Source organism: Haliotis rufescens, unplaced genomic scaffold (genome assembly GCF_023055435.1).
Source record: "Haliotis rufescens isolate VD_foot unplaced genomic scaffold, xgHalRufe1.0.p SCAF_29, whole genome shotgun sequence".
NCBI lineage: Eukaryota > Metazoa > Mollusca > Gastropoda > Lepetellida > Haliotidae > Haliotis > Haliotis rufescens.
In genome coordinates, this window is record NW_025963990.1 from 6,491,714 (window position 1) to 6,563,802 (window position 72,089).

At 39.9% G+C, this 72,089-nt stretch overlaps 1 protein-coding gene and 2 long non-coding RNA genes across 3 annotated transcripts; 2 read left to right on the forward strand and 1 right to left on the reverse strand.

Annotated features, from left to right (window-relative positions):
* Positions 1 to 15,338: 15,338 nt before the first annotated feature.
* Positions 15,339 to 38,985, forward strand: LOC125384226 (ankyrin repeat domain-containing protein 17-like). The gene is made up of 5 exons (XM_048402822.1): positions 15,339 to 15,419; positions 28,060 to 28,141; positions 28,403 to 28,474; positions 31,747 to 31,782; positions 33,261 to 38,985. Exons 2-5 carry the CDS (start codon positions 28,084 to 28,086, stop codon positions 38,876 to 38,878), a joined length of 5,784 nt encoding a protein of 1,927 aa, XP_048258779.1. The 5' UTR covers positions 15,339 to 15,419; positions 28,060 to 28,083; the 3' UTR covers positions 38,879 to 38,985.
* Positions 38,986 to 42,025: 3,040 nt separating this feature from the next.
* On the forward strand, positions 42,026 to 45,034 carry LOC125384227. The gene is made up of 2 exons (XR_007223070.1): positions 42,026 to 43,843; positions 43,891 to 45,034. It is a non-coding gene; the product is annotated as an uncharacterized LOC125384227 (long non-coding RNA).
* Positions 45,035 to 55,438: 10,404 nt separating this feature from the next.
* Positions 55,439 to 57,871, reverse strand: LOC125384228. Its single transcript, XR_007223071.1, has 3 exons — positions 57,629 to 57,871; positions 55,816 to 55,917; positions 55,439 to 55,510 (listed from the first exon to the last, which is right to left on the reverse strand). It is a non-coding gene; the product is annotated as an uncharacterized LOC125384228 (long non-coding RNA).
* Between the last annotated feature and the right edge of the window lie 14,218 nt (positions 57,872 to 72,089).

Genomic DNA, 72,089 nt, shown 5'->3' on the forward strand with positions numbered 1-72,089 from the left:
CAGACAGATAACACGAATAATTTGCTGAAACACTTTATAGTGTAATGCCCCTGTTATTGTCAGTGTTATGTAAGGCGCCCTGAACTGTTACACTGTTACAACTGTACACTGTATGGTAACAGTAGATCTGCACACTGTTTAAACAATTCAGATGATATGTTTTCAGTCCAACGTGATTATTTACAACTGGGGTGTTGAATACTTACAAGAAATTCGCCTTTTGTGTGAGGTGAAATGGGGTTTAAAGTTTAATGCTCTTATAAACTGACGTGCGTGCGTGTGTGCGTGTGTGTAAATGTGATGTGCTGGTACAATATTCCTATTTGATGCTTCTCCTTAAATATGTTACATTTTTTCCGATCTAATAGACTTGCAGACAGCAGTGACTGTGTCACGCCACTGGATGAATACATCGGATACAGATGACTTTCAAACCTGAAATGAATACATTATGAAAAGGATCTTACATACAGTGAAGTTGGAAAGTTAAGGACATTCACACTCACACGTAATAGAAGCAAGATAAGACTTTGATTGATGATACAATCTTCTACGTTACTTCTAAATAAACCCAATGTATCAATGGATTTTATTTCTGTTAACACGTTTTTTTGCTTTTGGAAATAACCATTAATAGAATTATGCGATGTGAAAATGTTTAACTGTCTTTCCAAAGAGACACACAATTCAAGCTTTTCTCCGGAATAGCAAATTAAACTGATCAGTCTGTTGCCATTCATCTTCTTCAACAATCATCACCCCGGCTACTGTTGTGTTCGTATGTCAACCCCGTCAAGTAGTGCGAACGTGTTCAATGCATGACAGTATTGAAGTCAGAGATGTTTGAAATACTAAAGGATTCAAACTACAACTTTTTAAATATTAATTATGCATTTATATACTTTGTTTACAAACATTGTTTAATAGAAAATATCGATATTTGTTACCTGACCATTAGAACAAAATAAATACAAATAGTCCATTAATGGTGTATCAATTCATGGTGTAACAGATCAATATCAATACCCTGATCTATTTGTACATTTACATCTGATTATTCCGTTATTTACAAGATGAACCAATCAGAATGCAGAATTCTAACGTGGCATGGTTAAATGAGGAACGTCTTGAAGGGCTATCCATTTTATTTTAAGAACAATGGTTAAAGCTGCCGTTTGCATTTGATTAGTATACGATTCCATACGTTCACACACAAAATCGAGGAGCACTGCGTCACATGTAAATATGTCATTGCAATGTATATGTACACTTTACTAAGGGCATTTATATGTATATACAATGGACAATATGTCTATGGTGATTATTTCATGTCTCACTAATGTGAATCTTCTTGCAAGAGGTACCATGCGTATTCTAAAATGCAATTATCATGACAGTGTCTCACGACATGATAAAATTAAAGTAAATGAATTAAGTTACCCAAATAACTTATTATGAGTATTCTGTGGAGCCAAAATATGTTGAAGGTAATTGAACTCAGCTTTTGTCATTGCGTGAGCCACTTCAATTATCATGGCACTTTCAATCAACATTAGGAATGGAACACGTCAACCAGTCAACACTTAAACCGCCAGTCAACACTGAAACCAGATAATACTAAAAACAGTCAACACTTAAACCGGTCAATACTAAACCTGTCCACACTTAAACCAGTCAATACTAAAACAAATACTTAAACCAGTCAACCCTTAAACCAGTCAATACTAAACCTGTCCACACATAAACCGGTCAATGCTAAACCTGTCCACACTTAAACCAGTCAACACTTAAACCAGTCAACACTAAACCAATCAACACTTAAACCAGTCAACACTTATACCTGTCAACACTTCAATAAGTCAACACTTAACCTGTCAACACTTCAACCAGTCAACACTAAACCTGTCAACACTTAAACCTTCCAACACTTAAACCAGTCAACACTTAAACCAGTCAACACTAAAACCAGTCAACGATTAAACCTTTCAACTATTACGCCAGTCAACACTTACAGCAGGAAATACTAAACCTGGCAACATTTAGAACAGTCAACAATTGAACCAGTAAAATCTTTAACCAGTCAAAAGTAACCCTGTCAACATCTAAACCAGTCAACACCTAAACGAGTCAATACTAAACCTGTCAACAATTAAACCTGTAAACACTTAAACCAGTCAACAGTCAACAATTAAACCTGTCAACAATTAAACTTATCAAGACTTGAACCAGTCAACACTAAACCTGTCAACACTTAAACCAGTCAACACTAAACCTGTCAACACTTAAAACCGGTCAACACTTAAGCCTGTCCACACTTAAACCAGTCCACACTTTAAACAGTAAACACTTAAAGCAGTCGATGCTAAACCAGTCAACACTTAAACCAGTCAATCCTAAACCTGTCAACACTTAACCCGTAAACACTTTACCTGTCAACACTTAAACCAGTCAACACTAAACCTGTCAACATTTAAACCAGTTAACACTAAACCTGTCAACACTTAAACCAGTCAACACTTTAAACAGTCAACACTTAAAGCAGTCGATGCTAAACCAGTCAACACTTAAACCTGTCAACACTTAACCTGTCAACATTTAAACCAGTTAACACTAAACCTGTCAACACTTAAACCAGGTAACACTTAACCTGTCAACACTTAAACCAGTTAACACTAAACCAGTCAACACTTAAACCAGTCAACACTTAAACCAGTTAACACTAAACCAGTCAACACTTAAACCAGTCAACACTTAACCTGTCAACACTTAAACCAGTTAACTTTAAACCAGTCAACACTTAACCTGTCAACACTTAAACCAGTTAATACTAAACCAGTCAACACTTGAACCAGTCAACATTTAACTTGTGAACAATTAAACCTGTCCACAATTAAACCAGTCAACACTTAAAACGGTCAACAACTAAACCTGTCAACTATTAAGCCAGTAAACACTTAAACCAGTCAACACTTGAACCTGTCAACACTTAACCTGTCAACACTTAAACCAGTCAACACTAAACCTGTTAACATTTAAACCAGTTAACACTAAACCTGTCAACACTTAAACCAGTTAACACTAAACCTGTCAACACTTAAACCAGTCAACACTTAACCTGTCAACACTTAAACAAGTTAACACTAAACCAGTCAACACTTAAACCAGTCAAGACTTAAACCAGTTAACACTAAACCAGTTAACACTTAAACCAGTCAACACTTAACTTGTGAACAATTAAACCTGTCCACAATTAAACCTGTCAACACTTAAAACGGTCAACACTAAACCTGTCAACACTTAAAACCGGTCAACACTTAAGCCTGTCCACACTTAAACCAGTCCACACTTTAAACAGTAAACATTTAAAGCAGTCGATGCTAAACCAGTCAACACTTAAACGAGTCAATGCTAAACCTGTCAACACTTAACCCGTAAACACTTAACCTGTCAACACTTAAACCAGTCAACACTAAACCTGTCAACATTTAAACCAGTTAACACTAAACCTGTCAACACTAAAACCAGGCAACACTTAACCTGTCAACACTTAAAACAAGTTAACACTAAACCAGTCAACACTTAAACCAGTCAACACTTAAACCAGTTAACACTAAACCAGTCAACACTTAAACCAGTCAACACTTAACCTGTCAACACTTAAACCAGTCAACACTAAACCTGTTAACTTTTAAACCAGTTAACACTAAACCTGTCAACACTTAAACCAGTCAACGCTTAACCTGTCAACACTTAAACAAGTTAACACTAAACCAGTCAACACTTAAACCAGTCAACACTTAAACCAGTTAACACTAAACCAGTTAACACTAAACCAGTCAACACTTAACCTGTCAACACTTAAACCAGTTAATACTAAACCAGTCAACACTTAAACCAGTCAACACTTAACTTGTGAACAATTAAACCTGTCCACAATTAAACCTGTCAACACTTAAAACGGTCAACAACTAAACCTGTCAACTATTAGGCCAGTAAACACTTAAACCAGTCAACACTTGAACCTGTCAACACTTAACCTGTCAACACTTGAACCAGTCAACACTAAACCTGTCAACACTTAAACCAGTCAACGCTTAAACCTGGCAAAAATTAAGCCAGTCAACAATTAAACCAGTGAATGCTTAACCTGTCAACAATTAAACCTGTCAACACTTAAACCAGTCAACACTTAAACCTGTCAACAATTAAACCTGTCAACACTTAAACCAGTCAACACTAAAGTTATGAACACTTAAACCTGTCAACACTTAAACCAGCCAACACTTAAACCTGTCAACAATTAAACCTGTCAACACTTAAACCAGTCAACACTAAAGTAATGAACACTTGAACCTGTCAACACTAAACCTGTCAACACTTAAACCTGTCAACACTTAAACCAGTTAATACTAAACCAGTGAACACTTAAACCAGTCAACACTAAAGTTATGAACACTTTAACCTGTCAACACTTAACCTGTCAACACTAAACCTGTCAACACTTAAACCTGTCAACAATTAAACCTGTCAACACTTAGACCAGTCAATACTTAAACCAGTCAACACTAAACCTGTCAACACTTAAATTAGTCAACACTTAAACCAGTCAACACTCACAATCATGACAACATATAAATAAAAGGGACAAACCGCTTTCCATAATCATAAGTAATCCCTGCCAAACACGGAGTCGCTAGTACGATTCCGACGATATCATGAGCAATGAACATGTGTTTATGAATCACAATCAAACAGTGTTCGCGAAAAGGTGAGTATATCCTACCCCACCGGTGGCACCAGTCAGAAACACATACAAGTCAACTGTACACCTGAAAAACCACGGGATCACTAGATAGTGACTGGAATGTCGGTTAAAGATCATTCAAAACAATCATATTGAATTGCAGGGGGGTTAGAGGTGGGTTTAAGACAAGAAATATTCGAAGTAGCAGTTGCACATTATTTGCTTTGACAACTGGAAGAAAATAATTACTTGTTGAAATGAGGGGCATAGATATGTAATATCATACCCTAACAAGGCTCAATGTTTAGCTTTCAATTTGACAACTCACTGTTTAGTTTTGTTGTTCTGGTGTCAAACATTAGATTTCTATAATAACGTCCCACGTTCAACTGAGAACCAAACATACTTTAAACATTGAGATCGACAGCATATAGGAGAAGTTGCAGGTATGGAGATGGGAGATTAAAAGTTTTCTTGATATAATTTCCTAAGTTCTCGAGGAGGGAAAAAACAGATCTATGTGCTTTTCGTAAGCATATACATATACAAAATAGTTTGAACGATAAACAGTTTATATGTTAGGCAAATGAGAGAAGGTCCACAGTCCTGGGGATTGAGTAATCAAGTCTCTGTGACCAGATCATCGAATGTCTTCATGCTCCGATATGTATATAACGATTTTCACAAACTTGCATACACACTTTTCACGTACACATAGAAATACACGTCTCTCTGAATGCTCGCAGTGTTCGGGTATTTTGCAGTGAGTCCTTACCGTTAGGTGCATTGTAGGCGTACAATAAAAGTGAGGGGTTAGTCATACAAGACGAACCATCTTTAAACGCAATGGAAAAGACATTACTGTTCACTATAAATTGTATTTCAATCATGAAAACGATACCTTTGGAAACGCAGAAGCTATTCCGAGCGGATTTGTATTACAGTCAAGTCGTGTCCCACGCCCGGCGATGACACCAGCACATTTGTGTGGACAACAGAGATCCCATCGAAGTTGTTGTGAATGTTCACTCATTGAAATGTAGCATGTTTAGAACTTTGCACATGCTAATAGCATTCAAAAGATTCATAATAGCGGATATAAGTGACACCTTGTCTATTTGAATTAAATGTGTTAATTATTAGTTTCGACCACTCACTGTTTACAAGTTGTGCTGTAACAACCCAAGCCAATTCAACAACCGTCGCCGTATACGTTACATGACAACAAAACAATGTACGCCTGTGTTTATGCGTGCTGATACTCGTGTGGGCTGGAAAGGTCCGCTCACTATTTCCTTCAGACAGACATTTCAATATGACTTGAAACCTTCTGCATATCATGAATGCTGGCTGCCTTTGCCTTTGACTAGGATATACTTTAAAACTAACATAATCTCTCACCCAATAGACTCATTCACTAACACTGGCATGATCGTAAACCATCCCTTCTACCCCTGTCGTGCTTTCCCTAGCGGTGGCAGTACGTAAAAGCATATTCACTTCGTCTCTAACATGCTGTTCGTGTGAAGCCGATTCTCGTTGTCCCTCGTGTGTCGTATGGCGTGGATATCTCACTCACTCACACACTCATATTTATACTCGGCAATAAAAAATCGAAATTATCAATAAATCTTTGATATGTGCCCACAGTAAAAAACATGGTTAGTTTAGATTAATCCATTGTAATTTAACAATAATCATGGCTGGTATGTAAAATTAGTAGCCCTAAAGTGCCTCTTTTGGTTCTAAGCTCTTCAAATGAGAAGAATTTATCAGAATTTCCTTCCACGAAACTATGCATCAAATAGGGGTCGAATATCTGTCGCAGTGATAGTATTTGGATTTAGAGCGGGGCCTCGGGGCCTTGGGCCTCAAAGAGGGCTATATGCATCAACACGTCACTGAAGTCTTAACTGCTAAACAGGGTAATTATGTAATGCCTGAAAGTAGTTTGAAACAACAAGATTAAACCGAAAAGAAAAAGTTACAGTACATTATGTATTAGAGTGAATTCACAATGCAAAGACAACAGAACAACAGATGAGCAGCCACTTTCAGACCAGTTCCATGTCAGATATAAATCTTAATTCCCTAAGTTTAGGGGCGATGAGTTGTCCCTGCAAGTTTTGCATCCGACAAAATAAACTTACCAGTGATTTTTAAATGGTTTATATCGTAACCGATCCTATTTAGATATGCTGTTAGTAGTTGTCTTAAAAAACATCTAATCTTTCAAAAAGGTAGGGATATAATCCTTTAACAAGCTACATGTACACATGATTGCAAACGCCAAGTAAATAAACCTCATTCGATAAACGTTCCGAAAGAACAGGACTAAACATGGACAGAATGGGTTTCAAAAGAGGCCACTAAACTCGTACATTCAACGTTTTCAGAATTAAGTATTTTTTTTTTTTATTTTGCATTTTTTTAAAATAAAATAGCTGGTTATTTATTTACAGAACAGTAAAGTCATATAAATTTAAGATGATAATTTTGCAAGTTTATTTCATTAAAATCAAAACTGTTCTTTGAGCAGAACCTATACATAAGCTTACGGCACAGTTTCATTGTAAAAGAAAATGAATTTCTTCACTCTATCTGACGCCCGTAGGAAGTCACATGTTTTCCATCTTTTGTCTGTTGAATTACACACACATATATAATGCATTTGTATACAGCATAGGCTGGGCACACCCGGTCTGGTCATGTGACCTATTGTAACTGAAGGGTAACAGTACAAATGCAGTGACTGGCGTTATGCGGTGCTGCAGTTAGAACTAGCACTGGACTCTGGCGGTGTTTGGTCACACTGATTCTTTTACTAATGATATAATGTTGCATACATTCCGTACAATACGTGAATATGTTTGTGAAACCTAAACAATTGAACTGAACAGAATGAAGAGTGAGTGAATATAGTTTTACGCCGCTTTTATCAATATCACGGCGGGGGGCACCAGAAATGGGCTTCACACATTGTACCCATGTCGGGAATCGAACCCGGGTCTTCGGCATGACCACTAGGCTACCCGACCGCCCCCAGAATGAAGACAAAAGGGAAGCAGATTTAACGCCCAATAACAATCACACCATAGCGTAACATGGCAATAGCACTTCTGATTCATATGAAACAGATCTATTTTCATTTTTTATCTGTTACTTTATCAATGGTCACCACCTTTAGTGAATAATATCCCACCGATCAATGAATTAAGTGGTTCCTTAAGTACACGATAGTGGTGTACAAAGTAGCTCTTATTTATAAAACTTCATGTTTATGAATTGAACAAAGCTGGATAGATTCAGAGTTTATTGAAGGCAGTATTGCTGTGATGACATACTGAAGTGACATTATATTCAATATTCTTACTGATTTAAAACATGGAAGACACAAAGTCGAATAGTGACGGCTTCAGTAAAGTTACTTCGTCCTTCACTAAACATAACTACTGTTCAAGTGGTTTACTGCTTACTTCCTCCTTCGCTACTCCTTGCAACCAAACCGATATAGACTATTTCATTTCTTATACAAAACAACGAGTAAAAATATAGTTTTGCGACTTCAAGAGATGAGATCATATTTGACAAAAAATATGAAATAATAAAAAAAAAATATATTTTGAGGTTATAATCAGTGAAATGCCTCATTTATCGAAGGCCTCCTTCATCACAAAAGACGTTAAAAGATGGTACTTGTTGTAACCCTGTCTGGCGTTCGGCATTAAGGGGCTAAAACAAGGACTGGTCGGCTCGGGGTCAGTACACTGTGTCTGAGTTGGGTATTCATGTTAAACTGCGGTATAGTATCTCAGTGAGCTAGCACTATAAATCCGCATCAGTCCGGACTAGTACATGCAGCCACACACATACATACAAGTGCATGCACGTCGCTATATAAGTGCAATAATTTTGGACACGACGTTAAACCCCATTTCACCGCACCTCATCACAACAGCTGGTCAAGATGCATTCTCAATCACTCCAGTGACGGCCAGTGCACAGAATAGTCCCTCACTTAAGACTTTTGAAAACATAAGTGCGGTAGGGCAGCTTTTTCTTCATCAAACTAGTATATAACCAAATATACAGTTGTGTACAATCAACCTGGTGAGGGGGCCTTCCTTCATAAATGTATTAATTTTCTTGATGAGTAAATTCCTGATACATTTTATCCTTTTCCCATTGAAACAGCTAGTGGTCATCCCCGTGGTAATTCTTCAACATAGTTGTGTAGAGAGGTGTGCACATAATACATGCATGCATGAGTTTCAGTTTTGTTTTCTGACGCACAGGCCAAAATATCATTATGATAACAGTAAATGAATAAATACTTGCGTCCATTTGTAATCTGTTCTTTGAATTTTATTCACGATTTCATTGAATATTGGGCACTGATCTAAAGCAGTTCCCCGGGACTGGTTGTTGCCTTTGTTATTGTTTTTTCCCGTGAGTACCCGGATGGTATAACAGAAATCTAGACTAGTTCGCGACCTGTGCTGCGCAATTCGTAAGCGCATTTGTCACTTTTATTGATGGTATAAGGGCGTATGGTCACATTGATCAACAACACGGAATACGGTTTCGGAAATAATACGGAAATGTAGATATCTTTGTTGGTAGCATCGGTAATGATGACGAAGATTTGATAAGTCACGTGCTTGGTAATTGTGCGATTTTCGTTTACATTATTTTGACTTGCAAAACAAAGTAAATATTTCACCTGAGCATTTCGTCTTTTTATCGTGTTCATATTTTTTCAGTGCAAAATTTTCTCTTAGGAAATTTATTAAACGCCTAAAGATTCAGTTAGTTTACAAATTGACTGAAAAATATGTCCACCTGTATTATTATGACAACAAAGTCCAAACATGTTTATGTTTAATATCATTACCAAGAGACTGAAAATGTTACGGTAAAGTGTACATTTCTATATTGTTTGGCTTCTAATCCTACATAATAATCTATTGTGATGTTTTTAGGCCCTTTTGATCGTTTTAATCATTTTTAGTCAATCTGTAAAATAAATGGACAGATTTTTCAGTCGAAATGACTGAAATATTTACACATTTTCTAAATTGCCTGAGAGAATCACATTTAACAAATTGACTGTATTTTACAAATATATACAAGCTTACAAAGGAAAAGACTTGTGAAAACAAAGTCTATCGCGCATCGAAGAACTTCCCTAAAATGAATCTGTTCAATGCTACAGCAACTGAAGGAAAACAAAATGCAAATATCATAATTACAACCTACGAAATGTATGTATAAATTATGTGTCAGCCGTTCTTTTTGTCTGTTTGTTTAGGCTGAAGATATTAATTAAAATGCGCCCTTTGTCAAAATCTTTAGAGATCACGGTTTACCAATCAGTGTTCAAAAATACGTAAACAAATATTGCCTCCAAGTTTATTTAGCTGTCCTTGCAGACGGTAGCCCAGTCTCTTGTCACGCTCAGTTGCGTTGCGTATCATCCGGGTACTCATGGGAAAAAAACAATAACAACGACAACAACCAGTCCTGGTGAATTGCTTTAGATTCCGTGCCACTTTAAGATGTTTAATTGATGATGCAATCTTTTACTTTACTTCTATATAAACAAAATATATTGATGGATTTCATTTCTACAAATGAGGTTCAATCATTTTGATAATAACTTTGCTTTCTGGAATAACCATTAAAGAATTATGCAATGTGAAAATATTTACCTAACTTTCCAGACATACACAGATTCATGCTTTCCTCGGGGATAGGCAAGTAAACTGATCAGTCAGTTGCATTCCATTCATCTCCTTCAATATTCATCTCCCCGGTTACTGTTGTTTTCGAAGGTCAACCCCGTCAAAAAGCGCGAATGTGTTTAATGCATTACAGTATTGAAATGTTTGCTGATACAATCCAAGCAACTCAAAATTGGAGCGGACAGTAATAAGGCATAAACACTCCTTCTATTCGTAGAAAACGAGAGGTGTTTGAAAAATCAAAAGGTTTCAAACTACTGAATCAATATATTAATTTTTTATAATTGTAACAAATATTGTCAAATAGAAATATCGATATTTGTTGCCAGGCCATAAGGACAAAATAAATACAAATACCCCATTATGGTGTATCAATTCATGTTGTAACAGACCAATATCTAACTCGCAACTTGGACTCCTATTACCATGAACTTTACCCTGATGTATTTGTACATTTACATCTGATCATTCTGTTATTTACAAGATGAACCAATCAGAATGCAGAATCTTCATTTGGCATGTTTAAATGAGGAACATGTTGAAGGTCTAACCAATATATTTTAACAGCTCTGCCAACAATAGTCAAAGCTGCCGTTTGTATGTGACAAAAGAAAATGATTCCACATGAACACGTGGAATAAGTTACGTGGGCCCTCCACACAAACAATACACATCATTGGAGAGCAATATAAATATTTTTTTGTAATGTATACGTACACTAATCGTGACACTTTAAATCAACATTAGGAACGTAACACGTCAACATGTCAATAATTAAACCAATCAACAATTAAACCAGTCAACATTTAAACCAGTCAACAATTAAACCAGTCCACAATTCAAACAGTCAACAATTAAACCAGTCAAGCCTAAACCAGAAAACACTTAAACCAGTCAACAAATTGAATAAGTCAACACTTTAACCTGTCTGTACTTAAACCAGTGAACATTTAAACCAGTCTACACAAGAAACAGTCGACAATTAAACAGGTCAACATTCAGTCCCGTCCACACTTAAACACTAACCTAACCTCAGTCAGAAATTAAACCAATTTACTCTTTAACCAATCAACACTTAACTAGTAAACACTTAAACCAGTCACCACTTAAACCAGTTGACCCTTAAACCAGTAAACACTTAAACCAGTCAAAACTTAAACCAATCAACCATTCAACACGTCAACATATTTAACCCGTCTGTGCCTAAACCAGTGACAATTTAAACCAGTCTACACTGAAGACAGTTAACAAGTTAACCATTCAACACTTAATCCCTTCCACACGTAAACCAGTCAACCCTTAAACAAGTCCACGTTACAAATAGTCAACAATTACACCAGTCAACCCTAAAGCAGGAAACACTTAAAGCAGTCAACAATTAAAACAACACTTTAACCGGTCTATACTCAAACCAGGGAACATTTAAACTCATCTTTAAAAAATACAAGTAAATCCTTGAATACGTAAACCCGTCCACACATAAACCAGTCAACACTTAAACCAGTCAGCAATTTTACAAGTCAACACTTTAACCTGTCTATACTTCAACCAGTGAAGATTTAAATCCGTCCACACTTTAACCAGTCAACACTTTAACCGGTCATCACTAAAACCAGTCAACATTTAAAGCGATATACCTTATCAATTATGGCAATATGTATTAATAAAAGTGAAAAAAAACCTTTCCATAATCAAAAGAAATCTCTGCAAAACACAGAGTCGAAAGTACGATTCCAACGACATTATAAGCAATGAGCATGTGTTTATAAATCATTATAAAATAGTGATGATACCGGGAGTTCGAGAAAGATGAGTGTATCCTACCCCATCGGTGGCACCCGTCACAAACACATGCAAAGACAAGTCACTTTTACACCTAAAAAAAACAACCATAGGGACAAGTATTATTTTACTGAAAAAACCTGTTTAGGATTAATTATAACAATCATATTCATTTGCAAATGGTTGGGGTGGATTCAAAACAAGATATATTCAAAGAAGCAGTTTTAGACTCCCAGCGTTGCCTCGAACATTATTTCCTTTGACAACTGGAAGAACATGTTCAGTTGTTGAAATGCGGGACATAGATATGTAAGATCATACCCTAACAATACTCATTGTTTAGTTTTTAATTTGACAACTCACTGTTTAGTTTTCTTGTTCCTGTAATCAGGAGACCTATGTGATTTGTGTACGCATGAACACATGGAAAATAGTTTGAACGATAAACAGTATATAAAACACGGCACCGTGACCAGATCATCGAATGTCTTCATGCTCCGATACGTATTATAACACTTTTCATAAACTTGCATTCACACTTTTCACGTACACATAGATTCTCGTCTCTCTGAATGTATACACGTCTCTCTGAATGTTCGCAGCGTTCGGGTATTTTGCAGTGATTCATTACCGTTAGGTGCATTTTAGGCGTACAGTAAAAGTGAGGGGTTATTCATATAAGACGAACCTTTTCAAACGAAATGGAAAAGACATTACTGTTCGCTAGAAGTTGTATTTCAATCGTTTAAACGATACCTTTTGAAATGCAGAATCTATTTCGAGCTGATTTGTATAACAGTCAAGTCTTGTCCCACGCCCGGCGATGACACCAGCACATTTGTGTGGACAACAGAGATCCCAACAAAGTTGTTGTGAATGTTCACGCATTGAAATGTAGCATATTTAGAACTTTGCACATGCTAATATCATTCAAAAGATTCATGACAGTGGATAAAAGTGACACCATGGCTATTTCAATTAAATGTGTTGACTATTAGTTTCGACCACTCATTGTTTACAAGTTGTGCTGTGACAACCCCAACTCAACAACAGTAGTCGTATACGTTACCTGAAAACAAACCATACTGTACGTCTGTGTTTACAAATCGACTCTCTATATACCGGTGTACATTGTATAATTCCCAATCGCCTCCCCCTGTACTGATGTGACAAGTCGACTCTCTATATACATGTGTACATTGTATAATTCCCAATCGCCTCCCCCTGTACTGATGTGACAAATCGACTCTCTATATACATGTGTACATTGTATAATTCCCAATCGCCTCCCCCTGTACTGATGTGACAAGTACACTGTCTATAAACATGTGTACATTATATAATTCTCAATCGCCGCCCCCTGTACTAATGTGTCAAGTCGACACTCTATATACATGTGTACATTGTATAATTCCCAAAGACCGCCTCCTGTACTGATGTGACAAGTACACTCTCTATATACATCATTACATTGTATAATTCCCAATCACCGCCCCCTGTACTGATGCGACACGTCGACTCTCTATATACATATGTACATTGTATAATTCCTAATCGCCTCCCCCTGTACTGATGTGACAAGTCGACTCTCTATATACAGGTGTGCATTTTATAATTCCCAATCGCCTTTCCTGTACTGATGTGACAAATCGACTATCTCTACCGGTGTACATTGTATAATTCCCAATCGCCTACCCCTGTACTGATGTGACAAGTACACTGTCTATAAACATGGGTACATTTTATAGTTCCCCAAAGCCGCCCCCTGGTCTGATGTGACAAGTCGACTCTCTATATACATGTATACATTGTATAATTCCCAATCGCTTTTCCTGTACTGATGTGAGAAGTCGACTCTCTATATACATGTGTACATTTTATAATTCCCAATCACCGCCCCCTGTACTGATGTGACAAGTCGACCCACTACAGGAGTGCATTGTATAATTCCCAATCGCAGCCCCCTGTACTGATGTGACAAATCGACACCCTATATACCGGTGTACATTGTATAATTCCCAAAGACCGCCTCCTGTACTGATGTGACAAGTCGACTCTCTATATACATGTGTACATTTTATAATTCCCAATCACTGCCCCCTGTACTGATGTGACAAGTCGACCCTCTATATACATGTGTACATTGTATAATTCTCAATCGCCTCCCCCTGTACTGATGTGACAAGTACACTCTCTATATACCGGTGTACATTATATAATTCCCAATCGCAGCCCCCTGTACTGACATGACAAGTCGACCCCCCTATATACAGGTGTACATTGTATTAATTCCCAATCAGCGCCCCCTGTACTGGTGTGACAAGTCGACCCCCTCTATATACAGGTGTACATTGTATTAATTCCCAATCACCGCCCCCTGTACTGGTGTGACATGTCGACACCCACATTGTAATTATTGTTGTAGTACTAGTTGTGATTTAATTGTTGCTGATATCATTCCATGGCAATTCAACTAGAATCATAGCTGATCTGCAAATGAGAGCAATGTATAAGAATGTCGTTTTGTGAAATCATGACTTAGCTGGGACATCTCGATTGCCAGTGGTGGTGGTATGTGGGCCTCAAATAGGCTTGAAAGGGTCAACACATCACTCAGGTTTAAACTGGTAAAGGGGAATTAGTTATTGAATGTATTGCATGATAATAGATTTAAACAACACCGACAACCTGGAATTGAATAGTTACACTACATGATACATTAGAGAGGATGAACAAGTCAATAACAACTGCTAAAAGATAAAATAAAACTGCACAAGAGCAGCCATGTATCATCTGATCATCTAACAGGCATAGTCATATACATTTGGTACATTTGGTACGATGTATTTACAAATTTATTAAAATATAGTAAAAAACTGTACAGCGCCATTCATGGGAGTAGGGCCCAGTGCTGTTGTCACAGAATATGAGTTTATATCTCTACCTGTCACCAGTAGGACGTTATATGTTTCTCCTTTTGTGTTGGATTGCACAGACGTGGCGCATTTGTATACAGCGCATGTGGCCAAACCCGGTCTGGTCATGTGACTTATTGTAAGTGAAGGTAACACTATCAAGTCAGGGACTGGCGTAATGCGGTGCTGCAGTTATAGCTAGTACTGGACTCAGGCAGTGCCTGGTCACAGCTGGTAAGTATCGCTGAACATTTTACTGATGATATACTGTTACAAGCTCGTACAAGATGTAGTCATTATAACACATAAGCCCTTCATCCTTTCTTTTATGCAGTATATTTGATAAGATTAAGAATGATGAACGCCTAATGGCTATTGGCATGCTTCAAACTGATAGGACTCAACTAGAGGTGGCCAATATTTTGTGTCTCAGTCTGCGATTTGCAGACTTTTGAACAGATTTCTGCAGACACAAAATGTTAATGATCGGCAACGCACAGGGCGCTCTTGGTCAATGTAGGACACAAAAAAAGTAATATTAAGAGTTAGGGATGATACACGTTAAAACGTTTAGAATGAAAACAAGAGGAATGTCAGGAAAATGTAATTCTTTGGCCTCATATGTGGTTACCATCGTACTTACCGTATTCATATTATCAAAACCCGCAGTAGACTATTCAGGTCACGCGTCTCACTTTCATTATTGAGATGCATTTTCTAACACATTTTATGAATTTAGGGCATTTGTTTCAAAGAAGACTAAACAACTAACAATATAACGGAAATGAATATGTTTGTTTGCTGTTTAACACCGTAATCAGCAATATTCCAGCTATATGACGTCGGTCTGTAAATAATAGTCTGGACCAAACAATCCAGTGATTGACATCATCAGCAACAACCCACGCACTTGGGATACGATGACATGCATCAACCAAGTTAGCCGGCCTGATCACCTGATCCTGTTAGTCGCCTCTTACGACCAGCATAGTCGCCTCCTACGGAACGTATGGGTTTCTGAAGATCTATTCTCTACCCGGATCTTCCCGGGTCAACGGGACGGTGTAAAACACATATTCCATACATGAATTGTCATAGGCAGTAGCAGACAAAGTTAGAAATGACTAAATTTCCTATACTATTACCAATAAACCCCTATGTCCATACATCATTCTACAAAATATTACAAAGAGACGGCGAGGAACAAAGTTACAGATAATCGTCGTCAGATAATTGGTAAAACAAACCTAAACCATTCATGAAAGTAAGCTGCCGCCGCTCCGTGTCCAAAGGTTTCCGTTAACGCAGATCACTGGGCACAAAAACAGTCTCTCTATAAACAATTACAGCAAAACTAACGAGTCTCGACATTGCGAGATTTCAGGAATATTGTCAACATTGACCACTGCCATATGGAAAACGCCAACACACGTTCATATAAACACACACGCATAAACAAACAATCAAATATGTATCGAGCGAAATCGATGAAATATGTATCGAGGAGATATTATCAATGTTTGGACAGGCACCGTCAACGTCATCAGTATGCACTAACTGAACACATAATGGTTGTTGGTAAGGAGTGAGTGAGTGAGTTGGGTTTAACGCCGCTTTTTACAGCACCGGTATTCCAGTCATATCACGGCGTGTCAGCTTAATGTGGGAGGAAAGCCCGAAGTGATGCAGGTCTCAGACATTTACAACTTCGGTGAAACCCACGAGCACGGGTATGGTGCTGACAAACCTAGAAACATAATCGGGTGAACCTGGATTCGAACCCACACTCATAGGTTTCTGACGTGCCGAAGGGAAGCAAGTCAGCACAGCGGATCGCGGCGTTTTTTAAACAACCTTTATCATTGTTAAAAAAATTATATTCCTACCTCAAGTACACAATTGACAGTAGTCCTGTATATCGGCTGTCATCACACTGTAACTCTTTTGACCTTCAACAGAAGTCCTCTCCACTTTAAACTATCCACAACCAGTTGAGAAACGAATTGCGCAATTATGTTAAAGAGGTAGTATTCGTAGAATTGTTAATAATGTTAACTGTTGTTCCTATGGTTCTGGGTTCGAAATCGGATTCTCCCCGATTATATTTCTAGGTTTGTCAACACCATACCTGTACTCGTCCCGCGTGGTAAACGTCTGAGATCTGCATCACTTCAGGGTTCTCTCTCAGTCAAGCTCAGGCACGGGGACATAACTGGAACATTGTTCAAAGCGGCGTTAAACGTAACTCACTCACTATTTCCTACACTTTGTTTAATTCCAGAACGCCCAATATTATCTAGGCCGCCAGCATTATTGGCCATAGACGAAACTGACGCATTTGAACAAACATGGGCCTCACCGCTGCCTACAGAATTACGACTGTCATGTTTTGTTTGATTTCTTAGAAGTTGACGGATGACCAAAATGGACACAATTTATGTATAACAACATCCATTCTTTATTTCACTATAATAGAAACGTGTTGGTATAGGTCCTCATATCGTTGTCAAGCAAAACTGTATAATCGTCATCATTTAGGTATTTTACGTCCACTTCAGAAAGTTTCAATTTCGTACATGTGGACAGGTGGCTTCAAGGAATAATATATAATTATAGTGAATAAAGATATAAAACACCTGGTCCAAAAACTATAACCTAAGGTAGTGCCCATTTAAGTCATATGTTAAGTTACAGAGAAGTTGTGAATTATCTACAATATATTAAATAAGTACTTGACATGGATGTAGAGGAGTTGTATTCTTTTTAGTATGTATGGACAATAGTAGTAATAAGGTAAATATTCAGAGTAATGATATATAGGTTAATAATAATGAAACGATAGATAGATAGACAGATAGATAGATAGATAGATACATGTATCTATGCGATGTTTTTCGTAGAATGACATTTTTTTATTAAATTTGTTATTGATGTGAAGACTTGCGGAAGAATATTGGACTTAAGAGTAAAGGCAGAACATTTTAAAGTGTAAAGGAAGAGAATGGTAAAATCGGGGATGGTGAGCTTGTTATAGGGGACACCAATATGCATGGTTTAGATCCTTGGGTGAATTGCATTGTGGGCAGTTGCCATCAGTGTGTCTCTTTTGTTTGTATAATGTACAGCTTAATTTTGTTGTGCCACGGATAATTCGGGAAATAATTGTATCTAAAAGGGCGAAACCGCATTATCAGTGGTTCATATTGGGAAAGGGAGGTCACTCTAATTTCAAACGGGAGCTATCTCCGTTGTTTTCGTATTTGCGAGAAATGGCGTCACCCACGCTGCACGTTGTTGGTCTAGCTATTAAATGCCCAGCTTATCCCTGAGGTAAAACGTAAGGTAATTAAATGTTTGAATGCATAATATATTTATGTTTCCATCAGTACATCTTCTAAGATTGGTTTAGTGGTGATAACCATTTTCTAACATGTGGGCCCACATCTTTCACGTCATCTATGGTGATCGAAACAAGTGGGCCCACATTTGTATTTCGCCTAGCTTCGTTAGGTTGTTTCGTTAGTTCTGATAATCAATCCCTAAATGTGGGCAGACGTTCTTCCGTCATATTGATTGCAACAGGAGGGACCACATTTATTAATCGCGAAATTCTACTTAAATATTGATAATCATTTTCTCAAATGTGGGCCCACATTGTTCCCGTCATATATGGTGATCGAAACAAGTGGGCCCACATTTGTATATCGCCTATATAGTGGGTAGACGTTCTTCCGTCATAGTGATTGCAAAAGGAGGGACCACATTAAAAAATCGCTAGCTTCATTAGCTTGGCCTACTTATAACCATTTTCTAAAATGTGGGCCCACATTGTTCCCGTCTTATAGTGATCGAAACAGGTGGGCCAACATTTTTAAATCCAGGGTTTCATTAGGTTGACGAAGTCATTTAGGCTATTGGGCTCACGTTTGTCATTATGTGACATTTTATATTATTCATATTTTGTAATATTGATGGGAAATATCTTTATAAATCATTTCGTGTGACATTTATTCCATAAAAGGCACAAAAGTCTTTGAAGTTTGAATAACTGCGTCATAGCTGACCACACTAGTTTTACAAAAATAGCTACCAAGCAAGAGACTTAAATCTACTTCAAATTAAATTTACAGAGGCAATACCACTCATTCTACTTTTTCCAATATAACACATTAATCTAAGGCCTACCTTTAGAATACAGTACCACAGACCTTTCAAAAACGTGATCATACCCTATGACGTAATTTGTAGTATTTTGTTGCCAATCACACCAACGAGACAATGCCCAGTGACGTCAGGGGTCATCGAGTGTGCATAAGCTCCTCCCAGAGATCTATCATCTCTACACGCAATGTCATTGAATACGCCCTGCAGTGTTGAGAGTTTTGAGTATTTGTTTACTAATTATAGCCTTCGGCGACGCATTTTAGAGCAAGTGCTAGTTTACGAAAGCACTTTTATTTTTTATATATTTTTTATTTCGTTTTTCTCGTAATTGAAGTGGATAAAATGGTTATAAATGGGAACTAATATACATATATTATTTTTTCGGTTCATTAATTTTCATTATTATGCACAAGAATGCAGTTTATTAGGGATTATATTGGCGCTGAACACATCCAAATGTCGCCAGTTTTAGGGTAGGTTACCCCGAACTCTCTATCATTAGCCCTTGGATCCCCTTTACAATCAATCACCCCCTTTACGATCATTAGGGTTAGGAACCCGTTTAGTGGCTATTAGATTACCCGAAGTCTATCCTTAACCCTTGGATCCCCTTTATGATCAATCACCCCTTTACGATCATTAGGGTTAGGTACTCGTTTAGTGGCTTTTATAGATTATATAGCGGCTCCTAATATTCTTCACACAAAAACGTGGAGTAAAAAGGATGAAATGGTTTTGTGTCGAATATTTTGGCTACTGGAAACTGTCCTGGAACATTCACACAAGCCACTTTAACCGGCTACATTTTTTCAGTACTGATTCAAAAGCGAACTCACCGTTGGGTTGTCACTAGTCATGCTTATTCCTCCATTGTTCCTTACTATTATCCACATCATCCTTACAGTGTTCCCTACCACACTTTTCTGTCACAAAAATCACCCGACGAATTATTAAATACCATATCATTCATGCGTACTCGCGAGTTCGACGTCTGACGGCTGACGCCTGGAGCCGTTTTCAGTTCGCGGCATATCGGCTCATTCCCCACCACTCGGTATCTTGTAGATTACGGAATGGGACGAGTGTGCCAAATGGCATCGGGATCATTCGTAAGTGTCCGTAGACTAAAGTCGTGAGACACCATGCCTACCCGTAACCTTCGTAAGTGTCCGTCACCTATTCGACCCTTTTCGTTCAGTTCCGTAACGACATAGGCATGACTAGGTAAATTTGCACTTAGTTTAACAGTGTGGACGTAGCTCAGTCAGTTAGCTGTCAGGCCAACAATCCGAAGGTCACGGGTTCGAGTCCGACGGATTCTGACAATAAACTTGTTGCTTGTCTTGAGACATGTGACCTACGGCAGAGATCGTCCTCACGAGAAGTTGTGGTACTGTATTTTAAAGGTGCTCCCAATCTAATCATAAGTGTTGGTGGCGATATAAGCCTGAACATATGTCTACACTTGAATTGATCTCGGACATGATACAAGCCTCAGACGTTTCCGAGAACTTGTTCCATAAAAGGAATAACTCATGAATATTAATGACCCCACGACCTAGTTTGGCGATGATCGTAGATGTGAGTTCTGCTGTATTGCCATCTTATTTGTACATTTTAATCCAAATATAAGTCATAATACTTATTTTAAATAGACAAATTATGAGTTCGTTATGCAGGTTTGTTTACGTAGTATATATTCTCAACAACAAGTGCATTTAGTTTCGAATGTGGGCCCACCTCGAACTTTCGATTAGGCAAACGGAGTTAGCTCCCTTCTCGAACCACCGATAAAGCGGTTTCGCCCTAAAAGTGTGAAATTTGAACATTTTTGCATTTATACTTGGAATTTGTTAAAAGGGATTTAATTCAGATGGATCTAGTGTTTTGAAAAATAATTTGAAAAGTTTAAATTGTGATACTATTTTTCCTTGGTGTTTTTAGGTCGGGTTTTCCCGTAGTGAAGTTTATTGCTGGGGATGGGTTTGTAAAATTACTGCCAGGCCCGCGGAATTCTTTTACCATTCTAATGTTTGTATTGCCTGGAATCCATTGTAAGTTTTTTGTGTGTTAACTATTGGTTTAAGATCTGATGTTATAATAATGATGAATAATATTATTGATTAAGTCAGGATTTTAGAGAGTTTGCTTTAATAGAGATCAGTAAGGCTGCAATCATGAGAAAGTTTGTTTATACTTTTGACCTGATTCAACTAATATAACTCACAAGCCAAAAGATCAACGAAATTAGAATGAGTGAAATTTTAAAAATAAAAATTAGAAGTTATTAAAATAGGTTGATTTATATTCAAGACCTCAGTAAAGCTATCAAAGAGTTTGATGGTAGACATGTAGAGATTATGTCCGATGCCAGTCCCTATTTTGACTTGCACCATATGTTTCCATGTTTTTTCAGCAGAATAATTGACTTGTCTTTGCATGTGTGTGTGACGGGTGCCATCTGTGGGGCAAGATATATACGCACACAATTTATCGAACACTGGTATCATCACTATTTGATAGTGATTAATATACACATAATCATGATATGGTCGGAATCGTACAATCGACTTGAGAATTCTATTGAATATGGAAAGGGTTTTGTCGCTATATGTACATTGATACCTATGCTTGATGTTTGGTATTGGTTTTGTAAGCCATTTGCCTACACGTGTGTGTGTGTGGGTGTGTGGGTGTGGGTGTGGGTGTGTGTGTGTGTGGGGGGGGGGGGGGGGGGGGATGTGTTCGATTCACTGTTTCGATTCATGTGATTGAGCACTATTGTAGTGTTTTTGCTGTTATTGTAAATTTTGATTGCGATGTGTAGTGATATGTCTCTCTATGTGGGGATTTGGCATGTATGTATGTGTTTGGTAGTGCAGCAGGTGGAATATTGTTTAAGTTATGGATGTGGAGTAGATTTAGGAGGTGTGTTAGGTAGATGGCTTTTGTGATGTCTGTTTTGAACTTTTTAAGGGTGGTTCTGCTTGTGTTATGATATTATATTGTTATTGGTTTGTAGATAGGGTTGGTTATTGGTGATTGAATGCATGCTGTTCAGTAATAATAGGAATAGTGAGGTTTTTCGCCTATTGCCGATGCCGTGTAATTTCGTTTGTCTGCCATTTCGTTGCCGGTTCAACAATTACATGCACCCGATTCATACTTTTTATGTAACCACGTGCTGTCTGTGTGTTGACAAAGTGCCATGCCTTGCCTGTATGGTGATGAAATAATAGGCTGCCATTAAATGGTATCGAATGACTACCGGAGACTTCTTCGTCTTCTTTGTATGGTCCCGCGAGCCGGATTTGTAAGTACTTTGCCTATTTATGAACTTTGACAGCGATGACAATGATATACCCGGAGAAACACGTGGAGTAGTGCACTTGTCCAGGCGCACTTTTTCAGATCCAATTAGTGCTGTGGGGCCTCGAAACTGCTTCGCCGGCTCACCGGCTTGGCTAATTAATGCTTTAATTGGTCGACCTGCTGTCACTGGAAAACGAGGGCTATCACGTGTAATCAGTGCTCGTTTAACGGGTCATAAGCACCCCACCTCATTAAGTAAACAATGAATTGCGCGTGCGTGTGACGTCACGGTCCGCTCTCCAGTTCATCTTTTCTTGAAACCACACCCGCCACACTCAGGCGCAGTGGTGACTTCATAAATAACACCACTACCACAGGCTAATTTGCATAACACGTGACGGGACTTTTTCTTGTTTGTAAACTCGCTTAAACGGACTAATGCATTTGGTATTTAAGTATTTGGGGGTGCTTTACATATTGCTTTGCATAGTTATGTTGTGAAAACGATATCACGGTTTCAGAAACATTGTTGTATACTCACGTACAAGGGCTGTCAGTTTGTCAAGTCATTGAATGAGTCAATACTGCATTGAGCTAGGAACTCGACCTGGTTTACTTACAACAATGGCTGACAACACTTTGCAATTCAGGGCTCCCCGCGGTCAGCCACGGGACAACCAACTTGAACCTTTCCGAAGACCTCCGGAAACCTACGATCACTACATCCCTCCCTGTTTACTAAGCCTCCCTCCAACCCTGAAGGGGCTTCCTCTCACCTAAGACATATCCCGATAGATTCATTGCCGGGAATACACAATTTCCATTGGGTCTTCTGGGGTCCCCCCATTTGGGAGAGCGACCAACTGCATGTCAGTTGCACCCGGGAGCTGAATAACTGGGACCGCCATAGCCACGAGGATCAAGGTTTTCGGAGCATGTTCCCAGGCCGGCCTCAACACCCATACACCTGTTGGGCATTGTCCACGCTCTGATGCAACAGCTTGCGGTTCCCGATTTCGGCTATGTCTGCAACAAGGGCTGCAGCCCCCCCAATTATTGCAGGAGTGTTGACTGGTCCACGCTTGGGATGCATGTACAGGGAGTCTGTCTCCAACAATAATCACTCCATGGGAACTGCTAGGAGCCCTTGCACTTGCCGTTGGTCGAATTCTCTGGCTTTGGCTTGAAACCCGAAGAAGGCGTTAGGATAATGATGGTGCCTCTCTCGAACTGTCTCCCGAGTTCCCGTAAAGCAATGAACATGTAGGGGTTGGTCTGATGGCACGCGTTCCCTCAATATAGCGATTATTCTGGAATGAACGTCTGCCGCATACTTGTCTCCGGTCACCGCTCACATGTGGAGCACTATCACCTTGTCCCTTGGCGCAATGGCGAGGACCTACCTCAGAACCTCCTCTTGCTTACTCCATTCGGCAGGTCTTGTTGACCTATCCAGTTCAATTTACCCGACTGCTACTCATGGCTGACTGCACAATCGCACTAATTGATGGAATCTAGCATCAGCTAATTGGTTAACCTTCTTGGGATGGACCCCCACTGCCACCTTCCACTCCCCAAGACTGCCCACTTATGGGTTAAGTCTCGGTGTCGCAATATACTTCCACTGCCCCGACAACCCTGACTCTGTGCTGAGGAACCGGCTGTGGACCGTCTGATAACAGCTGCTTGGTGCTGCCCCCGGACAGGCTACCCAACAGTTGGGTCCTGGTGCGATCGAGGTTAAAATGGCTGTCCACCGCAGCTGACAGTGATAGTTACGTCGGTTCTTCCGTTCTCACGGCAAGCCTCGCCGGGGTCATATGGCTGGTTTGAATGATAAGGGGCGTGTGCATGACGTGCTTGACTCCTATCCCGAAGTATGGTCATAAGGCACGATTGGCTGTCACTGTCACCTGTCCCTCTCCACTCCGGGGCGTCCAGGCCCATTGGAACCCAAACCTCTTCACCCATACTGGACAGCTCCTGATCCCAATTTTCTTCGGGCCAGGAGGCTGTCCTGGATGCCAAGGGCTTTGGAATCACACCAGATGCCACAGGAAGTAGGAATGTCTTGAACTCTCTGACTTTGGAAGTGGTGAGTTCGTTCATCAGCATCGCCAGCACTCTCCAATACATCAGACAGGCCGGTGAGTTTAGGGGGTGTAGGCTTAGGCGATAAGGATGTGACCACCCTTCCTTTCGGATTAACTCCCTCATTCCAGCACACACCAGTTGAAAAATTTCACTGTCTGATGGGATCGTGAGATGGTGATTGACGTAGTCTACTAGCTGGAAAACAGTTCCCTCAGCTCCCAGGATCCATCGAGGTAATTGTTTCAATGCGAATGCCCTTCTGGAGTGTGTTTCTGGATCTTGCATTGACGCTTCTGTTTCCTTTAAAGTACCACGGTAAATGCCGGTCTACCACATGCCTCTTTAGTTGTTTTCTTTTGGCAGGGCAACCCCGAAGCTGACAACAGGATTCGATGTGATCACGTCTGGCGCCCCGGCTGCTGCATCGATCCTGCGGTACTCCACCCAAACTATCCCTTCCAGGTGGATGCGGAATGACGCTTTTCTAACATGATTCCTTTGGTGCTTGGCTCTGCCCTTTACAGGGTATTCTTCTTTTCCCTGTTGGGCTGGATGGGACGTCCCTGCCTTCCCATTCTTTTTCGCCTTCCCAGGATATTCTCCTTCTCCCTGTCTGGCTGGCCGGGACTTCCATGATTTCCCACTTCTTTTCCCCCTCCTTACTCTTAGAGGCTTCTTCTCTGCCTGCTGGATGATCTCTGAAGAAATCCCGGGCCCTTCTTTTGAGAAAGTCCTGGGCCCTGCCTCCGAGACTGGTCTTGGTTGGGACAACCACTGTGAATTGCGTCTTCCTATTTGAGGGGGGCTTCCAACACCAGTTCTTGCTGAACTTCAGCTGCGGGCACCTCTTCAGTTAATGGGCCCCGTTCCTCAGTTTATAGGGCACCTCCTCAGTTAATGGGGCCCAGGATCCAGGAAGCTAGGGTGAGCGGTCTGATGTCTCTCTCGGGAGAGCGGTAGACCCCTGTGGCCACTCGTTAAGGAAGGCCCACTGCCTTCTTCTGCTCACCATAATCCGCCCGCACGATGGACTGTGACTCTTCAGGCTGCCTTTCATTGTGTACCTGTGTCCATGTCCCAGTGTTGACACGGACAGTTGGACCTGTTTGATTCCGGTGAAGACTGTCTGTGCCTTTGGTCTTAACTAGCACCCGACCACGTTGGCCCCTGCTGGCTCTTACTTTGGTACGAGCTCCTCCCAGGACTGGGACTCCTATGACAGGCAGTACTCCAGCTTGGAGAGCTCCTACAGCCGCTGAGTGGATCTTGGGTTATGCTAGGAGTCCTGTGTCCTGAGTGTCTCCTCCCATGACGATTAGGGCTGCGCCCATATCTTGAACAATGGTGCGGACACCTGCTTCTCCGCGAATGGTGTCGGCTGGGGCTACTATGACGGTGAGACGGCCTTTCAGGACTCCCCTGATATCTCCTCTCTCTGCTCAGGATCCGTCTTCGTTGAGGCCTTTCCTCTTCCACTGGATCCACTTTCCCGTTGACTCTGCGCTGGTATGGACTCTCCGCCATTCCACTCTCCATGGCGCAATAACCTCAGCTTCAGTCGCTACACCATTATTTTGACCACGAAAGAATTTAACGTGTCTATCAGAGTTATTGATGAGGCACACGACTGGCTCTGCTCCTCCCTGATGTACTGTCTGGGGCATCAGGGCATGTCCCAGGACTCCCAGGACCAGCTCCACCATGAATTGTTCTAATTTTCAATCAAATCGTCCTGTCACACGTGTGACAGTCTGAGGCTTCAGCACAACAGCGGAGGTAAGAAAGACAAGGCAAACATTGCCATCTCGCGGCGTGATGATCATTGGGACGTCTTTCCGGCCGATGGTGATGTGTTGATACTCGAAACTGATATTGGTGCAGTTGTTCATCAGGAAGTTTGTTCCCAAGATTAGCGAGTCTCTGATTGGGGCTACAAAGACGTCTTGCCTATACGTCCGGCCATCAATTCACGGTCTGGAAGGTTCTGTTACCCATCCTCAGGTCCCTCCCTGCATTGTTTATCATTACCTCCTGTGCTAGGACTGGTTTGTCAGATAGCTCGTCATAGCAAGTATCCGAAAAAAGGGTTACATCAGCTGCACTATCCACTATTCCCACGTTTCTGGGGGTTGTGACGTGTCCATGGAGACGTGTCGTATCTCCCAAAGGACCCTTCCATACACTGCCTGTGAGGTATGCTGTTACTGGCACAGGCTCGCAGTAGCGTCCTCCAGGGTCTCTGGTTTCATACTACAATCCGTTTGATTCCATCTGAGACCAATGAATTGCTCACTAACTCAAAATCAAGTAACTGCAACAAAACCAAAATGTGCATAGCGACATCAATTGGACAGACCAACTCTGATGGTTTGTCTCATAATTTGGGACAACCGAATAAAAAAAATTGTTTAACAAACGGTCATCATATTGTTGACATTTTTTGCCATCCCATACCAGGGAGGACCAGTCGCTCATGGAACAGCCAGGTAATGAACAAGCATGTGCACCGTATATGGGGGTCATCTCATAAGCCGTTTTGGGTGTTCAGTCGGAGTCACTGTTTCAGGTTTCTGAAGCTGTGGCAGTGCATTCGGAATCGATGTCGCTGTTGTCTGAATCGCTATCGCGGCTGTCCGAGTTTACCCTGATGATCACTGGCTTGATTGTGGCATGGTCCAATCCACTATGATCCCAATAATGTCTCTCTATTTCATTCTCAACTCTCTCAACACACTTTTGCCACGTTTCCTGCGTGATTTTGTCTATTGATTGTTGAACCAGTATCTGTACATCCCGCAGTTTGAATGTTGTATTTTGCCTGGCAACATCCGATTTAATGATACCCCAAATTAGTTCTATTGGGTTTAAATCGCAATGAAGGGGAGGCAATCGCAAACTGAATGGCCATGTTCTTGAATATACTCGTCAACTTTAAAGAGAGGTGTGGTTTTATTAGACTTTATAATATCATACAGAACAGGTTTCGTTGCTTTTTGTGGATACGGTATTGCTTTGTGTGTCAACCATTCTATCATATCGCCCTCCCTACTGTTAGACGTTGGGACATTTGTGTTAGGTACCTGAACGCCATGATATGGAGCATTGTCCATGACCACCAGACTCTTGGGGGGCAATACCGGTACAAGTTGAGTTTTAACCCATTCTAGGAATACTGCTCCGTTCGTTTCGGTATGATAGTCTCGGTTGTCCTTGGATTTTGCCTTGAAGACTAGCGAACAGCCTGGTAGGACAACAAATAAACAACCTTAGTTTCAAATAGTTCACTGAATATTTTCTATTTCAGCTGTGACACCTTGGTGAAGGAAGGATGACAAGAAAACGAAAACATGATGGAACCACAGTAACCCATAACACAAGAATGAAAGGTAAACATACTCTCAGCACTATAAATGTTTTGTACCAGAGAGAACCACCCATTTGGTCGTTACCTCATCTGAATCTGTTTGATCGGTATTGTATAATTGCCTTTACATTTATGATCCCATATATTTCTTCACTTACTGTTTTTTCTTTTCCAATTACATAACCATTATTATGTTCATTCCAAGTGTTTATGAAGGCCATCATAATGTGAAGAAACATGTTGTATTTTGGTGATATGAATTGATGTTTTTGTTTGCTTTTAGGAGGGAATCATGTGCATCATCAGTTTCTCGTTGGTGTTGCTCATGGTGGTGTGGGGAATACCATCAACAACAGTATGTATTTCATTACTTCTTTCCCATATGTTAAATCGGGCCAATTTGCACAAACATGTTTTTATAATTTTTCACATATTGTAAGGCACATAACTGAGAAGACAAACATAATCGTTTCAACCGTAGATTTAGAACTTAGAAGATACCCAAATATTGTATTTAAGATGCTCAGTATTTTCAGTTGGTCTTCATTGACAAAGGACACATCGGTTAGTGATGAGTTATTGAGTGTGTATGGATTTCAGCAGTCATCGAGTCATAACATATTTTTTTTAAATGTGGGTATTGAACCCCATATTGCAGTGTGCATGCAGAAGACAAAACATTGATCAGTTAAATGTTTGTTTGTTGTTTAGTGACTCACTCAGCAATAATCCACCTATATGATGGCGGTCGGTAAATTATCGAGCCTTGACCAGAGAATCCAGTGATTGATGTCATGACCATCAATCTACGCAATTGCAGGGTTCGAAATTATTTGTGCCATTGTGCGAGGGCACACCTAAAACTGTTATGGCACAGTGAAGTCCCTACCTGCTTGCCCCTATGGTACACTAATGTATCGATGAAAGTAAATGACAAGTATTTCTGTTGATAATTATGACTTGCATGTAAAAATAACTTTGCATGTGCAAAACCAAATTTACAAACACGATTTAACGGTTTCAACACCGAGTCTCCAGACACCGCATGCTGGTAGACCACCCAAGCTGTAGTCACATCAAAATAGTATATATAACTTTAAGAACCTATGTGTCATATAATTCATTCATTAAATATATTATTATTGTATTTCAATTTATTATCGACAGATTAAAAGATTATCCACAAGATCTATTTCCCGCAATGTTATTGAAAATAAAATTCTCGGACACACACTTTGACAATGGGTCCACATCGAACAAGTCAAAGAGCAAGATTAAGACATGTCAATCAAATCTTTTAATATATTATACAAAGCAATTAATAAAATCAACAAAACTGTATCTAAAAGTTGTCGAAACTTACGTTTTAGTTATTTATTCCATCTTTTCGTGTGATCGCGTGTAATGTTAGTCAAATGACATCTTGGCTTTCGGTGCAACGAAATCTCGACTCTGACACGAAATATAATATCAAAATATATGCATGAAAATCTTTGTCAAAGCTCGTAACCTAGCATGATACATGTACGAAGTTTCATATTTTGAATATAAACTACCGGGCAAAAGAAAGTTTACACCGACTTCACTTGACCAAACACCAAAAACAAAGGCATATGTGAGATTTATGATGATTAATTTATAAACAGAAATCATTTTCAATGAATAAGAATGAAAATGCATTGTTATGCTGATAATGCATTCTCCGCAATACACAAAGAAAAGAGTCGAGGGGTCCAAATTAAAAATTACACAAATCAGAGTTCATTGAAAAAGTGCATGAAGAGTCCATCAATGACACAGTAGTCAGGTAACACGTCATCAATAGCGAGTGTGACCACCCTTGGCATCCATGCACGCCAACACACGCCTCCTCATTGACGTCGTCAGTCGGCGGATAACGTCAACAGGAATCCTGTTCCATAAGTTCAATAGAATCTGTCGGTTCGCTGGAGGCGGTACATGTTGTCTCAGCTGTTGATCAAGATGATCCCAGAGATGTTCAATGGGGTTCATGTCTGGAGAACAAGGTGGCCAGGGCAATACGTTGACGTTAACGTTGTTCAAGTAGTCTTGAACAATTCGGGCGGTGTGAGGCCTTGCGTTGTCTTGTTGAAACATTAATCGTCTTGGCTGATGTTGAATAAAGGGCACCACAACAGTTCTCAACCCTTAATCCATGTATCGCTGAGCATTCAGGTTTCCTCGGATGATAATCAGCTGTGTTGTAATCTGAACACAAATGCCACCCCATACCATAACGCCTCCACCTCCAAACAGGTGAACTTCTCTAATGCAGTTTGGCGCCAGTCGCTCTCCCCTTCGTCGGAAACCTCGAACTCTGCCATCGTTCCTGAACAGACAGAACCGACTTTCATCTTTTAAGAGCACTCTCGCCCAGTTACGTCGCTGCCACCGACGTACAGTTCGTGGCCATTGCAGTCTGCGTTGACGGTGTAGACGGGTCAGGGCCATTCCACGGAATGGTCGGTAGGCTTGTTTACCAGCCGTACAAGTCGTCGAAAGACTGTTCGTCTGCTGATGGCATCCCCTAGTGTTGTTGCCGCCGTTGACGTCGCCGTCACACATCTGTTCACATCTGGTGAATCTGCCGGATGCAGCGGTCTTCGGCCGGTGTTGTCACTCTCGGTCTTCCCAATCTTGGCCGGTCTTGAGTCTGTCCTGTCTGTTGGTAGCGGAGTTGATCGTTGTGAACAACTAGTTATGTATGGTTTACAGTGAAGAGGACTTCAGTTGAAAATCTGAAAATGTAGTTATTGCGTGATTGCAGCCAAAAAACATGATTATGGCAATGATGTAATAGAGGTAGGGTAATGATACCATCCCAAGAATTATGAATATATTGTTAATATTATTTGAACAAGTGAAGAATACAAGTATTTGTCAGGCTGTTTGTTTTAGTGTTGTTTAAGGCTGCACTCAGGAATATTCCAGCTATATGAGGGTGGTCCAGGCCAGACAATCTATTGATAAACATCATGAGCATCAATTTAGATAAGATGATATACCATGAACTATGTAATTAGTCTTGAATTTGAGTAATATTTGTGACACTCTTCTGGAATATCCTAAGATAGGAGACCTGTTCACTCGTGAGAAATTATATTTTGAAAAAGAGTACCATTGTTACATTATAAAGTGATATTGTTGTCCTGGCTAAATGAAGATATTATGTATTTGAAAAAGCTTGCGTTAAGGCACGTGGTTTGAAATTGATATAAGTTGCACTTCATCTACTGTTAAGACTATCACAAAACACAGTAGGTTTATCTTCCATTATCATTCAAGCATACTTATTTTAAGAACACCAACCAACCTGGATGAAACTTCAAATTTGGCTTATGTTTTCATAAACAGTAACATTATAGTGTATACATGTTCTTCTCTATGACAACTGATGAGGATCCCTAAGAAATCAGTTATTATTGGGTGCACATGAACACATCACTAAAAAATCATATGTTTCTAAAGTATGATACAGAGACCGATTATATCCATTTGAACCTTGTTATGTCGACTGAACCTGTAAAAGTTGCATCAAATAGTTATAAATCTTTATATCATATCTGTTTAGTTATTAGAATAAAATTGTAAAACCTTTTGTTTCAGACTACTGCATTAATTCCGAACTGGACAATCTAGTCAGTAAGTACTGAAATGTTTCATCTGTGAAAGCAAACCCAAGTTAGTTCAGTTGATTGGGGTGGCACGGGTGGCTCAGTCGTCTAAGGCGCTGCGATTCGCTGTGCAGAGTTGTGTCCCATGGACACGCCAGAAACCTGATTGTGGGTTCGAATCCCGGTTCGCCCCGATTATGTTTCTAGGTTTATCAGCACCATACCCATGCTCGTTGGTTTCACTGAAGTGGCAAACGTCTGAGATCTGCATCACTTCGGGCTTTCCTCTCACATTAAGCTGACACGCTGTGATATACCTGGAACACTGTTATTGGTCTTCTCAGACACCACTGGACCAGTGAAATTGTAGTTCACATTCTCGTTCCCACCTATAATAAACCGGCATGTGCTCATGAGGAAGAAATGGCCTTTAGTAGAACATACATTTTGAAGATGAATTTAACATTTGACAAAAAAATATGTTCAAATTAGTCTGCGTTTGATTCTACTTTTATTACTAAAAAAAAAGTATATCTTTTTAAAATATCATGTTTTCAAGAACCACAAGTTGCTTTTGGCATTAGGAATGGATGTTTGTCTTTTTATTGCACCAGATGTTCTGAAACTCAGCATAGATTTTTGCCACCATAATATTGCTTGAGTAAAACAAACTGAAGAATTTGCTATTTTGAAGAATAAAGTAAGTTTTCGAATATACTAAACAACATCTTTACTGAAAGCATTGGAGAAAAAACATACAAACAAGAAAATGGAAACAATAAAAATCATGAGACAATAAGAAGTCACTTGAAGGTGAAAAGTCAAGTTTACTAGATATAATTGCTGAATACTTTCCATGGATGCCTGTAATAGTTTTGTCATCAAAGTGAAATTGTCTTTTGGGTCAACACAAAAAGAATGTGCAAAGTTGAAAGAAAAGCATAAAAGAGGTATAAAAAATATGTTTAAAAATGTTGACATATTTGGTTGCTGGCTTTGCACACAACGTTCCACTGTTCTCAGAAAAGGTATACTACAAACAAACTGATACTATATATTTATGCTTCTCGCCATTATGTGGCCAAGTTTGATCAAATAGGGTACTTTATTGTTTCTCACATTATTGATGTTATACAGAGTTATGCTTGAAAGGGCGGCACGGGTGGCCCAGTCGTCTACGGCGCCGCGATTCGCTGTGCAGAGTTGCGTCCCTTGGGCAAGCCAGAAACCTATGATTGTGGGTTCGAATCCAGGTTCGCCTCGATTATGATTCTAGGTCTGTCAGCACCATACCCGTGCTCGTGGGTTTCACCGAAGTGGTAAACGTCTGAGACCTGCATCACTTCGGGCTTTCCTCCCACATTAAGCTGACACGCTGTGATATAACTGGAATACTGTTAAAAGTGGCGTTAAACCCAACTCACTCACTCACCATGCTTGAAAGTATTAGAAATGTCAATATCAGACAAGAACTACTTAAATACTGACACTGTCATTTAACTGCAGGTGATGCATGGAACCTTATCAAGAAGGCCGATTCAAACAAGCATGTATCTACACGCGCTGAGAGGTCTGCATACATTGTACTTAAACAGTTTGGATCTGTCTTCATAAAAGGAAAGTCAGGCTCAGGGAAATCTACACTTGGTCGAAGGATTTTAGCAAACGTATCACAAGAAACAGACCGCTTGCCAATCGTGCTTTCATCATGGAATGAATGGAATCTGATTCCTAAAGTCAATCATGAGAACCACCACGGGGGTGAAAGTACTAAAGAGAAAGAGTATGTGGTGTTAGTCGATGATATATTTGGATCAAGTAATCTGGTTGAATCAGATGTGAATAATTGGGTCAAGTTGTTTGACCGACTTTGGCGAAATGTGGAATTGGGTCATGTATGGCTTGTCATTACCTCAAGATCTGAAATATGTTCACAGTGTGATGCCAAGATCAGCAAGTACAAACTCATAAAAACTATTCAGTGCATAGTTCTAGATGAAGGAAAATATGCTCTCACATCACAAGAAAAACTTCAAATGATAGAAAAGGTATGTGGAGAAAAATTCTTTTCTCATCATGAACGCTATGACATTGTTAGAATGCCCACTGTCCTTGGTTTTCCCCAGTGTTGTACATTCTTTGCATCAAGCAAGAAAGCACAATCAAAAGGCATGGAGTTTTTCAAAAGGCCGCAGGAGTTCGTTTTTGAGGAAATAACGAGAATGCAGGAATGTGATGGAATTGGTCACCTTGTCCTCCTTCTCACTTTGATGAAAGATGGTAACCTCAGCTCAGATCACCTGAAACTCTCTACCTATAAACAAGAACTTGAGTCCATGGTTGACTGTCTTAAAGAATGTTGCAACATTTCTACAGTTGTCACAGCGACACACATTAAATCAAAGATAGAGGATTTCTGTGGAGTGTATTTAGTCAAAACGGGAAAAGTCTACCAGTTCCAGCATCAATCTATACATGACGTTGTATTTATCAATATTTCAAAACGGGAACCTGAAATTGCTATACAAAGTTGCCCACCAAAGATGCTAGTGGAACTGATGCATACAAAGCAGATGAACAAGGATGACTTGGCCGTTATCCTAGACAGAGATAATTTCCATATATTAGCTGACAAGATCACAGATCTTCTTCTGTCCAAAAGCTGCATTGACATTCTTGCTCATCCTTCTTTACGTCATGAGGAATTTGTGGAGTTTCTGGTAGAAAGTTGGCGGGAAAATATAAAGTTAACTGAAGTTATACAGAAAAAGCACGAGGTGAAATGTGTTAGGAGGGACGTTCCCTCCTCTGAAGGAGATGATGACTTAGATTCAAGTTTTGGTTTTCATCATAATTCACTTACTCTCTTCAACTATACTTCCCTTATATCTGATGTCATTTTACAGAGGTTGCCGTTACTCCTGAATGACATACTCTCTGACGTGTTCCATCAAGTTGATGCAGTTGAATTGCTGGCACCTGCTCTGTATATCCAGGATAACCAGCTAGTGCGAAAGCTTCTAGAAAGGTGTACAACACATCCGTCTGATTGCTTCCTAGCACTGTGTGTTTCACCAGCAATAGATCAAGATATCAAGACACATCTGACACAGAATACTACGGAGATACCTCAGCTGTATGATGTACTCCTTGTCACTGTGTTGGTTGGAAATATGTACCTAGTGGAACATATACTACACCGAATTAAAGAAGACAAGAATATTGTATCAATGTGTCAGGAAACACTAAAGCTTTCGTTGCTTCATAAGGGGTGTAACTGTTCAAGTAATTTTTCCAATACTTGTCAAGACTCTACCATCATGTGTAACATCTTACACCTGTTGATATCTTTGATACCTGCCAACTGCCTCCTTCAAGAAATCACAGATGGAAAAGGTAATACACTTCTACATCTGGCAGTTAAGACAGGAAATCGCCACTACGCTAACATGTTTTTAAATGAACAAAATGGTCAACATCTGCCATTAGATCCACAGTGCGTACACTGGTTGAATACAAGTGGAAGTACTCCGCTCCATCTAGCCGCAGAGAATGAAAGTAGTGAGACAGTGAAACTACTTTTAGACAAGGGGGCTTGTTTATCCACACAAAACACATATGGTGATACTCCTCTTCACCAGGCAGCATCATGGGGACATACTGAGACAGTAAAACTACTTCTAGACGAGAAGGCTTATGTATCTGAACCAAACAAAGATGGTGATACCCCTCTTCACCTAGCAGCGAAGTGGGGACATAGTGAGACAATAAAACAACTTGTAGACAAGGAGGCTGACGTATCTATACAAAACAAAGATGGTAATACTCCTCTACATCTAGCTCCACCCCGTGGACATGGTGAGACAGTAAAACTACTTCTGGACCACGGGGCTGGTGTATGCACACAAAACAAAGATAATAATACACCTCTACACATGGCAGCAAAGTGGGGACACAGTGAGACAGTAAAGCTACTTCTAGACAAGGCAGCAGATGTATCAGCACAAAACAAAGATGGTAATACTTTTCTACATCTAGCAGTATCGCGGGGACATAGTGAGACAGTAAAACTACTTCTAGACAAGGAGGCTGATGTATCTACACAAAACAAAGATGGTGATACTCCTGTACACCTAGCAGCATCACGGGGACATAGTGAGACAGTAAAACTACTTCTGGACAAGGAGGCTGATGTATGTACACAAAACAAAGATGGTAATACTCCTCTACACCTAGCAGCATCCCGGGGACATAGTGAGACAGTAAAACTGCGTCTAGACAAGAAGGCTGATGTGTCTACACAAAATAAAGATGGTGCTACTCCATTACACCTAGTAGCATCGCAGGGACATAGTGAGACAGTAAAACTACTTCTATACAAGGCAGCAGATGCATCTACACAAAACAAAGATTGTAATACTCCTCTATGCCCAGCAGTATCGCGGGGACATAGTGAGGCAGTGAAACTACTTCTAGACAAGGAGGCTGATGTATCTACACCAAACAAAGATGGTAATACTTCTCTACACCTAGCTGCATTGCGGGGACATAGTGAGGCAGTGAAACTACTTCTAGACAAGGAGGCTGATGTATCCACACAAAACAAAGATGGTAATACTTCTCTACACCTAGCAGCATTGCGTGGACATAGGGAGACAGTAAAACTACTTCTAGACAAGGAGGTTGACGTATCAGCTCAAAACAAAGATGGTAATACTCCTCTACATCTAGCAGCCCGGTGGGGCCATAGTGCGACAGTAAAACTACTTCTAGAGAAGGAGGTTGACGTATCAGCTCAAAACAAAGAAGGTAATACTCCTCTACACCTAGCAGCACATTGGGGTCTTAGTGAGACAGTAAAACTACTTCTGGACAAGGAGGCTGATGTATCTACACAAAACAAAGATGGTGATACTCCTCTACACCTAGCAGCATCTTGGGGACATAGTGAGGCAGTAAAACTACTTCTAGACAAGGAGGCTGATGTATCTACAAAAAACAAAGATGGTAATACTCCTCTACACCGCACAGCTCATTGGGGTCTTAGTGAGACAGTGAAACTACTTCTAGACAAGGAGGCTGATGTATCAGCACAAAACAAAGATGGTGATACTCCTCTAAACCTAGCAGCATCGTGGGGACATACTAAGACAGTGGAACTACTTCTGGACAAGGAGGCTGATGTATCTACACAAAACAAAGATGGTAATACTCCTCTACACCCCGCAGCACATTGGGGTCTTAGTGAGACAGTGAAACTACTTCTAGACAAGGAGGCTGATGTATCAGCACAAAACAAAGATGGTAATACTCCTCTACACCTAGCAGCATCGCGGGGACATACTAAGACAGTGGAACTACTTCTGGACAAGGAGGCTGATGTATCTACACAAAACAAAGATGGTAATACTCATCTACACAAAGCAGCACCTTGGGGACTTAGTGAGGCAGTGAAACTACTTCTAGACAAGGAGGCTGATGTATCCACACAAAACAAAGATGGAAATACTCCTCTACACCTAGCAGCATCGCGGGGACATAGTGAGGCAGTAAAACTACTTCTATATAAGGAGGCTGATGTATCTACACAAAACAAAGATGGTGATACTCCTCTACACCTAGCAGCACCTTGGGGACATAGTGAGGCAGTGAAACTACTTCTAGACAAGGAGGCTGATGTATCTACACAAAACAAAGATGGTAATACTCCTCTACACCTAGCAGCACATTGGGGACATAGTGAGACAGTGAAACTACTTCTAGACACGGAGGCTGATGTATCAGCACAAAACAAAGATGGTAATACTCCTCTACACCTAGCAGCATCGCGGGGACATACTAAGACAGTGGAACTACTTCTGGACAAGGAGGCTGATGTATCTACACAAAACAAAGATGGTAATACTCATCTACACAAAGCAGCACCTTGGGGACTTAGTGAGGCAGTGAAACTACTTCTAGACAAGGAGGCTGATGTATCTACACAAAACAAAGATGGTAATACTCCTCTACACCTAGCAGCACATTGGGGACATAGTGAGACAGTGAAACTACTTCTAGACACGGAGGCTGATGTATCTACACAAAACAAAGATGGTGATACTCCCCTACACCTAGCAGCATCGCGGGGACAGAGAGAGACAGTAAAACTACTTCTGTTCAAGGCAGCAGATGTATCTACACAAAAGAAAGTTTGTAATACTCCTCTACCCCTAGCAGCACCGTGGGGACATAGTGCGGCAGTAAAACTACTTCCAGACAAGGAGGCTGAGGTATCTATACAAAACAAAGATGGTAATACTCCTCTACACCTAGCAGCATCGCGGGGACATAGTGAGGCAGTAAAACTACTTCAATATAAGGAGGCTGATGTATCTACACAAAACAAAGATGGTGATACTCCTCTACACAAAGCAGCACCTTGGGGACATAGTGAGGCAGTGAAACTACTTCTAGACAAGGAGGCTGATGTATCTACACAAAACAAAGATGGTAATACTCCTCTACACCTAGCAGCACATTGGGGACATAGTGAGACAGTGAAACTACTTCTAGACACGGAGGCTGATGTATCTACACAAAACAAAGATGGTGATACTCCCCTACACCTAGCAGCATCGCGGGGACAGAGAGAGACAGTAAAACTACTTCTGTTCAAGGCAGCAGATGTATCTACACAAAAGAAAGTTTGTAATACTCCTCTACCCCTAGCAGCACCGTGGGGACATAGTGAGGCAGTAAAACTACTTCCAGACAAGGAGGCTGAGGTATCTATACAAAACAAAGATGGTAATACTCCTCTACACCTAGCAGTATCACGGGGACATGGTAAGACAGTGAAACTACTTCTGGACAAGGAGGCTGATGTATGTACACAAAACAAAGATGGTGATACTCCTCTACATCTAGCAGCCCGGTGGGGACATAGTGAGACAGCAGAACTACTTCTAGACAAGGAAGTAGATGTGTCAACTCAAAATAAAAATGGTCTTACCCCTTTGCACCTAGCAACATCGCTGGGACATAGTGAGACAGTAAAATTACTTCGAGACAGGGGGGTCGGGGGCAGATATACATACACAAGACAAAGAAATGATACTTCTCTACCCCCATCAGCATGGTGAGACAGGAAACGGCTCCTAGAGTCACTAATGACCGAGCTAAAGGATGAAATCCCTGTCAGTATCCTGTTTCCAAGCTGTGTAAAGCAATGCCTCTTATCAGTTTGTGGGTGGGTACAATTGATGATACATTGACTGCATGAATGCAAGGAGCAAGTTACTTACTAAGAAGCCGTCAACAATCAACCATATTACCCTAGATAACTGATGTGTGTTTCATGCTTTTCTTTTTCATCATTTGTTTTTGTTTTTCCTTTAGATTATGTTGATTTGTATTGCGATTGTATGTCTTATTTTCCCGGGTTTTCATGTTGCACACTGACAATATAGAGGAACATCGCTCATAAACACACCCAAACATTTGTTCCTGTCAACCGGAACCTTTCACGACATGGTCGGAACAATTTTATGTAATCTTGATATTTTTTCCGGGTCGGAACTTAATTAAAGCAGAACAAAGGCATGCTTACACAATGACCAGCACAATGAGTGAATTAACAGTTCACGCATTTATCAATACCGCACAATGAACTTTTCAGGAGTATGAGGACGGGTGTTATCTGTGGCTAACATCTGAGAAAAAACTGTTTGTGCTGTCATATGTCAACCATGTGATGATCAACTGCGTGTAGACAAAGGGAATATACTAGTTACATCGTCAACTGTCGTTATTGGGTCCCGATGACTTTCTGGTATAACCAAGACGATAAAGCACAAATATTCAATAAACATAGGTGATAATATATATTATGATGGCGTCACATCTACAAAGACCATTCAGCGGAAAACATTGTATCTCTATTGGTCCTGTAGACGATCAAACACTTTGTATCTTCTCAACATGAACCCTCATTGTCTATGTAATGGTGGTGGTGACAGGGTTAGTTTGAAAGGGCAATGTGGGTCAACAGAAGGCCTGTTTGCACGCAACAAACTGATTTAACTGTAAATAAAGAATATCCACAATAACCCTGCATTCGTAACTGGACATATGATGCCACCTATTGTGTGTCTGAACATTTGCCTATAAGTGTGTATTTTAAAGAAGTGGAAGCACTGGTGCAATGCCAGAGGGTACATGTTTACGCTTTGTGAGTATTTCCGCAATGTTTCTACGTACTGTCTGACAGTATTGATACATCGTTTGCTTTCAACGTAACAGATAGAGTGAAATCAATGGAAAATGGTTGCACTAAATTTACCACAGACATGTTTCATAGCCTCTCTAAAAAACATTTTACAACAGAAGATAACTGGGCGGTCGGGTAGCCTAGTGGTTAAAGCGTTCGCTCGTCATGCCGAAGACCCGGGTTCGATTCCCGACATGGGTACAATGTTTGAAGCCCATTACTGGCTTCCCCCGCCGTGACATTGCTGGAATATTGCTAAAAGCGGCGTAAAACCTCACTCAGTCACTAAGTCACTCACTCACTCACTCACTCACTCACTCACTCACTCACTCACAGGATAATTTGTCTACCGATAAATCATTGAAATTTTAACGTATCCCGGCTCTGATAATTTAAATATTAGCAACCTTAAACATTTTATCAATTGACTATATATAATGACATCGTCAATTTTGAAAATATACTATCTTCTTATGGATTAAATAGGTCATGGTAACAGTAGGTCTGACCCCAACAATTATCGGTTATAACATCTGTACTTGAGCTGTAGATATTATGGTTATTTGAACGCCTCCTGCTTACAAGAAGAGAAAATTGAGTACAAAGTATAAGTTTCTTGTCCCTTATCAACTTCAGTTTGAATTTCCTAAAAACGTCTAGTTTTAGAATATTTGAAAATATTGCCTGTTTTACAGGGGGAAATTGTGGTTCACTCTGCATTTTGTGACAACGCTGAAGCGTTTGAGAGAGTATCACTTCATGGTCTATTTTTAACCTGCATGACAACTGTCTCTCTGGTAAATATAAAATATCAACGACACAATTACTATTCGAAACAGACTTCATAGGGCGTAGAGGGCAAAACAGTTGTGACAATTATATAAATAGTTCACTGAAAATCATTGATGACACCAGGTGTTCGTGAAAAGGGTAAGCACCTAATGCAGAAATCTTGCATGAAATCTGAATATGTAATATTTGCAAGTTACATCTCAGAATTATCTCCCATTTATCAAGGTGTTGGACGTGAACGCGTGTTATCTGTTTGGCGTTTACAGTGTTTATAATTGTTTAACTTGTGTGCTTGATTGTTCTGGCTACTGGCTGCGCCTACCATGGGGCCACTGTCCCAGTCAGTAACTTTCAGTCAGCATTGCAAAGACTGTTAGATATTGCTCATGACCATGTATGTTCACGGTATACTTGTACTTGTCCGTAATGTAAATAAAAGTGATTGCATCTTACTAGTATTAGCAGTCCATCACAAAGTGGAGTTTCCAAGTTACGCTAAGATAGACAGTAGTTACATATCATCAAACAGTTTTCAAAATGTACATACACAAAGAGAGACATCTTGACATGTGCCTTATGTGAGTAGGTGCATGGAACACTGTTTCGATCAAATTTTATTTTAAACGATTATTCATTGGCCGATATGAACATAACTGATGTGTATGATACTGTGAAAAGATGTTGGAAATCCCCTTGTTTTAACATGCAGTGACTTGTAAACAAGTATGATATTTGTACTGATCTAGACGATTTTGTAATCTGCAAATGTATTGGTCTCACCTTGTCAAAGACCAGATACGAAATCTATATGTTCCTCAAAGACAAGTACTTGAAAGGATATATCTAGATATGTCTGTATGAGATCTTCATGACATAAGAGATTATGGCAGCATTCTCAAATCCATCTCATGTATGTTATAAATAGGTTTATATGTATGTATGTTATATGATAAAAACTTCAGGATGTCACTATGGATCCATGACGTTATAAAACACATTGGTATGTCACATGATGTAAATATACACATGCCCACATGTTTGCATGGTTGTAGGTTCTATTTAGGTGCATGCCTGCTTCCCTGTGTAGTCTCTTACATTTGTATAAATTATATTTTGTCAGATTCATTCCATAAATGATGTTCGCATATTTACGCGTAGCTATAGAATTTGGATTTATGACCAGAGTAAAAAGTGACTATGGGTTTATCTTCTGTGGTTACCGGGCTTTGTGTGGAAGACAGGTGTGTTTATGTTACTGATGTCACACACTCGGCCTTGTGTGACAGGCTTGTGTGTGTATGTTACTGATGTCACACACTGGGCTTTGTGTGACGGACAGGTGTGTGTATGTTACTGATGTCACATACTGGGCCTTGTGTGACAGACAGTTGTGGGTATGTTACTGATGTCACACACTGGGCCTTGTGTGACAGACAGGTGTGGGTATGTTACTGATGTCACACACTCGGCCTTGTGTGACAGGCATGTGTGTGTATGTTACTGACGTCACACACTGGGCTTTGTGTGACGGACAGGTGTGTGTATGTTACTGATGTCACATACTGGGCCTTGTGTGACAGACAGTTGTGGGTATGTTACTGATGTCACACACTGGGCCTTGTGTGACAGACAGGTGTGGGTATGTTACTGATGTCACACACTGGGCCTTGTGTAACAGACAGGTGTGGGTATATTACTGATGTCACACACTCGGCCTTGTGTGACAGGCAGGTGTGGGTATGTTGCTGATGTCACACACTGGGCCTTGTGTGACATACGGGTGTGTGTATGTTACTGATGTCACACACTGGGCTTTGTGTGACAGACAGGTGTGGGTATGTTACTGATGTCACACACTCGGCCTTGTGTGACATACGGGTGTGTGTATGTTACTGATGTCACATACTGGGCTTTGTGTGGAAGACAGGTGTGTTTATGTTACTGATGTCACACACTCGGCCTTGTGTGACAGGCATGTGTGTGTATGTTACTGACGTCACACACTGGGCTTTGTGTGACGGACAGGTGTGTGTATGTTACGGATGTCACATACTGGGCCTTGTGTGACAGACAGTTGTGGGTATGTTACTGATGTCACACACTGGGCCTTGTGTGACAGACAGGTGTGGGTATGTTACTGATGTCACACACTCGGCCTTGTGTGACAGGCATGTGTGTGTATGTTACTGACGTCACACACTGGGCTTTGTGTGACGGACAGGTGTGTGTATGTTACTGATGTCACACACTGGGCCTTGTGTGACAGACAGTTGTGGGTATGTTACTGATGTCACACACTGGGCCTTGTGTGACAGACAGGTGTGGGTATGTTGCTGATGTCACACACTCGGCCTTGTGTGACAGGCAGGTGTGGGTATGTTACTGATGTCACACACTGGGCCTTGTGTGACATGCAGGTGTGTGTATGTTACTGATGTCACACACTGGGCCTTGTGTGACAGACAGGTGTGGGTATGTTACTGATGTCACACACTCGGCCTTGTGTGACAGACATGTGTGTGCTGGATACTGACGTCACACACTGGGCCTTGTGTGACAGACAGGTATGTGTTGATTACTAATGTCACACACTGGGCTTTGTCTGACAGGCATGTGTGTGTTGGTTACTGACGTCACACACTGAGCCTTGTGTGACAGACAGGTATGTGTTGATTACTAATGTCACACACTGGGCTTTGTCTGACAGGCATGTGTGTGTTGGTTACTGACGTCACACACTGAGCCTTGTGTGACAGACAGGTATGTGTTGATTACTAATGTCACACACTGGGCTTTGTGTGACAGACAGGTGTACGTTGGTTACTAACGCCACACTCTGGGCTTCATGTGATAGACAGATATGTGTTAGTTATTGATGTCACACTGGGATTTGTGTGATAGACAGGTGTGTGTTGGTTATTGATGTCACACTGGGATTTGCGTGATAGACAGGTGTGTGTTGGTTATTGATGTCACACTGGGATTTGTGTGATAGTCAGGTGTGTGTTGGTTATTGATGTCACACTGGGATTTGTGTGATAGACAGGTGTGTGTTGGTTATTGATGTCACGCTGGGATTGGTGTGATAGACAGGTGTGTGTTGGTTATTGATGTCACACTCTGACTTTCAATACAGATAGGTGTGTTTTGGTTACTGATGGTGGAGTAAATTAGCTAATACATTTACACACTCATTAGGGTCAATATTTGTTCTATACACATGTAGATGTACCAAGGTATGTCATTTTCACTGTAAATACTGTAGTCGAACAACCAAAACAAAACACATATTTCACTGAAACAATGTTTGAAGTATAAGGAACTGATTGTTTAACATTTGTAAATGTATCATGAAGTTTATGAAGGTAGAATGTACCCTGTTGTATGCAGCAAAACATAAATGTATTTTCATGTGTGTGTTTTTTTCCTGTTTTTCTATAACATGTGACCAACGATTGGAAACAAATTAAATAACACTGAAAACAAATGCAATAATGTGTATATGATCCTAGAATTTGCGTGACAGGGAATTTCTCTCAGGATTCTGATCAGATTTATTGATATGGCTTTCATGGAAGCAGTCGAAAATGCCATTTTTAACATATCTGAATTTTATGAGATTGGGCGTAATTTGTTATGTTACATTTGTAACATACTTGGCAAAATACTTTGTTTGTATTAGTATTAGTTTTTTAATATGTAAGTTTATCCCTCTACCCAGACAAGTATCAACTCACAACTGGAGTTCATACATGAATATATGGTTAGATAACCATTGTGTAGAAACTTATGTTTTTTTTGCTTTTGCTTGCTTGTATTTGAATTCGGAATTTTGTAAATATATACAGTATTAGAAATAATCCAGACTCATTCAGGTTGTCTAGAGAGCGGCAATTGTTTTCTTAGGCTCAACCACGTGATACATCCTGTACATCCAACAGGTTAGTTTCCACAGTGTTAAACATTTTCCCCATTCTCAGATCTGTGTGACAAAGCAAACAGGCCTAAGTTCCTATTTAACCACCCCAATAAGAGGGAATGATATAATTACACCAGTGCTTATGACTTCCTGATTAAGGTAGCTGGAGACATGGCTGTTTCATCTTTTTAGTTGTACTGTAGTGCTGTTTTCACTAAATGGAAGTGATGTAATTACACCAGTGCTTATGACTTTCTTATTAAAGTAGCTAGAGGCATGTATGTTTCAATTTTCTAGTTGCACTGTATTCTTGTTTTCCCCAAGGGAAGTGATGTAATTATACCAGATCTTATAACTTTCTTATTAAGGTTGCTATATACATGGATGATTCATCTTTTTAGTTGCACTGGATTGTTTGTTCCCCCAAATAGAAATGATGTAATTACACCAGTGCTTATGACTTTCTTATCAAGGTAGCTAGAGACATGGATGTTTCATCTTTTTAGTTGCACTGGATTGTTTGTTCCCCAAAATAGAAATGATGTAATTAAACCAGATCTTATAACTTTCTTATTAAAGTAGCCAGAGGCATGTATGTTTCATTTTTTTAGTTGCACTGGATGGTTGTATTTCCCCAAATGGAAATGATGTAGTTAAACCAGTACTTATGACTTTCTTATTAAGGTAGCTGGAGACCTTGAGTTGTCATTTTCCTAGTTGCACTTTATTGTTGTTGTCTTAACCAACTAGAAATGATGTAATTAAAACGGAGGTCCTTTCACCTTTGTTATTAAGGACGCTGTTGCCAAGTTATACTACTTTAAGTATGTATTTTGTTCTAAATCCAGAAGAGATCTCATTAAACCAGACGCTTACCAAATGTTATTCGGACAGTTGGAGGCTGAGGACCAAGTTGTACTGAATAAGACATGCTGGACCAAGCATTTCTAAAGCTATGTATCAATGGGAACCTTCTGCTACCCCCCATTGTCACTTATCCACTGTATTATATCTCCATTCTATAATGATGTATACCCTGCACCAATTTGCTGATAAAAGATCGCCCTGAGACCAATGTGAATGGCACACAGATGTAATTAGACATCTAATCAAATACCTCTCATGTGACATCTAGTCTCGAGTAAGAGATACAGGAAGGCGCAGGTATATACAGAATGGAGATATAGATCATTGAGTATGCTGTCACCCCATTTCTGGCTATTCAGAAAATGGTGGGAAATGGACTGCTTCTGTTGTTACATGTAAAGCAGAACCCTTCCTAGTTGCTTTTTGTCTAAGATAACCAGGCCTCCCATAATCAGCTGTCTCTGTAGCCTCTACGTAATGTTCACTGACTTCAGCATCACAAATATCACAACTAAGAGTTTGTTATTGTTTAGTCTTTAATTGTTTATCTTGATAAATAAAATATTTCATAAAAATACAAACACGTGTTGACATTGTATATTAATCAAATTCAAAACATCATTTATATATTACCAACATCATTGTGAATATGAATGAATAACTGATCATTTCTACAGGACAGTTTGATAGGTAAGAATTAATTGAAGAAGAAATGTTGCCATCCACGGGACAAAAGGCAGAGAGGTACGTCAGACACAATGTTGGAAGGTAAAGATACTTGGTATATAATCGCAAGTGTTAACTCTTGCAGTACTATTGCAACGCTGACGGATGCATTTCCCTACAATATCCCCATACTAATGAGGCTGTGTGATAACTAACACACCATTCCCTCAACATGACACATTGGCAGTATACTCAGCTTCACACGGACAGTTGGATAGATGACAATGGCAGCAAGGGTAAACGAGTGAGTGAGTGAGTCGGGTTCAACACTGCTTTGAACACTATCTAAGTAATATCAGAGATTACTGTTGAAGAATCATTCACATGACACAGGACGTTTACAGTGAACACAGATATGGTGCGGACAGGTCAATGGCAACAAAGGGGTCCTATTAGACAACCTGTGTACATGTCACTTCACCTGAAATAGAACATCAATATGATAATTGTTGCCATTACTTGCATGCTAAAGGAAGAGTTTATGCTGGACCGTGGATCTGGTCCACACAGAGATAAGACACCATATCTCATCATTGCATAGAGATACAATATTCACTGCCGATGTTAGATAAATCCAGTGACTCGAAAAACTTGCCTAATGATTAATGTCTTGCATCCATATTGAGTTTATTACGAGAGTAAATGATTTTGGGTTTTACACCACTTTTAGCAATACAACAAACATATCACAGCAGTGGAAATGGGCTTACATAGAGTTATCTTTTGAGTACATATATAATAAGTATTATTAAATAAATTTAACGTGATTGATGTTTCTGGAGGACTGACTGTCAATAAACACCACAATTCTCTGATAATCATGGTGTAGGATAAGCTAGGATGAAGGAAGTTGGGATTTCCACTTTTGACACCACAAATGTTTAGGTCTTTGAATGTTAACAACCTCAGCTGCTGATTAGAAAGCCTTACTTTAGTCTCAAGTCGAGAAATACACATGGCCTGCAATGGGAAATTAGAGTTATCTGCCCATTTGCTCCTACTGGTCTTACAACTACTAGTACTTGTTAAAGATGTCTGTTGACTACTCTATATTTTACAGGTTAATCTAGAAGTCGTGGGTTACAGAAACTACCTATATGGCTGTACATGTGGATGGCATAGAGAAATGTTTCAAGCAGAATGCCGGAAGACTGATTATGTGATTGGAAACCTATGGTCTGATAAAAAAAAATCATTGGAAAACAGCAAGTAACAATGTTCATATTATTATTGCAAAAAGATTCTGCTCTTGGCTAAATGTCTCGGCATTTCTTTTAAGTTAAACACATATAAATGTATCAGCTGGTGAAGCATACAACACACATATATGATTAACAACAGCAGGTGCACAGTAGAAACACAATGTGGAGGTGATTCAATAAATGTTTTGGTTTTCAATTTACACCATGGACATACTTTCTTTGTGGTTTTCCAGGGTTTTCATTACTTGCTGTATAGATAAACAATCATAAGTGAACAATTAAAAACAATTTTCTTATTTTTCTTGCAAAGTCCTTTCGCAACTACCATTTTCACCTACCAGTTAATGGATATTGGAAGGGAGGTAACTCCTCACCTCGTCATTTAAAGAACCACTTAAAACTGCATGTTTGCTTCAATTCATTTCTTATATGTTATGCTACCAGTAACCTTTCGCGATTTAGGCTGTGACATTTCACGATGTTAAGCTCGCGTGAGCAATCGTTACATCAGCTCGTAATATACTCAAACTTCACTCCTTATATTATGTGCTTGTGATACATCATAAGAAATTGTGGTTGGATCATGTGACATTGCTCGTGTTATATGTGTCTTATCCACGGTAGTGTATGAAGGAAGGGTTGTGCTTTACATGTAACAACAGAAGCAGTCAATTTCCCGCCATTTCCTGAAAGTCCAGAAATGGGTGACAGCAAACCCCGATTATCCAGTACATCATCATATCTCCATTCTGTAAATACATGCATCTCCCCGACTCTCTTACTTGACACTAGCGTCTCTCTCACATGAGAGGTATTTGATTCGATGTCTAATTTCATCTTTGTGCCATTCAAATTGGCCTCAGGACGATCTTTTATCAGCAAATGGGTACAGGGTGTTTATCATTATAGAATGGAGACATAATACAGTGAATACGTGACAATGGGGTAACAGAAGGCCCCCACTGATACATAGCTGTAGAAATGCTTTGTCTAGTATACCTAATTCGGTTCAACTTAGTCCCCAGCCTCCAGCTGTCCTAAAAACATTTGGTAAGCATGTCTTGTTTAATGACATCTCTTTTTGATTAAAATCAAAATACATGCTCAAAGCAGTACAACTTGGCAACAGCGTCCTCAACAAACGTGTAAGGACTTCTGTCTTAATTACATCATTTCTAGTTGGCTAAGACAACAACAACAAAAATGCAACTAGGAAAATGACAGCTCAATGTCTCCAGCTACCTTAATAAGAAAGGTGTTAGGAGTTCTGTTACATCACTTTGATTTGAGGAAAACAACAATACAGTGCAACTAGAAAACTGACACGTCCATTCGTCCAGCTACCTTAATAAGAAAGTTATAAGCGCTGGTTTAAATATATCTTTTCCTTTTGGGGAAAAACAGCAATTGAGTATAAATAAATAATCTATGTCTACAGCTACATTAATAAGAAAATCATCAGAACTTGTTTGATTACATCACATATAGTTGAGGAAAACAACAAAACAGTGCGAGATAAAAACTGACACATCAATGTATCTAGCTTTCTTATTGAGACAGTCATAAGCACAAGTTTAATTACATCACTAATAGTTGATGAAAACAACAATACAGTGTATCTAAATAATTGACACGTCAATGACTCTAGCTACCTTACTACGAAAGTTATAAGCACTGGTTTAATTACAGCACTTCCGTTGAGGAAAAGAACAATACAGTGTATTTAAATAATTGACACGTCCATGTCTGTAGCTACATCAGTGAGAAAGTTATATGCACTGGTTTAATTACATCACTTTGATTTGAGAAAAAACAAAACAATACAGTGTATCTAAGTAATTGACACATCCATGTATCTAGCTACATTAACATGAAAGTTATATGCACTGGCTTAATTACATCATTTTGATTTGAGAGAAACAACAATACAGTGTATCTAAATAATTGACACGTCTATGTCTCTAGCCACATTAACATGAAAGTTATATACACTGGTTTAATGACATCACTTTGATTTGAGGAAAACAACAATACAGTGTAACTAAATAATTGACACGTCCATGTCTCTAGCTATATTAATGAGAAAGTTATATGCACTGGTTTAATAACATCTCCCTTACGGAGATGGCTTAGATAAGAACTTAGGCCTGTCTCTTGTCTAACAAATACCGGGGAATGGGGAAGATATTTTTGATAGGGGACAATTAAGTTGTTTGATTTACAGTATTTACTAAATAGATGAACCATCATTACATCATTTCCTCTTATTGGGGTAGATAAATAGGAACTTAAGCCTGCTTGTTTTGTCACACAGATCTGGGCATGGAGCAAATATATAACACTGTAGACAACTAAAGATGTATCAGATGAACCCAGGTGGCTATGCTTAAAAAAACAATAGCCGCTCTGAAGTAACCTCTATATGGTTGCCAAGTGAAATAAACATTGAGTTTTCTGTCAGCATGTTTTAGGTCACCATTGCTAGGATCAACAAACCATAATCTAAGCTATCAGTTGCTAATACTTCAAACATTGTTTCAATGAAATATGTGTTTTGTTTTGCTTGTTAGACTACACTATTTACAGAGGATATGACATGAATCACATGGGATACCTTGGTACATTTACATGTGTGTATACATCAGGTATTGGAATATAACACACCTGTCTATCTCCAAAAGCCAAGTGTGTAATGGCATCAAGAACCATCACACACCTGTCTCTCACACAAAGACCAATGTGTGATGGCATTAAGAACCATCACACACCTGTCTCTCACACAAACCTCAGTGTGTGATGGCATTAAGAACCATCACACACCTGTCTCTCACACAAAGCCCAGTGTGTGATGGCATGAAGAACCATCAAACACCTGTCTCTCACACAAAGCCCAGTGTGTGATGGCATTAAGAACCATCACATACCTGTCTCTCACACAAAGCCCAGTGTTGTGTTTCTTTTGTTTGTTTGTTGTTGAAAACCGCACTCAGCAATATTTCAGCCAAATGATGGCGGCCTGTAAATAATCATTTATCATCCAGACTGGCTTTAACAGGAGATATCGCTTGTGTGAGGTCAAGCGATATCTACATTGTATATATCGCTGCAATGAAATTGCATCACAATGCTTTCCAGACCATTGTGACATCATTGGTTCCCATGACGTCACAATCAAAAGACATCATTAATGGCTCTGCTAATGAAGCTATGAGCAGTACTTTTTACACTTCGTATTACTGTCTTCAAACTGAAAAAGTAGGAAGAATGATGTTGGATGATAAATAACACCCATTGATATATTTGATATCAAAAGACACTCGGGGAGATTCTCTATGTCTAGGCCAGCCGAAGCAGTGATCGATATTGTGAGTAACAAGTCTTTGAAGTACCATGACGATAATTAATTTGGTCACCTCTTTCGACCAGCATATGGGGACATTTTCAAACCCAGAATCACTATGGGGTCTGCATCATTAGCCAATCAGAACCAACTGGCTCTAAACTCATACGGAACAAACTCAGTCATCAGTCATCAATCAGATGGCAATAGGTACATGTACTTACTAATATATGGGCGGTCCCACATTTCTTATTTTTATATTTTTCTATATTTTTTACATGAGGTATTCTCGAGCACTCGGAACCCTGATTATATACAACACATTTGAGGCGGTATCACAACAGCGGAGAAGCATCCCCTGAAACAACAAAAACATCACATCATGAAGGACACAGAATGGTTTTATGCTGGCAGCCATAATTTGATGTCTTCAACAAACCGGCCCATCTAACCCTCCAAGTTTCAGGCTTCTACGTTTTGGAGAAGAATATTTTTATTAAATCAAAGATGGCGACATGGCTGCCATATTGAAATTGAGATTCCTGAATGACTGAGAATGGAAATCAAATATAAAGCATAAAAACACTCATATGTACTGCGTCAACAATCAGCTTCCTTTAGCCATTTTCTATTCTTCATTGACGTGATTCACAATTATGAAGGGAAGTTCCAACAAATATTAAACTAAATTTATTTTCAATGGTAAATATCTGAACCTAATTCATATGAAGTTGCTAAATAAATACAATAATAAATTCATAAGTAAACTCTCTGTGTTTTGATTCTACGCAAAGTAACTTGTGATCATATTTTTTACAAGAACTAGATGTAAGGTGAAAATGCAGCATGGCTTATGACTGGTGCCAACTGTGTGCATCTTCACACGTAAGTAGTTTCTATCTTGCCTTGTAATATTGTAACCGGGGGTGTTTATGAATAACACAGGTCGCATATAACATATAACATATAGACGCCCCTGGTTACAAATGGAGCCCCCAGTGAGGATTTATCAGTGACGTACCACCAACGTTGGATAGAGGACGCACCTCAGATGTGATACTACGGACCTGGTCTACAGTGTACAGTACACAGCCAAGACCACATGAACTGTTGTTTGGTGTATAGACTTTGACTGCCTCTGCTGTCACAAGTGATTGACAAATCTGTAAATATTGATTTACGTGAAGGCCTATAGAGTGGAGAAATGCATATGCCGGCTTGTTTTTTTCATGTCAGGTTAGTTTAGTTTAGTTCAGTTGAGCTCAGCTTTGTTAAGTTTAGTTTAGTTTAGTTTTGTCCAGATTAGTTTGGTTCAGCTCAGTTTATATTTTGCGGTTACCCATTCAAGGATAACATCAGCGCTCATCCCAATAAACATGTATTAAGTTGATGTTTATATATTTCAACGTGTTGGTGTGAATATGTGATTACCCTTTGTACCTTTGGTTAGATTATTTAATAAATAAATAGGTTGTTTATATATTTTTTAGTTTGAAAGTTGTGTGTGAATCATTGATGTATGTGAATCCTTCCCCACTTGCTTATAGCACCCCTTACCTAAAACAAACTAAAACCTTAAATTGTTAAGGCATTAAATCAATTTAGCTGACAGTTAATATAACATATTTAACCATTAACCACCCTTGGTTACCCCATTGAACTAAGTATTCTTCCAGGTCCTATTTGGTTATACCATTACCAAATACAGTTGTTACTTGTCATATAGGTAAAGTAGGATACATTTACATGTACTTGTAAGTTAATGACGAACTAGGCGAGCACTTCACTTTGGCACCTACCATTGCATAATCCCCCTCATACTAACCAGATAAACATTTACCATTGACCCATTGCAGCGTAGCGTACCTAAGATACTTAGTCATTGTTGGGGAATAGTACAATTATTAGGTTGCTCATGTTTGTTTGGTTTTTTTCTTCGTGTCCGCATTCACGCGTCCGTTACACATGTACACCGACATCCATGGCCGAAGGACAACGAGTAGTTGTCAGTATTTCTGTTGCATAACGTGCAAACTCATTTGTGTATAGCCTCCATTTTTCCACGCTGTTTTCTTCTGAATCGACATTTCTACCTTTCCCACTTAAGACAATTCGTCTTCGTGGGTTTACCCATCTGCATATTTTTTTTGTATTTTATTTACTTTGCTACTCGTGGTTCCTGTTCCCTGTGATCATGGAATTTAAGGAGGATGAATTGGAGCCTGTGGCCAATCTGTTCAGGAAGCTTGGTAAGGAGCCCAAGGACCAATCACCACAGGATCTGAAGGCATGGATCCAAGGAATGGCACAGCAAGTGGGGCCCTTGATAAAGGAAGAGCCAAGTCTACATGGACAGTCAGTGCCACCTCCAGGAGTGGAAGGCAAAGCCCAAGCTGTGGCTTATCACCAGTTCCCAAAGTTACCTCTATTTAGTGGAGATGACACCGGAAAGGATGCTCCTTTCGACCTCTGGACCTATGAAGTTGATTGTTTATTTCAGTCCAAGTGCTATACCTCAGATGTTATAGATCAGGCTGTCCGCAGATCTCTCAAGGGGGAGGCTGCTAGAGTTGCGATGAGACTTGGATCTACAGCTTCTACCCAGGATTTACTTTCGAAGATCCAAAGTATTTATGGCACAGTTAGGCGCAGGGAAACCCTCATGGCACAGTTCTATAGTGCAACCCAGACGGAGGATGAAGACGTTGCTAGTTGGGGCTGCCTCCTGGAACACCTCCTATCACAGATCACTGAGCACCATACAATTCCCATGAAGGAACAGGATGAGATGCTGAGAAACATGTTCTTGAGTGGTCTGAAACCTACAATGAAGGCTATATCTGGACACAAGTTTGACTCACTAGCTAGTTTTGATGAGCTACGAATCTCCTTACGGGAATTAGAGTACGACATGAAGCGGGGACTATCCAAGTCGGAAACAAAGAAGTGCAATGTTTCAGCTAAAATGGCTATCCCAGTTGAACCAGTTTCAAAGAATGACCTTGAGACCCTGACTTCCGCCATAGATCAATTACGAGTGGAAGTGTCTGACATCAGGAAACGACAGGACACAGCCAAATTATATCAACACCAGACATTCCAAGCAAGGCAAGATATGTCTTTTGGGAGCAACAGAAGAGGGAAGGGCCATGCCCTGGAGTACCCACCTCACCCAGCTCAATCTGGAAACAACGTCCATACAGGAAACACTTATGCAGGAAATGAACAACGGGATGAGTCCACGAGTGCTGCTTACCATTCTGGTAGCTATGGAGACAGAAGGTTTCAAACAAGGTATGAGGATAGAAGAAGTTCATCCAGAGATTACCCAAGCTATGCCAAAGATACCCGCGTCGGCCAAGGAAGGACTAAGCCCAGCTAACAATTTCACGTTGTGACAACGTCGTGACAACGTTGTGTTTACGTTGTGGCAACGTTGCGGATGTTACGTCCATATAACGTTATTCTGTGGACTCCCATTTATGTTGTCACAACGTCATGGCCTAACGTTGTGTTACGTCATATTCACGTCGTCACAACGTTGTGATGACGTTGTATTTTACGTTGTGGGAACGTTGTGATAACGTCGTGTTTACGTTGTGGTAACGTTGCGGATGTTACGTCCATATAACGTTATTCTGTGGACTCCCATTTATGTTGTCACAACGTCATGGCCTAACGTTGTGTTACGTCATATTCACGTCGTCACAACGTTGTGATGACGTTATATTTTACGTTGTGGGAACGTTGTATTTTTACGTTGAGGGAACGTTGTATTTTACGTTGTGGCAATGTTATAATAATGCGTCCCTACAACGTTATTCTTTGTACTACCATGGACGTTGTCACAACGACGTGAAATAACTTTGTGTTACAAGGATGAAATACGGTTGTGACCATTCCACACTAAAATGTTGTAAAAACAACCCCAAAACTTGTTCCGGAAATGTTTTAGAATATGCTTTAGTCACGTGAATGTGTATGATTCGAGATACCTTTTACCAATATTTTAAAACCAGGGCGTCGAATAACCCGGTTAACAGTGAGTTAACTCGTGTTTTGCTAACAATGTTCAAAATGTAAAAACACCACTGAGCTGTTAACTAGATACATGATTTGACTATAACAAAGTCAGACACCATTACCCTTAAGGCTTGTACTGAAAGAAACAAAAAAAAAGAATGGCAGACATTGTAAGGGGTTGACCATGTGATATTTTCTGGGGAGGGTCGGGTCCTGGAATATTATCGAAAAAATATATTGTCACCGAAAATTCTTGACAAAAATAGTTACGGTTCAGACTGGTGAAAAAAATGCCTGCCACAAAAAAATGACATAGATCTAGATGCAAGGTGCTATCTTCAGGCTTATAGAGTTAAAGAAAATCATATATCTATTTTTGTAGCTGTGACCGAAAACATATGTAATCTCCATAGAAAAGTTCCAGGTCCCCACCTCCTTGAATATTAAATGGTCGGTCTCTAATCAAGTCCATATAGTATACTTCAACTTTCAGTCATGCGAAGTCACCATTCAACAAAGAGCTCCAAGACACATTTACGTTGACATTTTATTATTTTTAGATAATAGAAAATGTATACACTTTTCGAAATTATTGAATGCCAGAATCTTCTTTCTTTGGTGTTCACTTCCACTTCCCTGAAATACAAACAGCTTAATAAATCTTGAGCAGGTATATGAAAGATTTCATATGACGAGAAACATTCATTTGGAGATAAGGTTTTATCAATATTCAAACTATAATGTATAATTCAAGTGACTGATGGAAACAAATTTTAACATTCATTCAGAGACATCAAGAATCAGGTTGAATACAAAACGTGGTACGAGCATAGATTTATATAAATAGATCTACATTCTTAGCATTCATTTCAAGCAAAAAACACCCCACCAATTAACATGGATATAGACAATGGAATGTAACCGTAAACAATTGTACTTACGTTAACATAATTCACAGCCCAGGGTTTATTTGGTGTGTTCCTCAATGATACAACATTCTTGATTTTATCTCCTGGAATGGTCGTGCAACATTTTCTCCCTTGCTGCAACGAAAACATATTAAAAAAGTCAAAACTAAAACTATATTCAATAAGCATACATTTAGATCTGTAGTCTAAACAAAAAGATAACATACATTGTATAATTGCCTAAAATTTAGGAAAACTGTAAATCTAAAGTCTTCATGTTTAAGGTCCGATCGGAAATAAACTCAGGCTACAGATATAAGTAACAAAATTATGAGTACCATCATAAAAAAAACACCTAATGTAATTTGGCTTTACATATACACCGGTCTGACAAACCAGTGATTGTTATAGTGAGCCACGTCTCACAACATCTGTCAGAGTACAATGACACACAATCATGTTAGTACAAACATGGTTTGTTGGGGACCTTTTCTAAACCGGAATCCAAACGGGAACAGATATATTTGACAGGCATTGTAGCTAATTACGACTCACATCTTCATCGCAGCGCTGTTTATATAGATCTAGCTACAGTACGATTTCGTAGCTAACACTGGAACTTACTCGTTCAGTTTTCGATCACCATTTTATTCTCTCTCTCTCATTGCCAAAACGTTTCAGAGAACCAAGTATCATATACTTACTACGTTTATTAACATAATACAGTTCAATATCGTTAAATATAATTCTGTAGTATGGTAGCCTACCTGGCAACATACGGAGATCGAAAACCGAACGAATATGGTTGCTATCAATTCCATTGTATTTTTCATTGGTGCACATTGACTAGATCTACACCTATCTCACCTTAATAATCAACAAACGATGACCAAATCACTGACAATGTATGGTGATATTTAACTTTTGATTATCCACTAGCTTATCACATCCCGTTATAGCGCGCGACGAGACTCGTTTTACTTTTGCTCGTTTTCATTAGAAGGGAGTCGGACATAGATCTAGTTATCGGAAAATGATGAATTGATTCTCTTTTGGGGAAATATTAAAAATACACATGATAAGCGCCTTGCTCAAATAAACTTTATAGACAGCACCAACAACCATATGATGCACATTTAGGCTGCTTCAGTCAGTGCTAATTGGGCCTTCTTGGGAACAACAAGTATGTTTCTGTCTCTTCCCGAAAATACAATTTTTCATAACATCATTGAGCCCTTTAGACTTGGGCTATAACTAGCAGCCTACAGAGAGTCGATCGGAAAATACTTCCATTGTTTTGATTCCCTCTCTTCGCTGTATAAGAGAAATATACTCAACCTTTCCCATGGCCTGAATGAGCCACATTGTTTCACAAAAATCATAGTCTGAATATTAGTACATGTAAACTTTCAGATTTCAGAAATAACACGGAAGAAATGGCGATCACTGTCAGTGGTCAGTAGGCGATGCATACGTTAGGCCTATTTAGGCCTACATACCTTATACGCTTACGATCGAAACCCGAACATAATATGACGACCACAAAACGCCGCCAGACTGAATTCTGGTCAAACATATACCTACTGCTTGCCCTTGGTAATTACCCTTGGTATCCATAAAATAATAATATGGTAAAAAGTCATGGGCTTCCTTCACCTCTATATACATCACGTTCTGTGTATCAAATATTACTATCAACACTGACGCTCAGCTCAGTGAAAGTGACCGGCAAACTGCATTCTAAACCCCGCCACTTCTGAATAATACGATACATTTAAATCATTTGACTATCTGCATGTACAGAAACATATCAACAAGCGGAGACTGCTTTTGAAAAATAACTTACCTTATCCGAATTCACAGATCATCTGTCCAGTTCCCGTTGCTGCACAATCACTTGGTTGTAATATATCCAGAGTGAGTTTGAACTAAGATGGCTGGTGACAACAAATCTTCCGCGACAATGTGACGTCATTTTGACGTCACTTCACGAGGCAACAGGCTAAACTTTTCAGCAGTCGCTCTCACGCCGCAAAAAATGCGCGCCAATGTGTTTTTAACTGTAATTTTGCTTTAGGCAACATTTAGTAGACAGATAGATAACTTCGTTCATAGATATATATGTTTAAAAAAAATAAAACTACGAGATGGTAGATCTACAAGTGGTTTCCTAAACATCATTTACAAAAAGTGTTGTAATGTCAAAAGCATAACGTTATCACAACGTTAATTTGCAACGTTGTTGTTACGTTGTGGAATAACGTTACAATGTAACGTAATACTAACGTTGTAATAGAGATACGCAATTACGTTCTGGAAATTTTAGTATTAAGAGATGAAAATTCAAATGACGAATATACAGAAAGGTAATTATGCATTACTGCCTTGGTATTCTGACAAATTCATGTTGATTTTGATAAAGCAGTTCTATTCCTTTATGACTATCAAGAAGCAAACTTTATAACGTTTCACCGACGTTTCAGAAACGTAGTTACAAAACGTTGTGCGATGTCCGATGCACAACGTTTTCACAACGTGAATGTGCAACGTTGTTATAACGTTGTGAAATAACGTTGCACGTTGACGTTATAATGACGTTGTGACAACGTTATTTAACGACGTTACCAATCCACAACCTTTCCACAACGTTGTGACAACGTCGTGTGTTAGCTGGGAGTCTACTGGAGCCTATTCCACACCACCATATTGGGATCAGGAGGACTACCAAGAACCGATATGCTATAAATGTGGGTACCCTGGCCACATAGCATCGGGATGTAGAGTCAGACTAGATCACCTTCGTTGACCTTTAAACTGGCAAGGGCCTCACGGGAAGGGGTCACCATTAGGCTCATCGAAGTACACCAGGGACACGCTGCCAGACGGACTTGTTGGACATGCAAATGAAGCACACATCACAGTTGATAATGTTCAGACCCGTGCCTTACTGGATACCGGAGCTACTGTCTCTGTGATATCAGAATCATTTTACCATGAACACTTAAAACACATTTCCTTGGAGCCACTTTGCGACATGTTGGATATTGAATGTGCTGGAGGAGAAAACCTACCTTACAAAGGCTTCATTGAAGTTGGGATTAAGTCTGTTGGAGGTGGAATAGATAATGCAGAACCAGTACCATGCCTTTTCCTAATAGTACCCGTCACCAGATATAATGCACATGTACCGGTACTGTTAGAAACAAATATACTGAATTGTCTAATGGAAAACTGTAAGCACCCATGGAGTCAAGTACTTGCAAAAGGCAGCCTTACAAACGCCTTGGTACCTTACCTACAGGACCATGACCTTACAGGAACGGGAATTACTACGCAATGACTGGAGGTTAGGTCTGGTTAAGAGTGTGGAGGACAAGAATATATTGATACCGTCTAACAGCACAGCATCAATTAAAGGACAAGTTGCCAAAGGAGTTAGATCACCCAGACTTTGTGCTTTAATGCAGCCTACTCCAAAGTCAAGCATTAGCAAAGACATAGACATTGCTCCAACTGTCATTTCTTACGATGGTCGTCCGGATATTGTAGAAGTTCATCTCTTCAACGTGACCACACGTACTATAGTTGTTCCTCCCCATGCCCTATTGTGTGAGCTGCAACCTGTAACTCTTCAGGACCCACCTTGTGGTACATCTGTAGACTCTGCTTCCATATTGAAGAATATTGAGATGGAGCGGGAAGGACTCTCTACTGATGAAGATGGTTTGGGACTTGAATTAATTACAAGGTTTCAGGACATCTTCTCCAAAGATGATGAGGATCTAGGATGTTCTTCCCTTGTTCGCCACAATAAAGAACTAGATGATGAACGACCATTCAAGCAAAGACATCGCCGGATACCCCCAGCTATGTTTGATGAAGTCCGGACTCACTTGCATCAACTGTTATCTGCAGGAGTCATCCGAAAGTCGCATAGCCCTTGGGCATCTAATGTGGTATTAGCTTGCAAGAAAGATGGAAAGCTGAGGATGTGTATCGACTTCAGACGGTTGAATAATCACACAATCAAGGATTCTTATGCTCTACCGAGAATTGAGGAGATGCTGGATTGTCTAAGGGGAATGAAATACTTTACAGTCCTGGACATGAAGAGTGGGTACCATCAGGTGGAAATTGAGAAGTGTCACAAAGAACGGACAGCCTTCACAGTAGGACCTTTGGGATTCTATGAGTATAACAGAATGCCCTTTGGACTCTCCAACGCCCCGGCAACCTACCAGCATCTTATGGAGCAGTGCTTGGATGGATTACATCTCCAAATCTGTCTCATATACTTGGATGATCTGATCATATTTTCTCGTACATATGAAGAACACCTGGAGCGCCTTGAAAGATTTCTGAAGCGCCTCCGTGACTGTGGATTAAAGCTTGCTCCCAAAAAGTGTAAGTTCTTCAAACGAAAGGTCAAGTATGTGGGCTACATCATCAGCGCTGATGGAATCGAGGCAGACCCAGATAAAGTGGACAAAATACGAAATTGGCCAACACCTACCAATCCAGAAGATATCAGGAAGTTTCTCGGCTTCGCGGGATATTACCGGAAGTTCGTGCAAAATTTCTCTAAGGTTGCAAGGCCTTTATCTATTCTGATGCCTAAGACTGCAACAAAGAAGTCCAAGAGACGGCAACATCAGCAGACCGAGTGGGAGTGGAGAGCTGCACAGGAACAGGCCTTCCAGGAAATCAAAGATCGTCTTACCATGCCGCCAGTCCTAGGATATGCCGACTTCCACCAGCCATTTGAATATCACACAGATGCAAGCACCCAAGGTCTGGGAGCAGTTCTTTATCAACACCAGAACGATCAGCAGCGAGTCATAGCCTATGCCAGCAGAGGATTGAAGCCATCTGAAAGGAATTACTCTGAAAACAAGCTTGAGTTCCTGTGTTTGAAGTGGGCAGTATCAGAGAAAATCCATGACTACCTGTATGGCAATGACTTTGTTGTTATGACGGATAACAACCCATTAACCTACGTCCTAACATCAGCAAGACTTGATGCGACTGGTCATAGGTGGCTCGCATCTCTCTCTAATTACAACTTCTCCATCAAGTACCGGCCTGGGAAAGCTAATACTGATGCAGATACTCTCTCACGACTTCCGACTCCATCAGATCCCTCACAACTGGACCAGGTCAATGTGGACTCTGTAAGAGCCATCTGCAATGCGCTCACTCCACTTAACTATATTGAGAGTCTTTGTGTCTCAGTCGATGATGATGTGGATGATGATGACAATCTGATGATCACTGATGATAAGTGTGAAGCCAATGTTAGAGAATGGAGGAGAGCTCAGGGTAAGGACTAAGCCCTGGCTACTGTCATTGGACACTTAAGGGACAAGACAAGGCGCGACAGAATACCATTTACAGATGATGCCAATCTCACAGCCCTTGTCAAGATATACCAGCAGCTAAGATTGAAGAGAGGAGTTCTTTATCGAATTGCTATGAAAGATGGAGAAGAGCAGGACCAGTTGGTTCTTCCAATTCAGTGCCGCATCGCAGCATTACGATCACTCCATGACAATGTTGGACATCCAGGAAGGGAAAGGACTATATCGCTGATACGTGAGAGATTTTACTGGCCTGGTATGACTCGCGATGTTGAAGCACATGTTCAGAACTGTGTATCTTGTCTACGAAGAAAGACTCAATCTGCTGGAAGATCACCATTGGTTAGTATTGTAACATCGCAACCCTTGGAGCTTGTATGCATGGACTTCCTGACCCTGGAACCATCGAAAGGAGGCCAACAACATATTCTCGTGGTGACAGATCATGTTACCCGATATGCTCAGGCTTATCCTACAAAGAACATGACTGCAAGAACAAAAGCAGGAGTCTTTTTCAACAACTTTATTGTTCACTACGGAATACCCAAACGCATACACTCAGACCAGGGAGCAAGTTTCACGGGGAAGCTCATGCAGGAACTATGTCAGTTGCTCAAGATAGACAAGTCACAGACCACGCCTTACCATCCGATGGGAAATGGAATGTGTGAGCGCTTCAACCGTACTTTATGCAACATGCTCGGCACACTTGATCCTGACAGCAAAAGGAATTGGAAAGCCCATGTTGGACCACTGGTCCATGCTTATAATTGTACCCGACATGAGTCTACAGAGTTGCCACCCTTCTTTCTGATGTATGGACGGCACCCTCGGTTGCCTGTTGATGTAGCATTTGGGTTAGACATGGAGCCAAGCAAGTCCAAGTCCATCAATAAGTACACCAAGGAACTTCGGGAAAGACTCAGTCAAGCTTACGACATTGCTTCCAGTGCAGCTACGAAGTCACGCAGTAAGCAGAAGAAGTACTATGACCAGAAGGCTAGAGCTGCTGTTCTAGAATTAGGCGCCCCCGAGTACTTTTGATGGTAGACACAAGTTGGCCAACAGATGGTAAACCGATGTGTACATTGTGCTTGCCCAGCCGAATCCATCCATACCAGTGTATACAGTTGGTAAGGAGTGTGGAGAAGGACGGAAGCGGACATTACACAGGAACTTGTTACTTCCAATTGGATCCACCCCACAGACTGAGAACCAAGAGCCACCCATACCTCGGCCAAGGAAAGTACATCCAGCAACTCCAACGCCAACAGCAAGACCACGACAGAGGACTTTAGCACCGACTGTGACCATCCCAGTTGACGAGGCTGATGCAGACAGACCAGGATCTGATTGTGAAACAGAAAGTGAGGATGATTATATCGCATATCTCTCCCATGAATCCTCAGAATCTTCAGAGTCAGCTGTTTCTACAGCTGATAGGCCACCTGAAGCAGCAGCAGTAGAAGAGAATCAGAATGATGAGATGACTGCAGTCACTGAGCGAGATCAAGAGGAGGACACAGGGGATGCTCAGGAGGAACTACCCTCTGGTGAATCACTCACTCATCCTGAAGATCCTAACTCTCATTCTGGTGTAAGGTCTACGCCACCTGTCCCCCAACCTCGGCGGTCTAATCGACAGCGGACACAACCACAGTGGATGACAAGTGGAGTCTATGTTCTGTCAGCCATTGCACAGCCGGACTGGCTAACGAGAGCCAATTATCTCAAAACCCTCCTTGATACAGCAAGTTTTTCTGATCAGTCACATCGAGTATCTGATGCAATCCTGGATATTGTGACTGGTAGGATTAAATGATGAGGACATCATTTCGTAGTGGAGGGAAGTGTGTGGCAGTGTTGTATATATGCATATTTTCTGTATTTTATATATTTGTATACATGGTATACATATAATGTTTTGTAATGAAATGGTGTTTTAACCTTTAATTATGTTGAATTAAATAACCTGTATGGCTGCTGTATTCTACAGCTCTGTATAACGACTTGTTCTCTGCGTGGAGTTTTCTTTTATTTTAACTTCTACTGGTTGTGGGGTAGAGTAGGTAGCTTGGGTCGGTCCTTTGTTTAGTATAGCTTGCGCCTGATTGGCCTTGTTTCAAATACTAACACCCAGCAATTAACCAGCACACCAGCCACTACACCTTGCCATGCGGACAACAATTTTCTGCTCTGTGTAGTATTTTCATCTGAGACCGTCCAAATAGGTTAGTAATGTTTCTATACGTATTGTAATAGTGTACTTGCATCTATTTGTGTAATCAGCTGTAGTGTTACACAGTCTTAATACATATTTAGGTAGGTCATTACATGTAGTCATATAATTGCAGCCATGTAAATGTTTTAAATAGGTTAGCACTGTATATCTTCGACTTTCCTAAATGTTTCATTTGAGAATGAATAAGCGAGTGGGTATGTATTTATGATGTATGTGTTTGCTTATGACAATGTTATTTATGTATAATGTAAAGCAGTCATTGGTATGTTATGTGTAACACATAATTCATGTTTTCTACGGTTACCCGTTTTACCTAAGTAAGTACATTTGTCTTTGTATTTGTATTTAGATGCAGGCACCATAAGTCCTGTCACATTTCATTGGTGAACACAGTTCCCGCCCCAGTTTCAACTACAGGGTATGCTTGTGTTTTCTTCTGTATTAATGAAATTAATTAATTGTATTTATCATATTATAACACATGTAAAGGGATACAAATGTATATATAGTTATTGTAAGTTATAACACATCCTTCAATGTATTTGTTGAAAGCAAGAGTTCTATCTATTTCTATGATGTCGTCGGTGTGACGATGTGAATGAATATAATGTGATGTGCTCTTATATATCTGTGTTTGTGTATATTAACATACATATATATTTACGTGTATATATATCTTCACATTTAATATTTTTCAGGGCGATTGTGTGTTCTGATAATAAATCCTCACAACAATAAACGACCTGTGTTATTCATAAACACCCCCGGTTACAATATGAGAATGCCTAAAAACAATATGTACTGTCAGATTTCAGCAATTGGGGTTAATGTTTCCATATCACTCAGAAACTATGTCTTCATATCTTAATTACCTTGTAAAACACTGGTGACTTGTTTCCCTATCACTCAGAAACTATGTCTCCATATCTTAATTACCTTGTAAAACACTGGTGACTTCTTTCCCTACCCCTCAGAAACAATGTCTCCATATCTTAATTACCTTGTAAAACACTGGTGACTTGTTTCCCTATCACTCAGAAAATATGTCTACATATCTTACCTTGTAAAACACTGGTAAAATTCTTTCCTTACCACTCAGAAGCAATGTCTTTATATCTTACCTTGTAAAACACTGGTGAAATTCTTTCCTTACCACTCAGAAGCAATGTCTATATATCTTACCTTGTAACACACTGGTGACTTCTATCCCTATCACTCAGAAACAATGTCTATATATTATACCTTCCAAAACACTGGTGACTTCTTTCCCTATCACTCATAAACAATGTCTATACATCATACCTTGTAAAACACTGTTGACTTCTTTCCCTATCACTCAGAAACCATGCCTATATATCATACCTTGTAAAACACTGGTAAAATTATTTCCTTACCACTCAGAAGCAATGTCTATATATCGTACCTTGTAAAACACTGGTGACTTCTTTCCCTATCACTCAGAAACAATGTCTATATATCGTACCTAGTAAAACACTAGTGACTTCTTTCCCTATCACCCAGAAACTATGTCTATATATAGTTCCTTGTAAAACACTGGTGACTTCTTTCCATATCACTCACAAACAATGTCTACATATCGTACCTTGTAAAACACTGGTGACTTCTTTCCCTATCACTCAGAAACAATGTCTATATATCGTACCTTGTAAAACACTGGTGACTTCTTTCCCTATCACCCAGAAACTATGTCTATATATCGTACCTTGTAACACACTGGTGACTTCTTTCCATATCACTCACAAACAATGTCTACATATCGTACCTTGTAAAACACTGTTGACTTCTTTCCCTATCACTCAGAAACAATGTCTATATATCGTACCTTGTAAAACACTGGTGACTTCATTCCCTATAACTCAGAAACAATATCTATATATCTTACCTTGTAAAACACTGGTGACTTCTTTCCCTATCAATCACAAACAATGTCTGTATATCGTACCTTGTAAAACACTGGTGACTTCTATCCCTATCACTCAGAAACAATGTCTATATATTATACCTTGCAAAACACTGGTGACTTCTTTCCCTACCACTCAGAAGCAATGTCTATATATCGTACCTTGTAAAACACTGGTGACTTCTTTCCCTATCACTCAGAAACAATGTCTATATATCGTACCTAGTAAAACACTAGTTACTTCTTTCCCTATCACCCAGAAACTATGTCTATATATAGTACCTTGTAAAACACTGGTGACTTCTTTCACTATCACTCACAAACAATGTCTACATATCGTACCTTGTAAAACACTGGTGACTTCTTTCCCTACCACTCAGAAACAATGTCTATATATCGTACCTTGTAAAACACTGGTGACTACTTTCCCTATCACTCAGAATTAATGTGTATATATCGTACCTTGTAAAACACTGGTGACTACTTTCCCTATCACTCAGAATTAATGTCTACATATCGTACCTTGTAAAACACTGGTGACTTCTTTTTCTATCACTCTGAAAAACAATGTCTATATATCGTACCTTGTAAAACACTTGTGACTTGTTCCTGGAAGTTGCAGAAGTGGAATGGAGTGAGGAAGCCGAGGGATCCCATGTTGAAGGCCATCACAGGAGGAACACTTTGCTGGGGAGACAACCACACTCTACACACAGCACTCAAAATCATAATAACTAAATCACATCATGTACAACTTCATGTTGGCAGGTGTCCAGTTAGATCAAGGGGAGGTAATTTCCACAAACAGAACACATAAGGCACAGACAAGCCAACCTGACGTCCATGTTCACCCAAAAACTGCAACTACTTTTATTCAAATGGATTTTAACTCAACTTTTTGAATGGATTTGATTGTTGTCTAATTGAGGGAAGCAGAGCTGAAAGCCGTCACAGTAGAGAGTGGGTGTTGCCTTAAGTCGATTTTAGTAATATTCCAGTGAGCAAGGATAAGAATTTATGGATGAACAACTTCTTGATTACAAATAAGAGCAACGTTTCGGTGTAGATTCTAATACCGTTATCAAGCAAGTGACCCCAGAACTCTACTGGACCACAGGAATTCCCAAACCCACGAATGCAATCGACAGCTCCCCTTCCTTGACATGCTCGTACAGAAAGATAATAACGACAAACTCCAGACCACTGTTTATCAGAAACCTACCCACTCAGATCAATACATACACTATGCCTCCAACCATCCTCCTCAAGTCAAAAAATGAATTGTTTCAACCATAGCAAGACAGGCTCACAACATCTGTCACTTGCTTGATAACGGTGTCAGAACCTACACCGAAACGTCGCTCGTCGTAATAAAGAAGTTGTTCATCCATAAATTCTTATCCTTACTTAGTACTCCAACTTTTAAATGCCTATCAAAGGAAATATTCCAGTATTATCACGGGGAACACTAGAAATGTCTGTACATAATAACCATTTGGGGATTCCAACTTGGAGCGAACGCGACATAATCAGGAAGCCAAATTATCTACAGTCACGACTGCTGTCCACTTTCAATGAAGTCTCCAGGTACCTTACAGACAACACATGTATTTATTCCTCATCATTGTCTTGATGATGTGGAAGAACATTTACAAAGTCTTCCCTTTGATTTTTGGGAAGAAAAAATAAACTGACAATTATATATAACATTTAAAAAATAAAGCCACAAACCTCTGTAGCTCACCAAATGAAGTAACAATAGTGTCTTTGTTTAAAGTTCAGTTGGAATTCTGTGAACAGATTTTAGAAACCATAGCTTGAGAATCATTTCTGCAGGTGAGCTAAAAGGAGGAAGGGAGGGAGTCTCACATCTCTTGGATTCACCCTTCAGATCGGTTTATAGAGAATACTACACTCATTCTCGTGAGATACCATTTGTTTTAAACAAGAGGACTTTCTAAGGTATGTGACCATGCGAAAGCAAGTTTAAAAAAAATTGCATTGAACTAGAATGAGTGAGGTATTTTATTTATCAACCATGTTAAATATTTAGTTAAGTGTAAATACAAAACAACTTTCATTTGTTAACACACCAAACAAAAACCAGTTGCAACTATGGTCATTCAAGCCCATTGTTGTTAGTATGCAGGACCACTGTAAGAAAACTTCAAAGTCAATGAGCACAACACTTTAAAGGGGAAGTGTACACGCAAAAATCACTTTCTTTCTTTTTCTAAACAAAACGCAATTTTAGAATTAATTAGTATCTGTGTTTGAAAATATACACTCATTTTTTTCACAGTGAACGTAGGAAGCTCACAATAGTGTGAAAATGATATGCCGTTATGAGGCCTTCGTTTTTCGAGCTAAACAGGCCTGAGTTATCCCCCTTAGATTATGACGTAATTGGTGCCAATTCAACTGGGTCCCTGTCTATTCTCAACGCAAAAGATATCAAGTACCAGTTTGCGGTAAAACAACATGGCCTACGACACACTCCGGCGCAGTGGTGACTCAGCATAACACTATGCTGGCTGGCATCTGAGACGCTAGAATCACACACCTGGACCTACACCACGTGAAGCGGCTCTAACAAAGCATGATGACGTCATAATGTTTATCAATTGGCACCAATGACGTCATATTGCAAGGGGCATAAGCCATGGTGTTTTTGTTGTGGAAATAGAACACTTGGTAAATGTGAAAAATATAAATCGTTTTAATGCGAAAAATATGTTAATTAATTGTGATATTTTTATATTTTTGTCTATGACACTTCTATGTTAACACTTTTAATGTGGAAAAAGTACAAGAAAAATAGGTTCATTTCCGTGTGAACTTGCCCTTTAAATCTCGTACCAACACTCTCACCGATGGGGTCCCGGCTGTGTGATCAAAATGGTTTGGTTTCCTTGGTCTATCAGCCGAATTTATATCCTGCTTGTACCGTTTAGGAAGAGGGAAATCAGAGTGTTCGCCAAAGACGTTCATGTTAACTGTGCCACCCTATACCGAAGATGTGAAAATAAACAAACTCAATTCTGCTTGCATGCTAGTGACAGCTTCAAACAAAGGGCAAGGACACCATCCGAATAAGAAAAGACAACTGTGATCTACTCACTCATCTATTCTACTCGTTTTACACTAGAGATCAATAGGGAATGTTATTGTTCACATTTGGGATGTTTTGGGCCACAAAAGCAGAAATCAGGCACACTTCCATGGAGTTTTAGAATGTTTTGTATGGTAACTGTTCACTTTGAGTGATGTCATCGTGCAGTCGTGTATGTTCATTCATAAACACACACCTTCGCAAGCAATGTCACAAAAAACGCTTCAAAGGGGACACTGATGGCACAACCGGAGCATCTGACGTGAATCTAGATATCTGTCCAGATAGTCTAAACTGACTTCTTTTCACCATGTTTAACCTTTTACGTTAAATCAAATTGAAAGTCACGAACATGGTGTGGTGCATCCCGCTCATTGGGATCTATCTGTAGTCACACATTGCAAATAGATATGGCACAATTTAATGACGTGTGTAGAAGCTCCATGTATAACTAACCTTGAGTGAAAAGCGATTTTGATGCACGTGACTATCTTGTTTAGTTTTAAAAAATGTGTGTACATAAATGTCATTTGCTTTCATGAGATTCTTTCAGTTCTGTTCTGTAGTTGTAAAAGTGAATGACTTCTTGTGATTTTTTATGAAAGGAAGGTAGTTCTGGTGTGACAGATGTCACGGTTATCCAATCAAAACAAATAAAACGAGATCAAACTTGTAGGACACACGTGTGACGTACGGATTCTGTATCTTACAACCTGTATCTTCACCAGGTTGGTAATAAGTGCATTGAGAGAGATTCACTCCTCAGATAGTCCTGGGCATTGACGACATGGACTGAAGAGTAATCTCCCTTGTTCTGCTGTTGCCTTCCACATATGTGACAACATCATGGTTCATTTCTTTTTCCCACAACAAACAGATGCTGGCACTGAACAGCTGCTTTCTACAGTATAACTCAATATATACTACCTTCCTCAAAGCTCTCTATGCTCCTGTTGAATCCATTGCTTGAAATAACCCACCCTCTTTACAGCACAAAATATAATCCAGCAGGCAGGGCGAAGAACAATTCTACAATTCAACAGGCTAAAGCTTAAACTTACCACTTCAATGAAAAGCTACAAATATGTTTCCCTTATTGCACAGGGTCCTGTTCAATATCACGATCGCAGCATTAACGCTTCCTGGATCCCATATCAAAATGTGAAACTTATGATTATCGAAGCCTTTATTATTACGTTGTGCAAGGAGACCAATGCACAGTTAACTGTTATGTCTACATCATCATCGTCTTACCTAAAATAAAGACGAAGCATAGAGCAGTGCCCCATCACCACCGAGGCACATGGTGCAGACGTAAGATCTTCCTCACCTACAACCAACATCACTTACATAGCATGACTAATTCTCCAGAAGCAGGGAACTCGACACTTACAGCAGCAAACACGCGGTACACACGGGACAGAGTTAAATGTTGACGTCATGATCACTGTCACTGCTGTTTGAAGCATAGGATGTTCCCTAAGGGGATCTTTGGACCCTAGAAACTGAATCAATCGTCCAATTATTTGTCACTAATGTCACTGAGACATTGCACATTTCAAAATCAGGTGCGTGTGTTTCAAAATCATATTCATACAACAAAGCAGCATGCCAATCACATCATCATATTACGGAATTGTTGTACAGTGACTGACCTTTGAATGTCTGTATTTTGGAGAGAAGATCCTGGCTATCCGTTCGGAATAGTTTACTCGTGTCTTCCAGAACCTTCTCTTCTACATACAACACCATATTCCTCTCCTTAAACAAGTCAGTCAGCATAGTTGGAGTCTGTAACAGCAAGAGTCACCATTGTTGAAGGCTACAGTAGTCTGTGTGAGAGTCTGTAACAGCAAGATTCATCATTACTGAAGGCTGCAGTAGTCTGTGTGAGAGTCTGTAACAGCAAGATTCATCATCACTGAAGGCTACAGTAGTCTGTGTGAGAGTCTGTAATAGCAAGATTCATCCTTACTGAAGGCTACAGTAGTCTGTGTGAGAGTCTGTAACAGCAAGATTCATCATCACTGAAGGCTACAGTAGTCTGTGTGAGAGTCTGTTACAGCAAGATTCATCATCACTGAATGCTACAGTAGTCTGTGTGAGAGTCTGTAATAGCAAGATTCATCATTACTGAAGGCCGCAGTGGTCTGTGTGAGAGTCTGTAACAGCAAGATTCATCATCACTGAAGGCTACAGTAGTCTGTGTGAGAGTCTGTAACAGCAAGATTCATCATTACTGAAGGCCGCAGTGGTCTGTGTGAGAGTCTGTAACAGCAAGATTCATCATCACTGAAGGCTACAGTAGTCTATGTTAGAGTCTGTTACAGCAAGAGTCACTATTGCTGAAGGCCGCAATGGTCTGTGTGAGAGTCTGTAATAGCAAGATTCATCATTACTGAAGGCCGCAGTGGTATGTGTGAGAGTCTGTAACAGCAAACCCATATTAAACATATCACTGTCGAATTATTGTGTGTTTCATTTTTTTACACCATCAAAAATGGATGTATAAATGCTCTTGCAGAGGAGATTTATGTTGGGGAACTATTTAAAACTGGAAACATTGTTCCAACTATATCAAGGCGAAATGTATTTAATATATCTTACAACACTAGTTGTGTTGATATTTCGACAGAAAGTTGTTTCCTTTCCGAATCAGTACTACAAGTTGCGTTGTTTTTTATGCCAAACGTACATGTACATATCATTTTGATAATGAAAACAATCTGAAAACAATCAACTGAAATATGAAACCGGGTTCGTTTCATGTGTGTCATTTATTAACACCAAAGGAGATGAAGAAGGCAGGAAGATAAGTTACGTCCCTTAGACCTGCAAGGATCCTATGATCATGGGCTCGAAATCAGATTTTTCTTCATTATCATACTTGTTTTGTCAGCACCACACCTTTACCCGCGGATTTCAACAAAGTGGTGATGGTTTGACACGTGCACCACATAAAGCTTTCCTCGCACTTCAAGCTGACACAACATGATAAAGATGAAACTGTGAATTGTGCACCACGTGACAGTTCGACACAAACTGTTTTCAAAGAGGGAGGTAACTCGTACGTGCATACAACCCGTGTTTTATCAATGCACCCGGCCCTACACGCCACCTCCTATCGGGTTAAAGCACGGCCTCTCTCTCCCACACACACTGCTCATATCGATCTAGGTCAGCATGCACCCTACGTTGTCGCTTCACAATTCGCAAAACATTTTAACACCCAACGCAATACACCAATGATCCATGTTATCTAAAGGACACACAAACCAGGATCTAATAATATCCGTGAGATAAGCTTATCACAAAAAAACATGCACGTCATACACCATTGACATAAGCATGTCAATAAGATATGCAAATTAGATAACCAGAAGTGGCACAATTTTTGCCGGTGCACGTGAAGAGGTTTTTATAAACAACATGGATCCCTTTGGTGTTTGAGACAATTTAGCAGATTATCAAAAATTCCCTGTGTCCAACGTTTTATCATCGAAGCACTATCATTCGAATGTTCGAATGTTCGAATGTTCGCAGAGGACGAGTTCGAACAAGAAGCCTAAATATGCCCAAGGTAGACTCGTGGCTGTTGAGGATCGATGGTGTGACCAAAGGCTCGGCAAATAACGATTAACTGATATTTCCAATATTACCACAAAAATCATGTTG

Excerpts from the sequence above, each read along its gene's own strand:
- LOC125384226 (XM_048402822.1), top strand. The coding sequence starts at position 28,084 with ATGACAAGAAAACGAAAACATGATGGAACCACAGTAACCCATAACACA. Across the intron at positions 28,142-28,402 it reads CCATAACACAAGAATGAAAG|GAGGGAATCATGTGCATCAT; the intron begins GTAAACATACTC and ends GTTTGCTTTTAG. Across the intron at positions 31,783-33,260 it reads CGAACTGGACAATCTAGTCA|GTGATGCATGGAACCTTATC; the intron begins GTAAGTACTGAA and ends ATTTAACTGCAG.